This window comes from Puntigrus tetrazona, chromosome 3 (assembly GCF_018831695.1).
Source record: "Puntigrus tetrazona isolate hp1 chromosome 3, ASM1883169v1, whole genome shotgun sequence".
Lineage (NCBI taxonomy): Eukaryota > Metazoa > Chordata > Actinopteri > Cypriniformes > Cyprinidae > Puntigrus > Puntigrus tetrazona.
This window is the reverse complement of record NC_056701.1, coordinates 18,980,078-19,052,166: the sequence shown is the minus strand read 5'-3', so window position 1 is coordinate 19,052,166 and position 72,089 is coordinate 18,980,078. Positions and strand designations below refer to the sequence as shown.

Here is a 72,089-nt window from a genome sequence, read left to right as displayed (position 1 = left end):
TGTAGTGAAAATTAAATGCCAGTTGATTTAGTATGCAAGAACTATTGATGTCGCACACAGAGAGAGATTCACTGATCCACCCAGGTTTTATTCAGGCGCGCTCTTGTCCGGCGTGACCAGATTGAACGCTCTCCACTGTCTTAAGAGAGCCAATGAAGTGGAGAGTCTGAGGATGTGTATGGTCCCTCAGGCTCAGTTTCAGGGAGAACCAGCTGGTGAAGCTGAAACAGATGTGCTACAACCCAGTAAATTTGGATGATCAGTCTGTCAATACAGAGAGTGTTTGGCTGACTAAAAGAGACAGCATTTCTTTAAAATATTTTTTAGATCAAGCAAATGATGCATAAATAATGAGGTTTTACCTAATAGGCATTTATTATTACAGCATCAGAAATGCTATTTCCCCTACTATGCGCAAACAAAACATATAGATGAGTTGAATTAATGCGTTTTTGGAGTTAAAACATCTTACTACACTGAATAATATCAGTCCCATATTGCCCTCTTCCCAAAATGCACTAGTATGAATAATTAATACGGTGTATTGTTGGCAATTTGTTAGTTTTGTTACTATGTTTTTGATCATTGTCACTACATAGTAACACATATCTTGTGATTTCAGGTTTGATTCTCTACTCAAAATGATCAGGTGAAATGTCATGCTTTTTGGCTTCGTATGGCAGGTCTTGAAGTCTGAGTGGGTGTCATTTCCAAAGTATTTGATTTTTATGTCTTGATGCTTGGTGATATTCTTGTGATCTGTCGGCGTTTAAGTCTGCAGCTGCTCTAAGTGTATGTAATAGAGCACTTTTATTGCAGTTTGCAGTCTTGTAAATAGGGAACGTGAATACCTTTCCTTTTACTTCAGTTCTTAAGAGGCAGAACCACTTCTCACTGTTATATAATTTAAATTGATTGTTATTACATTGGCTGTAACAATTTTAATTCTGGCAAATGCCAGCTTAACATATATATGTTTTTATTTACTTAAAGGTTGACATTGGCAAAACGTTGACATAGTTTCTTTGCAGTGCAGACCCTGGAGGAAGGAGAATGGTATTTTATTATACACATTTAGTATTTATGTAGAGTGTAACTATATTTTAAAATAGTAATGTGTTAAATAAATGCACCTGAGCATTAAAGTACCCACTATTATGATTTTAGGCCATGTGCAGTGTGTAACAAGACTGAATAGAGACATCCTGCAAAGATTTTATCCCCCAAGTGTTCTGTGTATAAGTCTCCCAAAAAAAAAAAAAAATTGGCTATGATGGAGTTGTTTTCTAAAATGAATCCAAATAAATTAAACATTGGCATGTTGCGGCCGTTAGTTGATCTTTTCCATTGGTCTGAATAAAATGCGAATTCATTCTTTGCACTAGTGCTGTTTTATAGCTTTTAAAAGCTCAGCTACTTTAAATGAAATGGAAACCTGATCACCGGAGAAGTCTGGAAAATTAGTGTCAATGAATCGTTTGGAGTCATTCAGATAATGAGTAAATATAAATACATATTGCCAGAAAATGTTTTTGACCTTGCATGCATATTTGTGCTTAGGACTCCCAAAGAACTAAAAAAAAAACCGTTCACTAAGACTTAAAATGTTGTGCTGCGGTGATATTTCACAGAAGATATTTCATTAAAAGCACCGTTGGGTTCTGAGGCATCGATTTACGTACGGACCAGTGCCAGAGACCGTGAAGGTCTTTTAGAAGAGGCATATGGAAATGTCTGCCCAAAGGGCACATGTTCCCCTGACTTCTACTCAGTTCTCCTTCTGCTAGATCCTATGACCATACATGCTTATACTGACAGATGTCGACATGCATAGCACCCTTAAAGCACCTCAGCGTCTGCTGCCGGGGAAGTTGAGGGGAATGATGTGACTGTGCCCCTGCTTTCTTTCAAATTCATCAAAGCCTTGTGATCTCCATCTCATTAGAGTTGTGAATTATAAGGCATGCGCCGGAGAAATGATTCAACTTTAATGATGTCAAGAATACTGAACAAACAGCAGTACTCTCTTGGCTCTAAGCAGATAAAATTTCATCTCTCTCTTTATTTCTCTCTCTGAACCTAGAGGAGCGAAGGGACACAGAGGGTATCCCCATGAGCCATGTCTCCTGCGTCATGCAGTCGCTATGCGGGATGAAGATGGTCTCAGTCTTGATTAAAACTGTAGGCGATGCTTCACCTGGGTCCACCCGTGTTAGAGAGTGATCTTGATGGCTCCTAAGTTATAACTCTTTCTAAAATCTGACAGGTTAACACTATCAGTGCATGGCCATTGATTGGTGAGCTAATAACAAGGCTGGTTGAAGATGATGTGGCTGACACCTTCACTTTGAGGGCTCATGCAGCTGCACTGCAGTTCGAGCGTCAGCAAAAGGGAACCTCAGGTTTTGAGCACAGTGTTTCACACATGAAGTCTTTTGGTTTTTCTTACAGGATTTATTCTTGACAAGCAAGGTTTTATTATTTCCATTATTTCATGGGTCCATTCCACTAAATAGGGGCTTTTTGCTATCCATCCTAACAAGTGTAAAAATAGACTTTATAATGATATCAATGCAAGTAAATATCTGATATAATGAATATCTGATGTCAGTTTTAAGATTTTTTTATAACACATCTAGAAAAATCCATAAAAAACAATGTGATTTCAATAAAGCATTTTTGTCATGCACTTTATTCTAGCGAAACTAATATTTTAATTTCTCTATATATTACAAAAAAGCAGAAGTTTTAAGTGGCATTTTATCTAAAACACCAAATTCACCTTTATTTAACAATGGCTATACATCATAGCTTCTTCCCTGATAAAATAATGACCATAAAATTTTGATTAAAACCACCCACGTTTATGCTTTGCTCCTTATATTTTCTTAGGTTTGTCTGAAATTAAGTAATCCTGTTGAAAACTAGATATTTGTAAATATAAACGTTAAATTGTCTTTCTTTTTATTTATTCACAACCCTTATACCTATACAACCATATCATCTAGGTATTAAAACAAATACCTGAACATGAAAAAGGAATGTGTATAGCCTGTTTATGTGCTTGATTGATCTGAGTCAGGAAAAAGTATTAATCACAAATAAATGCAAACTAAATATAAATAAATACACAAATATTTAATTTACATGTATTTGTATTTAATTAGAAATAATATGCTGTAGAGCCAAAATTATTAGAACATAGTATTTTCATTTTGCGTTTTTGCTGGTAAAAAAATGGAGTTATAATCATTTTGGCCACCCATATGTTAAGATATAATGAGCTATAAATAAGTTATATAAGCGGTCTTTCCTAATCAGACCACCTTAGTATGTTGGCCTTGCCTTGGGCTCATGACTAGTAATAGACTAAATTTACAGCCATGTTCTCCTCAGCAGTTGCTATTAAATACATTATCCCTGAACATATATCAAAATGTCAAGTGACCTAACGCAACAATGAAGTCCTTTTCACATAAAATGATGATACAAATCACCTTTCCGAGAATGAAAAGGCGCCCATTTCGTGGATGACCCCACCGTGTAGGTTTACCTGTCCACCTGCGGGGCACGAACCACATCTCCCCCTCCCTCTCTCTCTCTCTCTCTCTCTCTCTCTCTCTCCTCCAGCGGGACCAGCATGACCTCTCTCCCTCCCCCTCTCCGCTTCTCTCGCGTCTTTCCTTGGAGCCCTAGAAGCGGACCATGGCGCACAGCAGGGGCAACTCCTTCGCCAGGAGTGAAGATGTACGGCGATCGCGCCATAAAAGCTGGCTCGCCGGTCGCGGTCCCACGCGTCGTCGCCGCGCTGGCGGTGCTCTTTGTTGGCTTGCTCATCGTGTGGAACGTGATCTGGACACCGGAGGAAGGCAGAAAGACAGCGGCAGAGAGAGAGGACCGGATCAGCATCAACAAACCTGCAGCGAGTATCGGAAGGCGGCTTCCAGAAGAGGGCATCAGCGGCCGCCGCTGAGGAAGCGTCAATCGGCACAAACAACCCGGTAAGGACGAATTCCCATTCACCGCGCTCCATTCATTCCTCGCGGTCCGCCGTCATAACCAGGCCGCTCTCGGTCGGAAATGATATCACAGTCCCAGACCGAGCGTTTGGGTGTTTCTGCGTTCACAGACATGGGCTGGGTGTTTTTGTTTGCAGGGCGATGAGATGTAGCTCTTGTCGCGGCTGTATTCCGCGGATGAGAAGGTATGACAATCGCGCGGCGCGTAAAGTGCAGTTTGCTGGATCTCCCGGCGCGTCTCGTGGTCGCTATCTGTTAAAACTCCGTTAAGTTGTTGCCGTTGCGATTGCGTTTATCGGCGGAGCGTGCCCTTTCCGATTATGTTCGCGTTGTATTGGCGAGTGATCTCTTAGTGACCTTTATGTAGGTGAACGGTTGCCAATCCAGTTTCGTCGCCATGAGTATCGTGTAAAGCGTATGTTTTCATGTTTAATGCGCGGCGTTTCTTCTTACCAAAACATTTCATAATAAGAACTATACAAAAGCACCGTCATATAAATTAAAATGTATTTGTTGATTACGCCATTAACTTCAATCGAAGTCAAAATATAGACGAAATATCTTGGCTGGAAACGTCCACTTGCTATGCGACATATCTTTAATAGTATGTTTAGTCATTTAGTTGCAATACTGATTAACCCGTAGGTTTATACATTTTCTTTATTGGCAGCTCATTTATTGGCCTATATATTAGAGTCATAAATTCCATCATATATCCAAATGTGACTTGATTTAAGTAGATTTTTCTGTAGTAACACAAGCTCCTAATAATTTTGTCCTCATGACAATCTTCAGTGGCAGCAAAATATTTTGTGTGATTTTGTGCATTACGTAACATCTTCCATTGGTTTGTAGCTCGAAATGCTGGTTATCTATCTGAACATGATGTCGCTCCAGTCTTTTGCTGCAGCTTTGCTGACAGACCCTTCATGCCTTTTGTGCGCTTTGTGGCCCACGACTACGTTAGGTAACAGGGTCAGATCAATTAAATAAACTCTTTATGAATTCACGTTTTTTCTCTCTTTGGGGTGTAGCATCTTCTAAAACTCAAGTATTTGGTCAAAAGCCGCGTTTTTGCAATGTGATTGCCACACATGAGAGAAAACGCCAGTTGGAGTCTATTAAGCATATTTGAATTTTGCTCAGTACCAATACAGCTAATGTTGATGTTATTCACGATTCTTTGCCATATACCTTCTGAATAGGCATCTGGTGTACATAGAAACATTCAGTGTTTGTAATGGGTCCACACAGAACATGGCGCCCCACCTCGGTGGGCGCTACTCCCTCATCCAGTCTGCCTCTGGGTTTTTTTTCCCCAGATTGTTTGATACTAATTATCATGTCATCTCATTAACATAATTCTCTCAAACATAGGTTCGCCTAATCTAATTAGAAATCTCTCTGTCATCAATGGCTGTGTTTGAACAGCTTTTTCTCCTCTGGAAACAAAATCATCCTAATATCTGGGTAATGAAAAACATTTTGAGACTGGAACAGATTCCTGCAGGCTAATACTAACATAAGCATTTATGGCCCTTCCATGTAGTGCAGTTCTTTAATTGCAGAATTATTGTTTAGCTTTCTAATCCAGGTGTAATGTATTCTGTTGAGCCTGGGCCAATTCCATCTCATTTAGTCCCTATTCTAATATCCCCACAGACTTGTTGCTCCTCTGTGTCTAATGTGATAATTCTATTCTTCATGGTAAACTTCAAGCCCGCGATCTAAGTGCTGCGTTATAATCCACTCCCAGCACTAATCGGCCCGATGTCGCAGCAGGACTTGCTTCACAGACAGTTTGCCTTGAGTTGTAGCAGTTGGCGGAGTGTTAATGTCAGTAAATGTGTACATGTCAGCAGAGTGGCTCGATGCCATCCTGCCTCCCGGCAGTGTGAAGTATGTCCGTCTTTGGTAGCGGGCTGCTGCTGAAATGCTCCTGTAGAGCTGTCATCTGCGGCAGGCGAAAGCCTGCCGCCAGGAAGCTGCCCTGCGCGCTCGGTCACGTTCGAGCGTGGCTAGTCGCAATAATAATAGAGCCCAGGGCTCAGGTGACTAGCACCGGTCACTTGCCGTTTTCTTGTACCCTCTGCTCTTCCGTGTCTGCTCTGCTCTCGGTTGTTTGTAGCCTCGATGGGCTGTTTATTCTGGCAAACAGGATTGGCTGAGAGTTAAAGTAGGCGCCCGATTGTTTCGCCTGGCCCATCTCGATCCTCGTCCTGAGGCATGAGGTGGGGAAGTCTGGAGCGGGTTTTGAAACACGAGCGTTTCAGGTACATTCAAACCCCAGAGGCTCCTAAACCTGCTGAGTCCACAGACAGAAATAGATGCCTACTCAGTTTGATTTTATCCAGAAATAGATATTCATCCTAAAGGAGTTTTAAGGTGCTCTGGGAGTAATTTATTTGTTCAAGTATTTGTGACCCTGGAGAACAAACCCAATCATAAATGTGCAGGTATATTTGTATGTTTCACCCAACAATACAGCATGTGTAGGTCTAAGTAAATCGATTTTTCTTTTATGCCAAAAATTTTATAATCATCCTACTGTTATGTAGCAAAACTTAGTAATGTGCATTGCTAAAATACTTAATTTACAGGCATTTTTAGAGCATTTTCTCAATATTTGGATTATTTTGCACCATCAGATTCCAGATTTTCAAATGTTGTATCTCAGCCAAATATTGTCCTATCATAAAACCACACATCAATGGAAGCTTATTTATTTCAACTATAAATCTCCAGTTTCAGACAATTTACCTATGACAGCTGGACTTGTGCTTGGCAAGTCACATTTTCTATTCCGGCTTCCACGGCGGTGCAGATAATCAAGTCTAGTGCCGGTAAATCTGTCTAAAAGCACCGTGAGCCTTTGTTGTCTGGCTGTAGTTTCTGCACACTCCTACCTGGCCTGTAACAGCTCAAGCGGAAGGGCCAAAATAGATGGGTGCTGACTATTTTCACACATGCCACACTTTGCTGTAACTGACTGCTCTTTATGCCTTACAGTCACAGCTCCTTGGCTCCGTTGTCACCTCTTTAGCCTTGCAATTAAAGAGACATGGGCCACAGATGACCTCATCACCTCGTGGGCCACTACAGCTGCCTTCTTAAACATAGACATTAACCAAGCCACGCACGTCTGGCCAGTGGAAACACTGGAAAAATAAAATCGTCTGTTTCACCGCATATTATTGTTTGACTCATTTATCTTGATTAATATGTTTAATGAAATCGGTGCAGAAGAGTCAAAAGATTTGATTATTCTTGTTTGGTTTCTTGTAGTCTTTTACTCTTTCCTGAAACCGTGCTGGAAGTTACATAGCTTGTGAAATAGGGATGTTGGTTGTATGCAGTAGGAGAGTGGATTAAAAAGTGCTGACCTTTTTTTTTTTTCTGTGTCAGCTCATTTTAATCATCAGTGTATTTGGTGCAACTTTTAGGATACTTTGCTTACCAGTACTGTTGTGTGCCATATGAAGCAAATAATTTATATATGGAGGAGATAAATCTAGTTGGTAGCTTAGTTCAGTTCACTAATTGGTCTTGGGAGAGCGTGTGTAATTAGGTTGTTTGCATTTACTAAACCCTGAAAAAATCTGTTTATAAACAAACTTGATACATAAAATAACAAATTTACATATAATACATATTAAATTGAATACATTGTATAAATTATATGATATAGACATGCATGTTTTTGTATATAATATTATATAGTATAGTATATCATATAATGCAGTACAAAACTGTATTTTATTAAACCAAAATATTATTATATGTTATTAGTATGACAAATTTTATATAATTTTTTTCCCTCACTTTCTATTTCTGTGCTAAAACTGTAGATGAATTAGCCTACCCGCACTAATTGAAGATTTCCAGCGACAGATATGGAGTCTGGAGTAAAACATGGCAGTGAAGAGGCTGTGATGTGGCGGTCAGTTGATTCCACATGTGCTTGTGGTTTGGGCCTGCGTTAATGCAGCAGTAAAGGCCCTTCCTTCACATTTGCTTTAACGCTGCGCTCATTAGCCAGATGCCGCGCAGGTGAAAGCCCGGGGCGCCCGTTTATCTTGTTACTGCATATTCTGATTCTCCTCAAGTCAGCCAATCCCCCATGCTCAAACACCGCTCGGGTCCTGTCGCCAGCGGGGCGTTCCTGATGCGAGAGGGAGTCAGGTTTGATGGTGATCAATCTAAGTATGTCGTGCTCAGCGTGTCGCTGAATGTGAATGTGTTCGTTATCTGCCCATTGATGTCGCCACACCTGGAGTGCGGTGGCCTCCCAGTGGGAGGCTCTGAGGACCCGGCCATTGACATAGTGTTCATATAAACACGCGCACACACACACACACACACACACACACACACACACCTGTGAAGCTCTTTCTCACTCCCTGAAGTAGCATGTAGGTGATCTTTCCTGAAGACTCCAGAGTGCTTATAGATGTGTTGACAGACAGAGCTTAGGAATAATGAAGCCTAGTCTTCATGCATCCTTACCACCGTAAGTTTGTAGCGTATCAGGAGTTTCTGTGATTTATTTATTTATTTTCTGTTTGTTATGTAAAATGTATGCAATTCCCGATTTAATGTCAGTTAAAGTATAACAGAAAAGTCTAATCCAATTTTGTTTTGCACAAAGTCAATTCCCTGCTACAAGAATGTCAGAATGCTTATAATTTTTTTATAAAATAAAAAGCCATTTACTGAATTTTAACTTGCATTTATAGGATAATTGTATTTCCAGTCCATCATTTTAACAGGAAAAAGGAAAGAAGCAAACTAGCACATTTAAAATATAAACCTTAAAAATAACACCATACAGAAGTACATGATGTACAAAAATAATGGTGTAATGTCTTTGTTATCAGTAACACAATAAAAGCAATTTGTGCATTAATAAATGAAACTCCCACATTGCAGACTACAGTGCTTATCAGTCATATTTATTAATAATGAAGGCCTAATTTGGCGCAAATTACTTGCCCAGGCCCCCTTTATTCAAGACAATATTCGGAGGCTCCCTCATTGCATCTACGTATTTCTGGTAACAGTGACAGAGTTGCTTGTTTGATTCACAGAAAACTGAATGAGATTCATAGTTTGTCATAGATTCAAATTGTGAATTTGTCGTTCATAATTTCTTGCGTTACATGTGTTTTTAAGTGGGCCCGATGTTAACATTTTTTAAAATCAATTTGCACATTACTAAGTTTAACATATTTGTTTTATAGTGTTTGCGTTTGGATAATTTTGGTTGCAAGAGCCCCACTGGAGTGGCCTGGTTCAGAACCACTGAAGAACACACTTGCACTTTTAACTGCAACAACATTAACGGTTGTTGGGTGGCCGTTTTGCCATTCGTTTGGTTTTATTTTATTGAAAAGATCTTTTCTCCTCTCAACTGAACGATTTCAAAGTCAAATGCACAAATACATATAACATAACCGATCAGAAAGAATAGACTATGACTGTAATTTTCCTGCTCATTCAGAGTATTAGATATTGATCGTTTGTTACGCAACCTCTACACAACCCGTGATATCCTGAAGCATAAAACACACAACATTCTTCCCTGTTATCCGGCGGCTGTGTGTACGTTCAGTCAAGCAGCCCCTAATTGTCTTAGCAGAAACTCTGTAATGAATCATTATCTTTCTCTCATCTTTTTCTGTTGTTAGTTGTTCCCATCCTCTCCTCCTCTGCTTATCGTGCAGTGTGACTCACCTCGTCAGTATACACAAATTAATACAGGCCATACGGCTCTTTCTCCATTGCACTCTCCTCATCTCCTTCTTGTCTCTCTCTCTCCCTCTCTCTCTCTCTTTCTCTCTCAACATTTGATCCAGGCTAGTCATTTGTTTTGCTTGATCATGAGAAGTTGCCCAGGCGCTCGTTGCCCCAGCTTCAGTTGGACAGCTGCCCTGTTAGCATTTCCTCCTCTCATTAGCTCTTAAATGGGAGGAAGTATATCTCAGACCTTGTAAGGTGTGTGGCCCAGACAGGAAGAGATTTAAACCAAGTTGTTTTGCATGGCTTTTTAGAGGCTAGGCGAATGTTTTGTTAAGTACAAGGCTACCATTGTTCCAGAGGCAGAAGGACCAGGCGAACACTTTCGTCTCTCTTTCTCTCTCGCTCTCTCTCCCAGCTATTCGTAATGGGCAGGCCAACACCTATTGATTTGTTTCTCTGTGTTAGCTGATGGTTATCAAGAAGCTAATTCAGTGTGCTCCTCTTATTATTGCGGCGGGCTCGGTCCATTACCTGCTTGATGACTTCATCTAATAGCCAGAAAGCAGCGTTAGATGATTTTATAGATTTACGGCGCCCGTGATAAAGACTTTCTTTTCTGGCGCAACCACCATCGTCAAAATGCTGGGAAGCTGAATGTCTATTGTGTGGAGTAGAATATTACACTTTAGCAATTGCTTTATGTCAGCACATAAACATGTCATAAAAGTGGGCTAAATTTGTATATAAACGGCGCTTTGTGTTGGCCTGTCACGAATGTTATTGGAAAAACAACAAATTGAATGCATAATGCTACCATTAACATAGCATGGTCAGTGTCTTCATACTTGGCTAGTAATAGCTACAGAGCCTTAATTCTATCACCCCTGTCATTATTTGGCATATTTTATTTATCGCTCATTTGTGTATTGGAAATGGAAGGAGGCGGGAGCTTCAAGATGTGGCCGAGCAGTTGGGAGTGGATGGCGTTGAGTGTTAGCATCTTTGACGTGTCGGCCAGCTTTGATGATTCTGCGCAGAATGTGGGGCCAGTGATACTGAAAAATAATATTCCTGGAGCCTATAATGGGTTTTGTGCTGTAGGCCCAGAAGTATAAATTCTATAATATTTGTCAAGTTAATTAAAAACTAAACTCGTAGTAATTACTCATTTACACAAAGGAATCATTATAATGTACAGTATAAAATGAAGGTATTCTGAGATCTTCTAAATGATTAAGAGAGTTAAAACTGTGAGGCCAGTAACCTGAATGTAGATATAAAGAAGACAGCGTGAACTATGCAAATGCAAAATCGACGATACAAATAGATAAAGAAAAAAAAAAAAATCAATATGTAATATAGGCTGATATATTACGTGTTCCTATAATAAATACAGCTTAACTGGTTAAATATGCCGCTGCTATACAAACACGTCAGTACATGCATTAATGCTGTATATGTTAAGCTGAAGGTGAAGAAGACGGCGGCTGCAGATGAAGAAGGGTTGTGGCATGTTCATGTAGACTCACGTTCAGTGTAGGCGGTGGAAATGACGTTAGTCGGGGTGTGTGTGACTGTGAGTGTCGAGGTGTCAGTGTGACTCTGTAACCGTGCGTTAGTCGCATAGATGATGAAACTTAATGTTACAGCCACGTGGAAAGGAAAATAAAATCTAGGTAGTGCTCACCCCACTCCGCTGCTTATCTATTCCTGGCTGTCTCTTTGTCTATATTAAACTATTAGCGCAGTAAATAATTGCTACGCACATTTGCGCTGGGTAGCATAGAGGAAATATTTGCGGCTCAAATATACTAATACACATTCAATTAATATTCAATCTTTCATTATGGATATTCCATAATTCATCTATTTTACTTATTTATTCTAATCTCTTGTTTTATTATTTCGTGGCTCAGATTTTGCTCTTTGCGGTGCATTGAATTATTTGAAAGGAGTTCTTCGTGAATAAATTTTAATTCTTTATTACCTCCGCCCAGTTACACATTAATGTAGTACTCATCAAGTTAATGTCGTAACATAAATCAAATGAATATCAGGTTTTATTCTGTCCATCCGTGATGCCTAAATTATGGTTTATTTTGGGCTGCACAATTAATCAAAATTATAATTACAATTCCCGGATACCCATATACAGAATCGTTTTCAAGCGGCAATTAATCAGTTCAAAATCAATTTAATATAAATATCATTTAATTTAAATTTATAATTGTATTGCAATTACAGTTTTAGAGCAATATGACAATTATCATTTTTTCCTTAATCGTGCAGACCTAGTTGTTAAGCAGAAAGTTATTGAATTATATAATATTGGGCGTTTTCATTTGCCAGTGGTAATTATCTTTTAATTTTATGGATTCAACATATTTTCCAGCTATGTGGACTGCGCGTGGAATCGAATTCAAGCTTGATCACGTTTTGTGATTTTTAGATTTCATTAAAATCATTTTAAGCGGCTGCAATCAATCCACTTTTCATCAACGTGTTTAAAAGGCAGTATTCAGTAGAATCATCCTCTTTTTTTTTGATCTGATGTCAGTCTCCCCACACCCCCTCAGTGCACTCCCACACATCCAGCTATATTCCACACGGCATTCCAAGCTATCTTTTCACACACTCAACTAGAAGATCCTTTAGTCAAACAAGTTGGAAGGTCTCAAATTGCAGGCCTGCAGTTTATTATGTCTGTCCATCTCTGTCTCTCATCCTGTCACGAAATCTCCTAGATAGAGTCCTCTCAGTCAGTTTCTGTCCACCCCGTGTATGTGTCCTCTGCATTCCTCGCTAGACAGGCTGGCCGGTATCCGTGTAGCCCATCGCCACCTGTCCACCCCAGCATCAGATAATCCACGCTACTCTACAACAGCCTCATTACACGGCCTAATATCTGACACAGATTTTAGCAGATGCAGCGTAAATACTTCAAATCAAAGTAAATCCCAAGAGTGAGCCAAAAAATCCGTTGGTAAGCATCTTGACTAGTTTTGTGTTTGTTTGTTTTTATCTTATGCAGATGGCGAGAGCATCCTGGGAATGGGCCTGAGTGTTTTATGCTCAGAGTGAAATTAGAAGATTTCACAAATCACTCCGTGAAGACTTTCGAGGCCTGGTTTGCGTTAAATCTTTGCTCTCAGGGTGTCGTATCTACGTTTTTTTGTTTACGTAAACTCCTTTCAATGTAAAGCTAATAATCACTCTATGATTTCTGTATCCGACTAGAATCATTAGCGGATATCTCTGACAAGTTCTTGGCAGCTAAGCAAGAGAATATTATCTAGTATATTATAATCACAAATAGCTTTGTCTGCAAGCCATGGTGCTCTAGGCGCCACCTTTTTGGCCACAAATGCCATTTCACCCATTCCATTATACAATATGCATCCACGGCGGAGACCTGAATTAAAGTAAGCTGGAAGGCGCAATTCAAGGCAATGCCTGCTGGGGGCTTGTAGATCATGTCAAACACGTAGAGCCAGACACAGACTCTTTCCACAGCCCGGTCACGTGACTCTTCGCTCTCTTTTTTTTGAAAGCTGGCAAATAAGCGAATGCAGGTATATCACACGCTGGTGTAGATTCCCACCGAGGCCTCTAGATGTCCTTTAGTCTGCAGGCTGGATTGTACTGTGCAGCTCCTCTGCCACCACGTTCGTTCCCCGGCAGAACAGAGGTCCGTTCTTGATCTTTAGGCATGAACCCCTGCGATTCCCTCCAAACAGCTGGTCTGTGTGTTTGCACAAACAGGTGCAAACATCAGGTTCTGGTGATTTCTGACCGGGATCTGGGGCCACCCAGGCCCTGTTGTTGGAGATGATCTCAGGTCGGCCGGAGCGTCTCGAGCACAGGCTCAGTCTCGGGCTGTGATTAAGTACAGACTTCCATGTTTGAGAAGGCTTTTTAATTTTATGTGCATTTCTCCTTTAAAAAGAAAAAAAAAACCTGTTAATCCAGCGTCTCAAATCCTAGCGTAATCCTCAGCAATCCCAGAAGGGTTTTGAGAATATAATGTGTTTGCTAGTGTGTAACTATTCAACTCTTTGTCTGCCCAGACCGCTGGTGCTGAGAGCTTCTTGTCGTCGTCTCTGCCTCAGACAGCACGTCCACAGTCACCCCTCGCCAGTTGTTGCAGATCGCCTGATGCATATTTCCTTACTAGGCCTAGAAAGCCTTGCCTCCAGTCTGGCAAGCTATAATCTGACTGAGTAGTGATGCACAGTATGCTCGTAATATAGCATGTGAACATATTAGTCCACATTGGTAATTTCTCTCTTTTTTTTAAATGTTTGATAAATCTAGTGAAACTAAATATAGCGTATAAATACACAATTTCATGCTAAGTATACTACAGATACATATACATATTTATGCTTAATAAAAATACCCTGTAAGTATTACTTTTTAGCATATTAGAAAACTGAAGTATACTTCAAGTCTGCTAAATTAAAAAAAATAATTTCATACTTAATTATTGTAGAAGTAATTAAATTCAACTATAGATATACTGTGATATATTTGATTGTATAAAGTGGAACTATTTGAAATCTTTTTAAATATCTTGCATTTTAAAGACTATTATTATTATATTATTAAGAAAGATCATATAATGCTCATTAACGAATGACATTCGCACATTTCCTTAATATTAAGCTATGATAGTAATCCGAATAAGGCTTAATTGTAATGTTTATATTGCAAGTCTCGAGTGATATTAGATTTAGACTATACTTAGTATTAAATTATTTGTTCAAATAATTATTTTACTAGGGATCAGTAAGATTTTTAAATTTATACTTTTATTCAGCAAGTATGCATTCATTGGTCAAAGTGACTATGTAAATAATGTTATGTTAGGAAATATTTATATTTTCCTTGGATTTGAACATTCAGTTTTGCCATTACAGGAATATATAACATTTTAGATTACATTCAAAGAAAACTTACTTTGACTGTAACCAACATTTACAAATGTTAAATTAATTAACAACAAATTTTAGAATTAATATCATTTGAATCCTTTAATTTACAATGTTGCTGAAGTACAAGATTCACTTGTGGCATTTGTGATTTAATTAATTTTTGTTTATTGTAAATAAATTTAGACAAGCGGTGTAGCATATTTTGTGATATCACTTTACTTCACGTGAATAGTGGGTGGTTCTTAGGAAGAACCAGACCAGACCTTTTTGTCATTTTAGTCAAAGGTCTGAAGCCAGGCAGTATAACATGCTTGGTAGCCAGCAGCGTCCTTCTCTCGGAGACTGACCCTTTGATTTGAGTGTGATTTGAGCAGTTGGTGAATCATCTGATTATAGATCAGCCTCCCACCGCAGTCTCGCTTCTTAGCTTTAAGCTGTGGAGAAAGATTAAGCAATATCAGAGAGTGTCTGGTGTAAAGGACAGACCAGTCACTGAAGCACAGCGCTCCATGACTTTTTCACTTTGGTGCCCTTTTTAGAAACTCAGAGAGAAATGGGGTATCCGTTTAGGCTAATTCACAACCTAGGGATTGAATAGCTGAATAGAAAGGAGCCTGCTAGTAGAGGTGGCTTTATTCGGCTTTGCTTGTGCACTCTTCTTTACTCCATAGTAGAGTGCGGATTAGTGCAAATTGCCACTGAACTGAGAGGTGTCATTTATGGTCAGTGCAATTTAAGCTAGATTTGTTACCTAGGTTGACTGAAACTGCCCAGTGAATCTAACAGATTCTCTATGTGAGAACTCCTTCAGTCCCTCCATCAGTGAAGTGTATATATATATGTATATATATATATATACATATATATATATATATATATATATATATATATATATATATATCTTTCTTATATATATTGCTAGTTTATCATGCCCAAATAAAAAATCTTTTGTTTATTGCTTTGAGCATTTACAAATATATTACATTTGCAAACACTTTTATCTAGTATCTAGTATGTGTTATTTATGCTAATATAAGTATCCATCATTTAAATTAGCATTTTATTTTATTTTACATTTTTTTATCACGTTTTAAATTTTTTGTTCTTATTTTTAATCTTTACTATGTCTAGCTTTATATATTTCCAATTATAGTTTTTGTATTTATTTTTTTAAGATGTCAATTGTTCATCTGATATAGTTTACTTCAACTTATTTGTTTATAATTAACAATATGCTTGTTACTCAGCTTTATATTGTACTGTTTAAGAAAACTTTCTTATACTGTTGAAACTGCTTGAGTTTTTCCTCAAATTACCTTCTCGAAGGTATAGATTCAATTACAGCTTGATATTTCCAAATATCACATTTTTAAAAATAACCAACTGGCTGGTCATAGCTAATGATTGCTAATTTATATAGTCTTGCTGATAACAACATATATACTAAGTTTTGTGTGTGTGAAAAACTAACCTGCCATTCTGATGAGCTTTTGCTGGTATTTATCTATGTTGATTCTGATATGTATGTTTTGTCTTTTTAGTGCAATTCTAAGCACATGTTATACTGCCTCATAAATGAAGTTTGCCAGTGACTAGTGTCCCAACAGTTTTACAAGTTCTATTTTGTCATTATTTGATGATTTGGAAACCAAATGAAGTAAAATAAGATCTTCGAATTCAAAGCATCCTGAGGTATTTACTTCTGCGTGGATTGGTAGAGCCTATAGTGACTCTTTATAGTCACATCTCTGTGATCGGTATCATACGAAAGACACACCCCTCAAGTTTATACAGACCAAACCATTCAAGATATTAAAATCCTTTTGCAGTTTGGCATCCCCAATGTCTTGATCATGTTCACAGAGTTTGAGAATCGCTTTGATATCAAATTCCAGTAAATGCACTTTTAAACAGCCTGGAATAGAGCATCTTAAAAAAAATTCAAAGGCTCCCTCTAGTAAGCTTGGGCCCCTAAAAATGTAGTGATTTGTATGTATACTATAGTTTTGTCCATTGTGTGTATTGGAGATTTCATGCACATAAAAAATGCTCTAAAATGTAATGGGGTTTTGCTGATAAAATTTGATTAAAAGCGTTTACTTAAATGCAGCTATAATAAATTGATTGAATTCTATTTAAAATTGCTGGAATTCAATGGGTGCCCTTCAGCGCAGTATAAAGCGCTTCATGCGACTATAACTGACACCACCAAGAACATCATGCATGCTGTCCATGTATTTTCTAGTGCCTTTGGTGAGTCAAGGCCTCCCAGATGATCTTGATCGCTGAAAAGATCAATTGGTGCCACTGAGTAATGGTGTTGAAAGGCTGCCAAAGCACTGGCTCTAAGAGTCAGGCTTTGGCCTGTAATCCACCCTTGACCAATAGGAGGACGATAGTGGCCGTAATTATCCTGAGAGCTGTTATTTGCATATCTCTTGGCGTCCTTTTTTCTCTCTGACATTGGTTCCGGTGCTTTGCTATTTAAGTTTCTGTTGGTGATTTAGTGTAAGTGTGGACTTTGGCCTCCGTGACATTAAGGCTGCCGCTCATAAAAAGGCGTCTCAGGTGTATGCGTCTAAGCTGCTAATCCTCAGCCCGCTGTGTTGCTCTTAACACCGAGGCAACGTGGAAGAAGTTGTGCCAGCTGCACTGTGCCGCGGTGAAACTGCCTGGCTGTGTCAGGCGGCCTCTTGAGGAGCATTTTAGAGGCAGTTTATGGGCATTAAGACACTTCCTCCAAGCCAGCATGAATTAGTGTAATTGAGTCTGCTGGCTGCCTCAAAGTTCCTAATCATTCTTTTCCCCTGGTATATTTCTCTCTCTCCTCTCTCTCTCTTGCATTTCTAATTCTGTCTCCTGCCTATATCGCTCATCCTTCTTCTCTCTCATCTGTATTAGGAAGGATTTAGTGCGTCTGATGAATGGCACTGCACTGGCTAACTGATCACATGATTCTGGTGGATGAATTCTGGCCAAGAGAAAAGGCCACAGCCCTAGAGATCATCTGATGATGGCATTCACACCTCCTCCAGCTGCACCACTTCAGGCTCTGCGGCTGAGAGAGAGTTACTTCTCTTTGAGCCTCTCTTACTGCCCTTTAGGCTTCACTGTAAATCAAGTAATCAAAACCCTCATTGCACACTTCCCTTTAAAGCAATTACTTCTGTGGAGATTTCCGTATTTTATCTAACAATGCAGTAGTTTTCCAGGCATTTCCTTGATATATGTGTTTTATTATGATCAGTTTTCAAAATAGCAAGGCTTTTTTGCTAAAATGTACATATTTTAGCTCAGTATCGTTGGAATCAGATTATGTTACACAGAATAAAAAAATGCACTTTGCATTTATCTTTTCATTTCAATACATTTTAACAGTTAGAAATGACAAATCTACAATTAAATGTAATCTACATTTCATTTGTCGAATAATTACAGGAATTAGTTGTATAGTTTTGTAGGTTAGTCTTTACAGACATTTTATGTATATAAACAGTTCTTTACAGCTATCAAATATTCCTTTCATTTCCTTAACTGCAAAATGCTATTTTAATAGAAGAAATGACGTGCAGATCTATATGAATAGATTTATACATTTTGAGATACAAGTATATAACTAATAAAGTATATAACTAAACCTAAAAAATAATTGTATTATTTTAATTTAATTGTTCATATCTAGCTTCCTTGCTTTTCCACGAGAGTTTTTTCATCTTTACATTGGCCTTGTTTGCTGCCTTCAGCCGAAGTTCCTAAAACAAGTGGTATTTCTGCATTGTTCGTAATATAGTTTGTAGTAATGGTACTAAATCATTAACATATTATTTTTATACCATCTAGTCCATGCTGCTATGTATTGTTCTGCCATGGCACCTGTCCATCTTTTTCACCTTTACCACTTTGTGCATGTGACCGATTCATCATGCCAGCAGGAAAGTGCATTGTGGGATTACATCTGTGATCACTGTCAGACTCATCCATAAGCTCAGTGCTCTTTTTTTCCCCTTTCTCCCCTGCACAGATGTACAATGCAGCCACATTCAGCACATAGCCCTGACCACAGCCACATACTGTAAAGAAATCAATACTTCATAACAGCTCCCAGGCGAATAAGGAGATCATCATGTCTACAACCCTTGAGAGAGACAGAGAGTTCAGGTGTAACAGGATCAATGAAACAGGGACCATCTGCACTCACATAGCGATAACTCTCCTGCTATGATGCTGACGTGATGCAGACCTGTGTTAGGGTGAAATGGATGGCAGCATGTGGAAGAGCTGTCAGAAGAGCTCAGGAAAAACTGATATGAGGGCCAAGGTTGGGCTCAGCCCCAATCCACGAAATCCATTTTCTGCTCAGTTCTTACAGTGTTCGTCACCTCTGTATTCAGAACTCTCTCTCCTCTCTCTCCCTATCTCTCTCTCTCTCTCTTTTACTGTGAGGCTGTTTGTAGTTTTTCCCCCTCCTCGTACCCTGCGGTCCCTCTGACTGTGTCATGTGAAAGTTATTTCTAATCTCTTCTTTACCCCACACATTTGTGGGAGCCTTTTTCCCTCCTTTATGTGATTGATTCTTTTCAAGTTTTAATAGGCACATGGCGCATTGAGTCTTTGAAGTAGGGTTCTCACTTCATGTCCCATCATTGTTTCAAATGAGGCTTAAAGATAAAGCGCAGTTCACCATCTCAGCGTTTTTGCTGCACTCCTCTCATTTTTTTTTTTTTTTAACTGCATGCACAGTCAAATTGAAGACCTCTGTGTAAGCAGTTCTTAAGATAAGAGTGTCTGAAGAGTGCAGTAATTGGAATGCATGTGTATAGTCTTGATGATAATTATTTTTCATATTGTAGCCACTCTGTTTATACATATGACTGTCTTTACTTTTGGAATGTTCCTTTTATTGTTGTAGTTTCTGTTGTGTAGTTTTTAGTTCTTTTGTTTCTTTTCTTTTTTTTTGTGTAATGACTTACTGCCCATTTCCCAATTTCTTAAATCTTCACATTTTAAGACAGCTTCACAATTTAAATAAACAATAATATATTAAACATCTTTAAAAAGCTTTTCAACCAATATAAAGTCTGTAGTGATTAAGATCTCAGGTGGGGAAACTAGAAGCAAAACAACATTTGCATATGCGCTGTGGCTGTTCATGGTCTCAGGCCAGGAGGTGTTGGGATTCAGGATTAGTTGTGCTTGGTTAAATGTAGGAAGATGGATCTTTTGGCATTGGGCTAGTGTGGGGCAGGTTCATGTCAGACCTCCAGCTGCCTTCTACATTTATACAGCCCTGGCTATTGGAGTGGATATGTAAAGTGGAAGTCAGAAGAAAGCGTTACCTAAGGTACCAAGATAGACTCAGCCCCATTAAAACTGAGTGTATAAAATTACAGATGATAGTCTGGTACTGAGTCAATTATAAAGTTTGTGTTTTATAAAAGTTGCTTTGTCCCACTTCAATCATGTAATAACAATTGGATATGATCTAAAATACTTCCATTTGAAGGTATTGTTTTTAATATTTTGAATGATCAGAGCGTAGCGATAAACATATAATGTCTTTAAAGATTTCTGTGACATTTGCAATAAAGTGTCTTTGTTAACGTGAATTACTGTATTATGAATTAACACCAGACGGTGCGTTTAGTATTTATTCATCTGTATTAATGTTAGTTCAGAAAATACAGTTGTTGAGTGTTATTAAATATTAATAAGGCTCCAGCAGCAGCAGCCTAACTTAAGCATACGCCGTATTACTCTTGTGAACAATGAGCATGATCATTATATGTATTTATTTACTCACCAAAAAGTATTCATATCATCATAAAGTCGTTTGAGCCACTGATAGCTATTTATCAGCCGCTAAAGCTACCTTTCTAGACATGATCCTTGTATAGTTGTATTGATCGATATTTAACGTTTCTTGTTTGTTTCAGAATTACATTTCTTGGCTTGCTAATCTGGATGATTTCACAGAAGGATCATGTAAAGCTGAAGAGTATAAGTTTTAAGTATTTGTCTTTGAATCACAGGAATAATTAGATTTAAGATGTATCAAAATAAAACAGTCATTTAAACTGTAATATTATTTCAGTAATACTGCTTTACTGTGTTTCCAAGTAAATTATTTCTCTATTTGACATACCCAGCCTCTTGAAGCTTTTGCCAGATCCACTTATTGTTGCCTGGCACTGCCTGCGGACATGGTGAAGTCTTCTTCAGAAATTACTAAAAATTAAACTGCTGAGACCTAGAAGAGATAATTAAGCAAATGCCAGACTGACTTGGATTAAATGCAGAACTGAATCAGATGTGGATTAATGTTATTATTTGGTTTTTTCCAATCTGAGGGGCGCATTAATGCATAAGACCTTAACCATGGAGTTAATATCAAATTGGATCTCAGCTGATGGAATTGCGCGTGATGGATGTGAAGTAGTCTGTGAGGAGAGATGAAGCAGAAAATTGTTGGTATTTATTCAGGCGTGTTGATTTATTCAAACTCAAGAGTAAAGGCGACCATGAAAAATGCAAAGAAAAAACGGCTTTATTCAGACAAACAACAGACCTCAGAAATCTCAATCAGGATTGGGCAGTGTGTAGATATTCAAACAGCTTCTTTTGTTTTTTGCAGTTGCAGCTTTTTAGCCAGAGTGAAGAGCAAAGTACTGGAGTCTGAACAGAGGAGTGTTTGAGTGTCTGAAGGCATTAGCGCTGCAGAGGAGTCTGCTGCCCGTGAAAGGGCACCCCACGATGCTGGACAGGTTATTCATCACTATTCATTGGTACAGATTTTCTCCTATCATCCATCTCACGTCACATTCCGATAAATGATACATGCTTTTGCCAATGTTGTCTAAGTGGTTCCCCTCCTCGCACATCAGTCTATAATTGTCATTAAATATATTTTAGATGTATTTCTGATACGTTGACTGTCGAGGAGGAGCAGAAATTGGATGCATGCACTTCTGTTCTAATATTTTATGACTGCAGCATAGCTTCTAATTATATTATGGCTTTCAGTTTGCCTCTTTCTTTTGTTTGCTTGTTTTGTGTCAATGTGCAGTTTTATGAAGTAATATAATGGGGATAATTAGGAAATGGTTTGTTGTATGGTTGTATAGAAACATACTTTATGTAATCCAACTGTGGCTATGTTGTTGTAGATTACAGATTTTACAAAGTACTATAGTTTCCAACGTGCTAGTTTCCTCCAGTTAAATATCTTAAAGTAAAGGACCGGACTGATGTGCTCCAGCTGCCATATATTTTGTTCCTTTGCTAGCTGTGGCAATTAATGCAGTTTGATGCAGTGCAATCAGACAAAGCTCTCTTTCATTATGGAGTCAACGTGCTAATGCTTTGCAAAGTAAATCCGAGACCTGCTGAGCTGAGCCCTTCAGCCCACGGCCTTTGAAATCAGGATGGGATGGTTATACCATTACTGCTCCAGTGCTTCTGTACAGACATTGTGTGGTATGTATGCAGCTGGGCCCCTACTGCAAGAAGCCACCACGTCAAGTCCCATGTATGCCTCTTGATCAGGCCAGCTGCACATCTGCAGAGTTTTAGGGTGCATTAAGTTTGCACGAGGATGTTTCTTAAGCCAAAGCAGGAGCTACACCCCGAGTCAGGTGGGCTCTGCCAAGTCAGCTTCTGGCATTTTGTTTGATATTCTGTTGTCCATGACCTGAACTACGCTGGACACTGAGTTCACTGTGGTTGATGCCTCCCAAATATGAGCCTGAAAACGGCTTTCTCTGACCTTGCTGCTGTCATGCCATGTAAATCTGGGGACATTTCCTTCCATATCTACTACTATTAGCAATCAGTAGAAAGATTATTAAGTACACCACGTTTCAGTGTGCGCTCATGTGGCTGAGAGAACCGGAAGGTGAGCCAGAGTGGGGCTGTTTAAGTCCTGGTTTGTCAGGAAGGTATTTCTAGGCATGAGTGGAGTTTCAGGATGTTTACTATAAGCCCAGATGGTGACAATCGTTCTTCTCACAGACCTCTTTGTGCCTTGTGATCCCGCGTCGCCCACACAAGCTTCTTAATTTCTCCACTTCTGCCTGACTGAAGGGTGGTTATGTAGTTGGGCCCGAGTCCCAGACCGCTTCGTAGCCGGGAGGCCACATGTCCGGGCAATCTGTCTCTAAGCATTTGCAGGCATTCATCAGAAATCACTGGCGAGTGGCATCCATTGCCGGATTCTACTCTAATTGCGCTGCCTCATTTGTATACCTCTTCAAACACTCTTACTACGAGGCTTTGCCTCTATTCGCGCGACATTTTCCTGTTGGCGGAAGGTGGTTGTTTATTACATTTGATGTATGGGTATAACTAAGAAGATCGTGGAACAGATGTTTTTCTCTGATACAGGCAAAGGCGGATTCATGAAAGTATTTAAAGACATTTGCGAAAATAATGCAATTCTTGAAATTTTCACGAATTATTCACCAAAATGTTTTTCATAAGAAAAATTCGGTGTTATATGAAGAATAGACTTGACTTGAGTTAGAGTTTTAAAGCGTGAATGTTATTCAGATGAAATGTTATAATCAAAAATCGTTTTGAATTCTAATGAAACAATTAGGACTGATAATTGTTTACAGTGCATTCCCTCAAATCACTAGTCTCATTCAAAGTACTTGTAGACATCACATAATAGTGAGCTTATATGTGTTCACCTATTTGTAGAGTTGTCATTGCCTATATTTAGGACATCCAAAAATTCATTAAACATCTTGCCTTTAAGTTGGAGTCATCCCAACCTTGAGATTTTAAAGCATTAATTTCAGGAATTCAAATTCTTATATTTTGCCTTTCTTTTTTTAGAAAAAGGACAAGAATCCTTTTATGAATGTTGTGATGGCAGAAATGTTATTCTTAGATGTTTTGTGAGTTATCTTTGAAAAGTATTAGCTATAACCCTTTTTTTTTGCAAAGGTTCAGTAGAGTTATCATGCTTTTTATTGTTCCAAACCAATTATGGCTTTTTTCTTTCCAGAAGATACTTTTCTTTCAGAAGATACTTTGTTTTTGTTTTTTTGAAAAGAAATTAGGAAAAAGTCAATGAAGTTCTTAAAATATTTTCTTTATGATCTAGTAGAAGAAAAGCGTGCAGGTTTGCAAGTAGACCATGCCTTAAAATGATTAAACCAACTTTACAACCAGTGTTAGAGACATTTTATTTCATCAGAAAGCATTGTTTTGTGTTGAATTTCTTTGAATCGCAGTTCATGAGCCTCTTCCCTATCATTCCAGTTCAACCTCCTTGTCCAATTCTTCATTAGCTCATGAACTGAAAAGGAGCCATTTCTTCAGTTATGAATTATGCTCCAGCCTGCTACGGAAAAGAACAGAATGTGCAAGGCTGAGAGATGTGTGGCTGGCAGCTGGAAACCTCCTTAAACGGACCAACACTTGCTACAGTTGGGCTTGGCGGCTCTGTCCCTCTCAAGACTTAGGAAAGCATTTTCTGAGACAGTGCAGAAATCCCTACCATAATGGATTACTGTTGGCCACTTGATACAAAGCCGGTGCAAACCTTAAATGGCGATGGCTGGCTTAATGTTTGCTCGTGCACTGGTGAGGGCTGTGGTGTGCCTTCAGAGAGAGGATGATGTAATCAGGCCTCGTGCCAACAGTGCTCAGAGGCTTGGGGCTGCGCTCAGCCAGGCATGCAAAGCGCCTCAGCGGAGGCTTATGGGGAATCTCAAAGCTCTCTTCTGAGAATCCAAAACTGGCGATTCTATGAGCTTAGTCTACCAACAGAAAGCGCAGTGGTGCACAAATCACGGAGCCAGATAGAGGTTCAAATGTAAATCTTTATGTGAGCGCAAACAATTGACTCGTGCCTTCATGATTAAGTTAATCTACGTGAGATGTTGTCATAATATCACAGCTAAAGCAGCTACAATGCTTTTAGTGATTTTATTATATAAACTAAACACATCTTTTCTGAAGCTTTGTATCATTATAGATCCTGGAAATAAGGTTAATATTTTGTCAGTTTATAGGTTAGTTAATAAGCCAGCGTGGCGAGGAGTGGCTGAGTGCTTTGGTGACTGTTTGTGATTTTCTGATGATCCCAGTCATGTTGTGGCAGGCATGATCGAGGACTGATGATCGCCTCTATCTTTGCACAAGCTGGGAAGAGAAGCTGTATGTGCTTTCAAGTTCAGAGCTTCATAAACATTGAAGTTATCATAGGAGAATTAAATCGTTTGAAGTCCCGTGTGTCGTGTTTACGTAGCCCCTGAATTATCAAGACTGTTTGAACCCCAGTTCGTTCCCCATCCATCCACAGTGTTTGTCAGAGTCTAAATGAGTTTATCTGAGTGTTTTTAGGTGTGCATAGTGGAAAGCAAATGGTGGCTGATTACAGATCATATAGAGAGTGGAAATACGATGCAAGCTGAGGCTTTTTAGTTGTATTGTAGATACTAGTTACTTCCAATTTTCCAGCGCATGTTTTATCTTTAATCTGTCTGTAATAACTTGCTTTCCTTTGAAATGCATGAGTAATTGGATAATGCTAACCCATGGGCAAATAGAGATGGACACTACTTTGTAAACTCTCAGTTAGTCTGGATTTCATTCTGTTATATAATGCCGCCTGCATAATTCAGACAATTCACGATGAATTATTTCACTTCAAATTTCTCCACACTGAACATCCTGTTTCTCTGACATGTCAGATTATGGGAAACAAATGTGTTTTAGAAACACGTGCAGGCTTAAAGTCTTTATTATTGCAGATCATATTTCTTCCTTCTTGCCTTTTTCCTCTTATTTTATTTCTCTCTGTCTCCTCTGATTTCTGAGATAGACCATCTTCTCTAATGTAGCATCAGCAGTCTGGCTTTGCTGTAGTCTCTCCTGACTCATTGTTGGCTGTGCCGAAGTGTTATGGTTATGCGCAGTCGCTGAGTGTCTCCTTACAGACCTGCTCTTTCTCAGCAGGGGCTGTAGGCTGGGCTTTGTCATTTCTGAGTGGGCGCTTTCTTTCCACCCCAGTAGCCCATCAGGCTCTTGAGCAGGTAGCTCTGGACCAGCCCCTTCATTAGACTGAATCCACACAGGACCAAGGCATTGCTCAGAGCAAAACCATGAATCATTATACTGTAAACTAGGTTATATGTTTCTTAGTGTGGTTGCATGCGTGTATTTGGACTGCATGTCTGGCTTAAAACAATGACCTTCCTCACTACATGAACTCTGCTGTTAGGAAGAAAGAGCCAGGTTATGCGTCAAGTTCTTTCTTTCTATCTGTCTTAGCATCTTCCTCATTGTTGGGAACAACAATTTCTGTGTTTGCAGAGGTATTGAAAGCCCAGAGAGCAATTTTCACTCGTCGAACTAATATCCGAATCAATTTTAATTCAGTTCAGTTTAGCTTGGACTCAACCTCCAGCAGAAAGCGCCAAAGTGATTTCAGAATATATAAACAACTTCAGAATGCTTGGATGGTAACATTGGATCATCTAGTTTTGGTCATGAAGATTTTATGGATAGCAATTTTGGGAAATGTATGTAGATTATACTGCCATAGCAGTTTGAAGTAAAATGTGAAATTTATTAATTATTAAAAAATCCATTTATACATTCATCAGGAGATGACACTGTAAAAAAAAAAAAGAAGCATTATTTCAGTCTGATCCATACATTTCTTACATATGAAATATATGGCGTTTATTGGAAACGCAACTTATTTTCAAAATCATGTATTTATTATATTATAATGTTTTATTCTATTAATTAGCTGATATTTGTAATCATTTCATATCAAAATAACCTTTGAATGGGAGATTTGAGTGAAATTACGTGAGATTTTAGATTGCTAAAAATCTGTTTTTTGCAAATGAATATATTTTAATATACAGCATATTTATTTTATTAAATTTAAAGTATATATCATATGAGAATGCTTTTGTGATTTTTGTATTTTTTGTTTAGTAAGGCCTTGTATACTTTTACATGCTTGTACATAAACATGACAACACTGTAGCTTTTTTATTCTTTTTTTTATTACCACTCAATAAATTCAAAACTACACTTTAGCATTCTATTTACTACCTAATTCAAGGTATTCAAAAATTGCCATTTAATTACTTTTCTATTCAGTGCTAAATGGCACCAAAATCATCATAATGACCTTCTGTATCTCACAAATCAGTGTATTCAGTTTTGGAGCCATATTTACGTGTGACTTAAATCCGCCCTACTTTTTGCTTCCATGACTCAATATTTTGAAAAGACCAGTAAGAATACTACTGTTTAGACGTATATTTGCAGTATAATCTAAATCTAACATTGGTTTTACAATTTTATTTATCAGTATAAAGCATAAACTGTAGCATGTGTTGCGCTATTATGAGTACTTAAAGCTCAAATGTTCTACCTGCTATGTAATGTTTGTACTTGACACAGTCAACTGTATTTATCAGTTAGACCTTTTTTTCCTACTGCCGTTTGTTCTGGATCATATGTCAGACAGATAGTGTGTTGCAAACCAATCCTAATGGTGATGGTACTACTCTATGGTGTCAGTGAGTGTATTCAGCCTGCCTATAACCAGCTCGCAGCTCCTGCATGTCCAGTCATGTGGCGTCTCCCCACCCATCTCTGGGCTCATTCAGCACTGACCTGCACCTTCACCCAGGCTGAGAGGTCAGCGGAGGCGGCCTACGGAAGGTATTTCACCTGGGCCTGGAGTGATCAAACTTGCCGACCTTTGCTGAAGCAAACTGTGAGGTATTACATTTAGTCAAAAAATAGCATGCACAGTGATTGGAAGTGACTTTTGAATTTGCCAAGCGCATGCATGCATGTATTGCATTATCAAACGCGTTATCAGTTTTTGGTTTACTTTAGAATAGATGCATTGTTAAGATAGTTGAATTACGGATGCCAGAATAAGGTTATGAAAAGACGTGTGTGGCAGTTAGCTGTAATGGCTAATATTCTGGTAATGTTATGCTAATAAAGCAACTAATAAATTGTAACTTCCGTAACATAAAGGGATTACCCAATTTTTAGTTAAAAAAAAATAAAGCCCAACTATGAAGTGTCACATTTGATCAAGAGCTATCAGATTGCTCATGGAAAGAACAATTTTGTTCTGGCCTATTGTCTTGATCATAGTCACATAGTTTTTTTTTTTTTTTTATGGTGCTCTTTTCATGTCCACATCCATATGTACCAGCCTACACATCCGTTCTGTTTTGCACAGTCAGCTCATATCTCCTTGCAGCATGACAGTCATGTAATATTTCCTGACAATCCATACAGAAATCAGCTACACAGAGACTTAAATGTTGCTGACTCTCTCCTAATAGTTAGCTAACGTGTTTCCATTCAGTCCCAGTGCTGTACTCCAGCAAGCTTCTGCTGAGATGCGTTTAGATTCCAGACGACTCACTGCATTTCATTACTTGCTACATGACTTATGGGGTTATGGACGACCATTTTACGTTGATTTGGGTAGATCTTTGGTATGTATTTGTAGTGTGCATTCGAAACAGTCTTGTGTATTCATACTTGAGGTTGGTTAAATTTGTAGTTTTCCAGCCTTTTTTTTTACTCAGGGCCCCTCTTTGTTCACAACAACTGATCAATGGCCTCATGATTTTCAGTCTTTTTTGTAGTTTTACTGGATGAATTTGTTTTTTTCTCACGAGTTTCTATATAAAATGAAAATGTCTTTTTAAGTATCTCTATGATTAATTATGAAAAACAGCCATCGTTGAAGTTTTAATTTACATGATTTGCTGGTGTGTGGCAGTGCCTTGTGTAAATGTGATGGTGTCATGAAAATATTGCTACAGTGGGGAAAAAAGCCATCTTCATTTTCTAATCTAACTTTACTTTTTTCTTAAAGTTTGAGGAGTAGGTGCTCTCAGGTTTCGCCTTTCCTCCCACAGGGCTCAGATCAAGAGTGCCGTTGGCCTGGAGCCAGAGAGTCAGTCTATAAGTAGTATTTTATTTATTCCCTCCAGTATGTAAGTATTAGCTGCTGGACTGTGGAGGCGGAGAAAATCAGGACAGATTAAGGGTATTGTTTGGTTTTAGATTTCTTATGTACACTCTCCTCAAACATATTCATTCATTTAAACCATTAAAGGTGTACAGTTACATATAACTATAGTTATCAAACAGTCTCTGGCGTGAGGCATTGAAGCTAGGCAAAGCTGCGTTCAGCGTCGGACCGTTTCCTGCGCTGCGTGCGGTAGATGACTGCAGGAAAGCTTTAAATATTTTGTCATTTATATCAGCGATCATAACTTCCACCTAGAAGCGGCGCACAGAGCTAAAGCCGTCGTTCCTATTGCCAATCAATGAAGCTGCCAGACACTAGAGAGCGCCTATCTGCACTCAGCTCTCTGTTGGCTTTTCTGTTGCTTTAGGTTGTTTAAATTGCGCTGCAGTGTTGGCGATGCATGAATCTGCCTGTGACATTTTTCACAGTTATATACCGTAGCACGCCCAGTTCTAGCGTTAGTGGCATGGCCCGTGATGTTCTTTGCCATCAGAGGAGGCAGAAAAAGAGGCCAGATAAAAGTGTGTTGATAAACGAGTCATGCGACTCCACCATTCCTGTGATGGATGATGCAGGCGAGGCCTCCTCCTTGAGAGGAGAATACAGGAGGCCTGCGACTGCCCAGGGTGCTCAGCGGTGCAGGCAGGGCTCCCAGAGCACCTTGGAAATGACAGATTTTGCAAGCGATGGACAGTCTTCCTCAACCTTCTTTGCCTCCTGTAGTTTATCAGGCTATAGCTAAATCCCAGGCATATGGTTTCCTCTGAAGCTCCCTGGAGGAGGAGCGAGGCGGGAGTGGATCTGCTCTGTGAGTAGCCTTTAGAGAGGGCCAAAGTGCGGGTGTGTGACAGGGATTTGTCTTGAAAGTTGCCTCTAAATAATACCTCTGCGGTTCTGATAAGCTAATAAATGCTTTGTAGACAAATTGCACCATAACAACGGTAAAGAGGAATGAGGTTGCAGCAGTATGTCCATCTTACTTCCTGTCTCCATCTCCTCCTTTTATTTTCTTTTTTAAATTCACTTGTCTCATTTCCATGCAGCATCCTTTAAATCAGCTTTGATAAATGGAAATTGGACAGAATGAGTTGAGGAAAGTAAAAGTAGATGATGGGATGTGGAGGTGCATTTTAAAATCGGGAATGCAAGTTAGTGAGCATATCAAATCAATTCTAATGTTTTATAAGACAGAGACATCAAACTCTTACCATGATGTATTATGCTGACCTGTTAATACAAGTTTTATCTTTGATTTGTGTGATTTATAAACATAGTGTTTACGAGCAGTTATTTTCAGCCTTTCAGATAAATACCAGAATTGTGTTTGCATGGCTGAAAATCCTGCTAAGCGTCAATAACGTGGACTGAACTGATTTGCAGTAAAGGGAATTTAAAGTGCCTCTATTGTAGGTTATAAGAAGGTTCATATTTTTTGGTTTCTGCTTGAGGCCCCAGCAGCGAGTTGACATGCATGCAAGGTCAAAGCAACTCATTACATTTATTTTCACCTTACTTTTGACTCAACAATTCATTTTCGAAGACCCCTCTTTGTCTGATGCTAATCTGCAGTGATTGATGATTAGTCCTCAATTTACTTTCGTCCAACATAGCAATGTCTGATAAGCGCACTCAATGTGCTTGTGTGCAGCGTTATCAGACCCATGTCTAACTCTCCGAAAGCAGCACCTAGTAAATAATGAATTAGCATTTTCACTTCAGACCAACACATCAACAATCAGCTTGGTTATCTTTTAAAAACAAACTCATTCCAAGGATTCATTGTCAGCTCTTTTTTTTGAGAGAATAACTTTTATAATGAGAACTTAAGATGCATCTGATTTTGGTATTTTCCATTCTAAAATAATTTTATTAATCTACACATTCTAATGACCTATTTTACATTTTAAGTCTTTGAACACTACTGCTTAAGAAACTGGCCTATATAAATTCAAATTATCTGTCATTATCATAAATTAATATGTATTCAAATGTAATTTGTTCCAAAAAGTGGAATTTTCATGTCATTACTGGTTTCACTGTTACAGGATCCTTCAGAAACTATTATTTGTCAATGTTGAAAGTAGTTGTTACTTTTGATGTTTTAATGCATGCTTGGAAAATACTTTTATCTAATTACATGGTATACTTTATCAAATACTTTTAAATCAATATCTTCAGTATGTGAGTTGTTTAACTTTGTTAGTGTGTTTGGGCTGAGGGTGTTGTATGTTTATTTGCAAAGCCCCTTACTTGGCAGGCGTCCTGTAATGTCAGAGATCATATCTTCTCCTTAAAGCTTTCACAGCTACAGAGATGTCTCCTGCAATCCTTGTGATGCTCAGAGCATAGCTGCCCACCCAGAAAGCCTTTGTACCTCTCCTTATACCTGTGTATTATTTGCTACACACATTATTGTATGTGGGCTATTGTTGATTCTATGTATGTGTTAATGACACTCTGAGAGCACTTAAAATATCAGAAATGACCTGAGTCTTACACTCCACTGCAATTACTGTGCTTAAAGTGAAAGGTTACACTCTTCTGAGAAAAGTTTTACAGTTGCTCAATGTGTATATATACAGCAGACACCTGTGTAGAGATATTCTTTTTTTTTTTCAGTATACTAGGACCTAAATGTTTTCTGGTGTAGACTGTGAAGTGCTGTGGGCTGTTGCTAGGTCATTGGTTGCTAAGGTGTTCTAGGGGTTGCTGGGATGCTGATGTTTATTTCATTAGATTTTCTGCTTTGTTGATAGGAAGTAGCATAGTATTTAAGTCAAAGTTCCTCCTTTGATGTAAAACTGTAGATTTTATTCAGCTGTCTATGTTGTTCCACCAAAAAGTAAATACAAAGTGTATATATCTAATTGCTCGTATAACTTCTTCAAAGTGTTTCATGTGACATTGTTATTGTAATACTGATTTAGTATCTTCTTATTTCAGGGCCAGCCACTAGCATGTCGGCCAAAGGGAGAGTCAGCGTGGACAGCAACAATGAAAACTCGATTCCCAAAGACTTTGAGAATATAGACAGCAGTAATTTGGTGCTCGTTGAAACACAGAGACACCGCCAGCAAGCTTTCATAGGCCTTGGAGAAGGCCCATCACGCCAACAAAGCTGAGCAAGAACTCCATGAAGTCATTCAGTATGCACAGAGCAAGGTGGCTTCAATCAGGCGCTGAGTTTCTGCGGAGGGCCAATCCACCCTCAAATCACAGCAGTCCAGCACGGCACCACCTTCAGCAGGCCAAAGCGATGCGGCGCGCCACCGCCCGACATCAAGTACGATCAGCGCCCAAATGTGAGATCGGCGGAAAGAAGCCATCTGCCTTTCATAGCGCCAAGACCAAGGAATGCGTAGCGAATGGCGGAAGTTTTACTGCCGCCACAAGAACGCCAGCTCATGCGGGAAGATGTAATTTACTGCCCGTAAGAGTAGATAGACTCTCTTTACACGCAGTATTAAGACCTCATAAAAATCAAAAAGCATCACTAGTGAAATTATCTTCAAGTTTGAATTAAATAATTTATCAAGTTTATGAAATAAAATTATTCTGAAAAAGTTAACCAACTTTCAAATTAATTTTAGGTTTCTAGGTTCCAATTTCATGTAGCTAGGTTTCTAATAAGTCGCGTGCAAGTAAACTGTTTTCTCATTGAGTCAAAATTCAGTTTATTTTCCGTCTTCCATTCAGTTGTCACTCATCAGGATGGAACAGCAACAGTTTACGGCCCATATTTATTTTTATTTTTATTTTATCTTTCTTTTTCTTTTGTAGCTGTCATCATATTAGGAGTTAGCATTTTTGACAGGAGTCAGGATGAATTGTCAAACAACATTCAAATTCTATGAAAGAGCAATAAAAGAGTGAAAAGTAGGCTTTGGAGTAAGCGATAGCGTACTCACTTACAGACATTCACGAGTTTATTTTTGGTATTAGCAAAACAGCCAAGCTAATGCTTTTCGAACTTATGTAATTACCATCATACATGATATAGCCTGGATTCGTTGGTGCAGCTGGATCAGATTGCTTTTTTTTTTCTCACTCTGACCGGACCGCTCAGTGAGTGTTTTGGTGTAGTTCACATGTGCAAATCGAGCCCGAGCTAAGGAGGAGAGCACAAAACCACGGGCCAGGTGCTAAGCCCTTGATGTTGTAATGTAAATATAAATTATATTTATTATCACTGAATTTATATTTAACGCTGATATCAGTTTAATTACTAAATGATATACATGGCCATCTACACTGTATGATTAATAAATCTCTGCATTCGCATACATCTTTGCTTTGTGCTGCTAGTAGAGACAATTTGAGTTGAAATTCTGTCAGTAGAGCTCAACAGCAAACTTTTTCCAACAAATAGAGAAATGGAACTAATATTTAGTGCATAAACATTATATTGAGAGTTAATGACTTTTATTTCCATTTATTAAAATAAAATTATATTCACGATAACTTAGTCCTACTTTGTGAGATTTATTTCTAAACCTATAGCTGTTTGATATTCCTGGCCAAACTTCAGTTTAAATAGGAAGTGCATCCTGCAGGAGAAAACTGCTTATCAGATCTTTAAATCAGTGTCACAGTGTTTTCTGTTAGGATGAGGATAGATTATAATAATCCCATCAACCTGCAAACATGGCTGGAGTTACTTAGGAATTTAAGATAAATAATGCTCCAAAATAATGTGAGTTTTCAAATTAATTGCCATCCTGTCTTTGGAGGTTTATGGAAGTAGCGCATTAAAGTCACGGACTGGTAACAGACATTCCCACAGCACTTATAATTACAATCAGAGACAGGCTAGGTAAGTTCTGGATTTCATGAGTTAGGCGGATGTAATTGCTGTGGAGTGTCTTTTTTTTTCCCAGTCTCCATCTCCCATAGCTGGCTACAAAAACATATTAAGCCACAGTGCAGAGGTATGATCAATCTGCACACAAATCAGAGCTGGCAGTGCGTTCAAATAGAACAGTAAACAGATCTTCTCAGGGCTCCAGGCCTCTGCCCGGAGAAACTTCGGAGGCTCAGAATAGGCTTGCAACAGATATGACAGGGACATCACCACCCAGAGACATGAGTCTGGGACGTGCTGGAGGTTGTAAAAGGGTGGGTGGGCCATCAGCGCATCTATTTTCAGCAAGTACAATGGGCGAACAAGCCACAGGGATGCTGTTTGTATGTATTTATAAACTGTAATTGCATATGCGGTAACAGACCAGAGTCTTTGATGGCAAACACGTGCGAAATGCTTTGCCTCCAGTGGTGGCAATTAGCACAGAGCAACATAAATTTGAAACAAATGGCAGGTTTTTAATGAGCGTTGTTGGATGAATGAGTTTCAAATGGTCAGGCTGTCAGTCATGAGGTCCCACGAGATCTGCTTTTAACACTGTTGAAGGAACAATTGGCATAGTGTGATGCTGAAATTCATTGGCCTCACGCCCTTGCTGCTTCCCAAACGCAATTATGGTGCTCAAACGTTTATGAACATTGCCCCACAAAATCCGGCTGGTCAAAAACAACTATTCAGGCTGGTCCTTTTATTCATAATGCAGTAAAACAAGCAATGTTTCCCCAACCAGGAAGCAGAGCTTTGCTAGGTAAATATTTATTTCTGGCAGTTTTACTATATATGTGCTGCCTATCTCCTATATATGTTTGGAATATTTATAGCTCCTCACTTCTCTATGATATTATATATTTGTTACACAAAGTAATACTTTTCCAATAGTAATACTAATTATATTTAATAATTTCTATGGTCAGTATGATTTAGTTTTTCATATTATGCATTACGTTTATTAGAATTTGTGTTGCATAATCTTATGGAAAGTTATTGTTTCAAATAATTACTTTTTCTATTAATTAAGTATTCAGGAAAAAGCCTCCATTTTAATAAAAGTATTAAGCAGCACAGTTGTCGATTACTTTTTACACATTTTTGATAAAATAAATCTTTGTCTTGATAAGCATAAGAAATTATGAAATATTTTCCAAATTCGTAACCTCAAACTTAAAGGCCGAGTGAGCATAGACAGAGTCAGCCTAAGCCAGTATTAGGACATTTAACTAACTTTTATAAACATAAGCAGAAAAAGCATACTATTGTGCATCTTGAGACAAAACAAAACAACACTGTTAAAAGATAAGTCAGTACAAGTTTCTTTTATTTCAAAATTACTTAGATTTACAATTTGGTTATGACTAAGTTAGCCTTCTCTAACCAAGGAAACTGTTATAAGTCTGTTAAAGTCAAATACTTGTATTGTGAGTTGTTGTGCGTGTCATACCCATTGATAGAGTAGTATCGGAGAGCGATCTTGCTGGCAGAGGCAACACAGATGTTCAACCTTTGAAATATTACGCTTCAGGCAATCACACAACTCTCTGCTTCTACAGACACCGCATACTCTTATAGCAGTGTTTCTTCACTGAACACACAGGAGGCTGAGGAGGACAGTGATGTTCAATTGATCCACCACTTGAGACAGAGGACACTGAGGTTAAGATAAAGTGTAATTACCTTCAATAAAGGACCTTCGCATTATCTTTCCAGCCTCCACCCATCCAGGGTCAATGGCCAGGTCTCCCTGAGGGCCACTAGCAGTGCCTTCTCCTGCCCGTTCAGGCTCCATCACAAGGTCTGGGAGGCCGGTGCACTTTGAGACCGTAACGACAGGCTTGGCTCAGATTATAGTCATTACCCCTCATGGCCCATGTCTTGATCAGCATGGTTGTACTTTTCAAACTCACCATTGCCCTTCGGTATAATTCATATGACATTTTAAAATTAACCTCGTGGCCTGTATTGGTAATTCAGCTTGCCCTTCTTTGAAGTGGAAGGCTATATCATGACATGGAAAGCAGTCGCCACATGTTTATTCCCGCAGGCATTTTGAAAGCCTACAAACGTGAAGGCTCAGCCCGCCCATGGTCTGCGCCAAGCTATTTGTGAGTGCTGAATGTATGTCTGAAGGAGGCGGGGTGGTGTCTTTCAAGCAGCCATTGTGGACTGATGTGAAAGTGAAACACTTATGGGCCAATGAAGTGATCGTACTGGTGGATCGCTGGTTATTCTGATTCAGCTGTTGGCGGTGTCTCCGATGGATTGGTATCTTCCTCAGTTTTAAGTGTTCACAAGAGACTCATCTGTTTCAACTGGACCATTGAGGATATTCTCCATCTCAAAGGACTGCGTCACACAGGCAGTTTTGAGATTGATGACTGTATTCATTTAAAGGAATCTGTCCCAAACTTTCCTTTTATTACAATAAATGAAGCCTTTTATATTCCTGGAGTTAAAGATGTGAATAATGACTATACTTCATATTGGTAAAAGATGTGATCTTCAAAATAAGTTTCTAATAATAAAATGAACACTTCCACAAAATCAGATACATTGTATTTGAATGTTAGTTTTATTTTAGCTCTTTTTAACTCTAAATTCTGACACAATTGTTTGATTTGCACCAAAACAAGTGAGAAAGAAATAATACTTGTTAAATGTTTAAAAGTGTCACGATTTCAAAAGAAGTTTCTAATGTTCTACAGAGACTAAATATTATTATTATTGTTATTTATTTATTGTTGTGATGTTTTTTGCTATTTTATTATTTATTGGAAATTTTTTTAATCATTACTCCGACCTCAGTATCACATGATCTTTCAGAAAACATTACATGTGGTGCTGAGAGCCATTTCTTCTTATATCTATGTTAATATTTTCCAATTTCAATTTATTACAACATTGATGCATTATTTCAGGGTTCTCTGAGCATTTGCGAGAACAGTATTACAATAGAAATCTTTTTTTTAACATAAAGTGTTTTGTGTCACTTTTGATGAGTTTATGCATCTTTTTTCTAAGAAACAAAGTACTCATTCAAACATTTTTGTGGCTCATTGCATTCATATGATTAGAGAAAATAGCAAAGACTTCTGACATAAACTACATTACAAAAATCAGCCGTACAAATAGCACATGAGTCATTTCTGGCCAAAACCCAATGATTAGATAAGTTCATTATGGATAATGTTGTGTCTGTGTATTTAATGCAGGCAAAGTGAATGAATGTGCAGTGGGAGGGCGACTCTGGAGACTGTGCCTGCGGTGCAGTCTGGATAGCCTTCATGTTGGTGGTCACGGGAATGGGCTACGCCAGGTGCAGTCTCTTCAAGGCCATATACCACACCTCTGTTTCTACTACATTCATATGGGCCAGGTATGTCTTCAGCTCTATTGAGTTTTGGAAATATCATCTGTAAAGATGAGAATATTCTGAAATAATTCAACCTTTGAAGTTTGAAATAAAATGCAATAAATTATTATTTCCATATATTGTATATATAAACATAACTATTTAAACTCCTTCAATTAACTAATGGTTCTGTTGAGTGAACATTGGTGGGGATGGAAGAGAGTGGGGATGCTGAGGAAACATTAGGCTCCAACCCTCCATTCATTAGTGCAGTTTAAAGCCTGATGGAGGATTGTGAGGCCAATACTTCAGTGTCTTTCCACACCATTACTCCTCCCAGCTTGGCAAGTGATAGAGTGTAGACATGAGGCTGTTTGTTCTCTCCACACACACACACACACACACATGTGCCATAGCCTCCCTTGTTCCCACAAAATACATGTGAGCCTCTGAATTTATGGCAGGAATGCATGAGGTGAGTACTCCTGTCTTGTAATTTCAAAGAGTGGGATAAGGCTGCTTTTCAATCAGTCCATCATCATAGACCTTCAAGCTTTGTAGCTCATAAAAATGAGCAGAGGGAAAGAGTAGGAGTAAAGGTGGGGTGATTATAACCTGAAACACACAGGGAATCTAAGTCTGTAATTGCTGTAGATCTCAAGGAAAAACCGCATTTAAGGTCGTCCTAGAAAGCACTTTTTTGTACAAAAATGTAAATAAAAACCCACATGCACTTTTAGGGCATTTTTGTTGCATTTTCCTAAGTAAAACATCTACATATCCCAAAATTAGATGTAACGTCTGAAATAGGATTGTATTTTGGTTTTTACAACCTTGTAGTGCCTAGAATTCACTTCATTGAAAATTCACATTTCTACTAGACCCCATATAAAAACTCCTGTGCCTGTGTATTAATTCATATGAAGTAATTGTTAGTATTGGATTGATTTAAATATGTGCACCCCTGCTAAGTGTTCTTAGTTTGTTTGACATTTTTAACCAATGGGAGCAGAAAAGTAAATTATTCATTCAAGTCATATACTATATTAAGTGAATTTAAGTAAAGTGTGAAAAACCATACAAATACACTGACCACGGAAATGTTGCCATGTCACATAATCCATGAAACTCTGTGCAACCTTACCTGACAGTTTGAAAAAAGCCTCATCCACTTCATTCCAATCAGTTTTTCCCCTAAGGTGCATGATGGATGGTCAGACTTTGTTTATCTCCCATATGCGCTGGTACGTTTGACAGACTGATCCCGGATAAGTTCTCGGGCTCCAAATTAGCCCAGGCCTGTCTTTCTTTCCCCCTGGCGATCAACTGCAGGCAGATGGTAAATCTGGCTGCGCCAATGTCCAACGTCCGAATGCACGCGCGCGTATCACGATATGTGGTGCCAGTCTGCCACCATGTACCTGCAGAGCGCAGGAAGACCTGCGTATCAGGATGATGCCGAGATTTCTTCATCAACCTGAGTGCTGCTGATTGCAATCAGGTGATATATCTTCTGTGCAACTACTCGCTTTGACTGGTGTTTGTTGGTGACTTTTGCTGCTTGTAATCTTGTTTTCTTGGGATGATTTTGAAATTTATTGTTGAAGGTAATTAGTTCTTTTAAACTATTATGAGACTATTAAAATATAGAGTTAGTTAACAATGTCACAATTTAGTTTAGCAAGGGATTATAGGTAATTATGATCATGACCTTTCGTGTCTGGCGTCAATGGAGCTTGGTAGCTATAGAACTATTAAGGATTACATTTAAACATCTTATGGAGATTGGACATATTTATTCAGAAATTAGCTCAATTTAAATATTGACAGAGCCACAGCAAAATATGAAAACTAAAAAGAACTCTGAAGAACTCTGAAATTGAATGAGGAAAGCTTATGGACTATTATGTAAACTGAAGAGATTCAATAGTATATCATATATTAGAAAGGAACTGCACCAGAGAAAAGTATAGAGATAGTAAGAAGAAAATAAAGCATATTTGGGAATAATTATCTATTAGCAGAATATTCAATTCTAAACAAACGTATTTTGATTACTACTGGTATTATTCTAATTATTAATATTATTTAAAATGACATTTATTTCATAATCAATTTATAATCCATTTTTGCAAATATTCTTTTTATTAAAACTGCTGTGATGTTCTAGTATCTCATCACATTACACTGTCAATGTGGCATTTCTGTCTATGCTTGAACTGCTTTGAAGATTGAATTATCACATGATAAGCCCAGTGGCCATGCTCTTTGATCTATAGCAGGCAGGATGAGAGGATTGCGTGGCAAGCTCCACTCCCGGCTACAATCAATGTTACAGCCATGTCATTTTCTGCAGCCCTCAGAAATCAGGTGTTAGAATCGATACAGCCCTGTGATGAATTCCTGGCCTGTCGCTGCCGTTCAGGAGTTGAAAAATCACCATACTCTATCGTTAGCATGCCACACCTCCAGACCACAAAGGAAAATTCCTATGAGCCAAGCCGCTAAGCTGACATCAAGAAAATGCAATTATTCTTTTCATCTACAGTTAGATTTAGGTCTTGGGCTTTGGCTGGCCTGTCGGTGTGTGTGTGTGCGCGCTGTGTGTATGTATGAGTGCAGTGATATGTTGCTCCATCATTGCATTCATAATTATTGCAGCTTCATTTAAAACATGGATGATCGCTCCATTAGAGTCGATCCAGCTCTCAAAGTCATGGTGATGGAGTTATTTACTCAGTCCACTATCACAGCAGATACGCCAGATGAAAAGCGTACTGTGCTGTACACATATTTGTGTTGCGCGAAGGAGCTGCAAATACTCAACAAAACGTTGAAGACAGTGGAAATCACAACATGAAAATGTTATTCATTTATATTTACCAAGTATGCTTGTGTACCCTCCAAGATTTACCACCTGGCACGTCGGTTTCTGTATGTCTGTGGTGTTGGAAATGCACATAGATTGCAGGTCCTGTCACACTTGTTTAGCCACCTTGGATCCTGAAGTATTTTTTTTCCATTCAGATGAACTTTAGATCAAACAAAACCAACAAGCTTCAAAACGACTTAGATTTAAAGCAAAGAAAGAATTAGTACCACAAAAAAGATGAATGCCATGGAATGCATTCCCAACAGATCAGTGAGAGATATTGAAAAAATTAAATATCTATTTAAATATCTATCTCTTGGCAAAAGACAAAAATAGATTAGTTTTTAGATTCTAGACTAGAATTTTACAAAGCTCTATTTTATATGCATATTATACATGCAAGAAGTTTGAGGCGCAATGAAGAAACTGACTTAAATAATTCTGAGTGCATCCTTAGGACCTGGGCTCAGCACTAAAATGCTGTTTTGGCATAGTTTAGGCTTAGTTTCTAAAGTGTACTTTTACTTTTTTTGAGTGGAAATTTCTTTGGATAATCATGGGTAATATAGATTTTTACCTAGGTTTTCTGCTGTTAGATTTTATTTTAAAAGAAGCTGAAATAATGCAGGCTGATGGCTTCAGCAAAATCCTGTTCCGTCAATTAGTAACCTTGTTGTACATATTTTAGTCCCTATCATTGTGATTTTTACCTTTGGACTATTGCCTTCCAGTGCTGTAGGTAGAAAGATCTCCTCTGATTGGACAGAAGTGCGCACTGAACTGATTGGTCAAGTTTGGACTCCATTAGACCTAATCTCAATTTGGCTAAAAGATTGAAGTGTTATCTTCCTGACATTGAATGTTTTTTTCCCCACTCTTGCTAATGGCCTTTGACAGAGTGAAGCGAGTGCAAGATAGGAAGTGAGGTGAGAGACAGACAGAGAAGCGAAACCAAAGACAGTGTTCAGCTGCACTCCTGACTTCAGCGTGTTGCAGAAGGTTGGACTTTAGTGACACTGCAGACTACGCTCAGCTTAATAAGCGGCTGCTTCCATTGCGGCTAATTGCATGCTGACAGCGTGTGTTAGAGGTCCTGAGGGGCGTCTTCAGACTTAGCCTTCCTAAAGACCTGTGCACAGCCCTTTTTGCAGAACGCTTTGTCCGCATGTCGCGTGACTGCAGTGCGAGGGGCGTGCCATACCTGCGTTTAGTGACTTAGCTGCTTATTTTCCCCCTCTAATTCCCTCCTGATGTCCATCCTTCTGCATGGATGCCTATGAAAGGGGCTGACAAAAAGCTCTCTGCTCTATAGGCGAGCCTGGGCGCCATAGGGCGGAGGGCTCTGTTACACAGTGGCTTTGTTGAGAGCGCGGGCTCTTTTCTTCCATTTATCCACACCATCTTGCTCTTTTTCTTCAGCCCTGTTGGTAAGTCTGCGCAGCTGTATTTATGGCCTTTTCATGAAGAGAAAGGAGAAAAAACAATGAGTCTGGACTCTGTTGTTCTCCTCTTTCCATGTGTCCCTAGGGGCTCCATGATGCCTCTTCTGGAGCAGAGCAGCTCTACAAACAGTTTCTCGATTAAGCACGCTAGCTTGCTAAGGACTATATACTATATCATCTATTTTATATATTTGCTATATTCAGGGTTAGTAGACAAAAATGGTAAAATCCATTTCAAATTTAGTTACAGAAAATAAATACAAATGTAAATACAAGCGTTAACTTGAATTATAAGGTTAATGAGAATTTAAAAGTAAAATTATGGTATATCACTTAAACATTTAAGTCTCCCATTGGCTTTTATTTTCTGTCATTTCCATTCTGTGATATGATTCATTCATTTATTTGTGTAATTATATATGATTATTCTTTTATATTATTTCCAAACTTTGTATTCAAAAAAAGGGTACAAAACAGATATAATTTACTTCCAGTTCCACTTCATTTGTCCCTATTGAGATCCAGTTGGGCAAATTGCATTATATGATATAAAGTATGGTGTCCTCGTGCTTGCATTCTGTTCAGTTGCTGCAGGTCACCCAAGTATTGCATACCTAGAGAAAATGTGCACACCATGAAGAGACCTCAAAAACAGAGCGTAAACATCCCCTGTCTCTCTTTCCCCTGCTCCCTCCCACTCGGACTGTGGCTCATTATTATTGCACAGTTTTGACGGCACTGCAGTCAGATTTCAAATCTCGCTGGTAGCTCGATTTACAGAATACAGCGCCTAATAGCCTGAGGTCTGAGTTTAGCCAGCGCATAGAGTGACTGGCAGCTGTACATGCACTGAGAGCCGGAGCAGGGGTTTCATTTCAAAATGCCACACTGGGTTTCCCTTTTGCTGATCTTTGTGGCAAACAGGAAGACGCTGCAGGTCGGAGCGTGTGTGTGTGTTGATCTTTTTACCACAGCAGTTTAACGTAGCTGTATAACAAGCTGGATGATGAAGTGTTCTAAGCTACTGAGACTTGAGAGACGTTTGAGATAAAGTATGGTGTGTGATTGACTTGTCTGCGGCTGTAGGCATGTAGGCGATATCATGCCTGCATCAAGTGAGGACGGGATTACAGGCGTTTACTACGAAGCTGAAAAATCACATGCAAACATCAACAAATTCACCTCAACTTTTAATAGCTATTTGGTTTTGAAAACAGACATTTGTTTGTCTTCAAAATTAGATTTATTTTCTCTCTATTTTCGCAATTAATTCAGAACCAACCTTTTTCCTGAAAGTCATAGCTGATTTTAACTCCTAGGGTTAAAACTTACAGACTTTGCAAATATAAGATAGAACAGTTCTATTTATTGCTCTCTTTTTTCTGACTTGTGGTGCAAAAATGACCAGCACACAAAACATTGCTTGTAAATTACCAAACATTTTCAGTTAGCACAAGCTTTATATTTGGTTTTTGGAATGGCTGGCCTTATGATCTGAGCTTATGCACCACATTTTTGGGGTGAACATTGCCAAAATTATCCACCAAAAAGAAAAAAACTTTTTTTCACAATCGGTTCCAAAAAGAAACATAAAAGCAGTGCTAACTGAAAGGAAAAAATCTAACAAAAGGTTTATCATGAATCATAATGGATGGCTTAATCGTTTTGAACAGTGGTCAATTTTGACTGGGAATTAAGTAAAGGATTTTCACCACAGCACATGGGTTAAAATTTGTTAAGCTTTATAAGTAGTCAATTATTGGGGTATAATAAGAATTTAAAAGTGAGGTATAATGGTACGGCACTATGTTACAGTCTCTCATTGACTTCCATGGTGAGAATGTTCCCAATGCATACTCACTTGCAGTTCTAGTTTCACAGTCAGGCTAGTAACCAGAAAGTTGCTGGTTTGATCCCCAGAAATGTGAGCCATGACTGCTGTTCCTTTGAGCAAATCATTTTTCAAATTCCACTTTCCCTGGTATTGCGATAAATGAAGATTTTATTATTCTTTTTATCTTCAGTGTGAAGTTCTTTCCTCTGTAGCAGAAGCCTGCAGTGAACAAAAAACCCCCAAATGTGTGAGAGGAGTGTGTATGGGGAAAAATGACTACAGACGTTCAGGCAATGCATTGCGACAGGCGGTGAAAGCGGGCAGCTGGCATCAGGGGCTGAATCTGGCTCTGTATGTGAGCTTGGACTCACCCACAATCCCTCGTGCTCCGCGCTCATTTACACTGTGGCTCATTAGCCTGATTAGCAAACTCTCTGTTACTCTTTCTCTCTTTCGCTTATTTTCTGCTTTCCCTTCCAACAATTTTTTTTATCAATGTCTCCTCAGGACCAATGATCAGCTGGTGGCCTTCCTGTCCAAATACAGAGATATGAATTTCATCAAGTCCCACGGGAGAGATAACGCTCGGTGAGTGCTGACGCGTGATCACGCTGATGGCTTATGGTGCCCAAGACCTCTCGACAGCGTGCCAGTCGCACAGAAGGGTGCCTTTTATAACCGATAAAAATAAATTTGTAATTTGCATTGTTGATAATCGCCAACAGATTCATCAGAAAACAAGGTTTGGACCGGCTGTTCTTCGAGTGTGACACCCATATGTGGCGACTTGGAGACAGGAAAATTCCAGAAGGCATATCCGTGGATGGAGGCTCTGACTGGTTTCTGCTCAACCGAATGTTTGTGGAGTATGTCATCAACTCTCAAGATGACCTCGTGACCAACATGAAACGTTTCTACGCATACACACTCTTACCTGCGGAGGTGAGACAACAAAATTATGTCAAAGAAGTGAACGTGTTGTTTTTCAGGAAAAACATTCTTTAAGGGATAATTCTGCCAAAAATGAAAAACGAACAGCATATGGCACATTTAAGGCCTAGAAAGGTAGTAAGGATACCATTAGAATAGTCCATGTGACATCAGTGAGCTGTGGTCATTAGATTGTTGAATTAGGATGTTAGTTTTGATTTCTTTGTGCAAAAACATTCTCAAAACCTCATAAAATTAAGGCTAAACCACAGACTATTTTACTTATGGCCATATTTTTTGGGGAATTGAACGTGTCCGTTTATGGATGGTCAAAAAACGTAATTTGTGTTTCAAGATGACGAATGTTTGGAAACGACATGAGTGTGAGTAATTAATATGAGAATTTTTTTTTTTTTAACTGTGGCTAAAACAATGGGAATTGACTATATAGAATACATTGCATTTATTATAGTTTTTACTTATTTTGAACAAATCAAATAAATTCATTTGTGTTTATTATTATAAATGTTTATTTATAATAATATATATTCTCTGAAAACAATGGATCTTGAACAATGTTAGCTGTGATTTAGCTGTGATCCTTTTTAAAGAATATTAAAAAAATTATTCTACGAAAAAAACAAGACGATAATGATCAAGAAAATGACTTTTGCATTGCACAGTATTCCAAGGATTCTGCTACATTAATTCACTAGATTGGCGTTTCATTAATATTTCTCACTTATTCATGAGTTTGAAGTTTACGATGATGAATTGAGTAAATTTCCAAAAAGCGAGATGAATTTGCATAGCTTTATTTGCTCATTTGCATTGTGTGTTTGCTCATTTGAAATGACTGTGTCAATGTGTTAGTTTTAATGAAGGGCTTTTTGCTGTGCCTTGCGCGAAATTGGATTCTTCGCTCTGTCTAGGGCTAGTTATTCACCGCTGAGATATTGGATATTGTGGCTTGAGAGGCAATTGGCCCTTTTTCACTGATGTAGACATTTAACACACTAGACCTCCTGACAGGGCCATTCTGTTAGACATCCGTCTTCATTTTATCAGATGTCATTATTCTGTTTCAACCTCTTAGTCATCTGTTTTCTTCTCTTTCTCTTCACCTCTCACCATCCCTTCCTATTTATCATCCTCCTCCTCCTCCTCCGTGGTTCTGTCTCTTTCTTTTCAGTCGTTCTTCCACACGGTCCTGGAGAACAGTCCGCACTGTGAGAGCATGGTGGACAACAACCTCCGCATCACTAACTGGAATCGAAAGCTGGGCTGCAAGTGTCAATACAAGCACATCGTGGACTGGTGCGGCTGCTCGCCCAACGACTTCAAGCCCTCCGACCTGCCCCGTTTCCAGGTGAGCGTCTCGTTCCCTTCCCGCCGTGCTCTCAGCCCTCTCGGTGTCCGACTGTATCAGTGCAGTCGGCGCTAACAGGAACAGTTCGATGAACCCGATCATTAGTTAAACACTTTTAAAGCTTTTTCCGTGACAGCGCTGACCTCACGCCCAAGGAGACCTACGCGCGTCCTGCTTAGTCTGAATAAGCACAATAGGCCTTTAATTTACCTTAAACAAACACCTAATAGTGTGAGACAAGCTCTCCAGTCAGTAGCGATTTCAATCGTGATTAGAAATCCAATGAGACTCAACTAAAGGAAAGCCTTGCTAACTCGTGCCTACACAGGGGATCTGTAATTAACTCTGGCCGGCAGAAAAGGACGATGAGGGATCAATTGCGAGGCGGTCTCTCATCAAAAGGATTCTGGGAGTGAGTCTAGTATAACGCAGTGAGGCTGTGGGCTTGACCGCAGCAGCCCCCTTCCCTACCTTTGGTCTGGAAGTCTCTCATTAGCCTCCAGTACTGAGTCAATCCTAACGTTGGTCATGCCTGACCACACACAGTGACTCACTCGCTCTACTGTAAGCGGAGCTCGAAATGAGTTTGAAAGTTGTCATTCCCAGCCTGGTGATTTTCACATAGCTGGCTGTGCTTTATTTTTTCCATTCCGCTGCAGCAGAACTGCAACTTTGCGTTTTTCATGTCGTGTTGCTTGTGGTACGCTTTCACATTAAACCACGCTGCGGTCTGTACGGCAGGTTTTTTCCTCATAAACTCCTACTGTGAGCTTGTGTGCCAAACCATGACATCATCACCACGTGCCACATCAGGCAGATGTGCCACTTGCTTGTGCCCCCACCCCCTTTTAACCACAATGGTGGATCTTGGTGTTCGTATGTTTGAATTGAAGTACAGTTATTTTGGCCACGTTTTATTTATAACTAGTGTTTCCTGTTCTGAATACTGGCTGAAAAGCCAGCACCATCATCGGCATATTTCGAGCATCGCTAAACGCTTACAGCCACGACGACTCTACATAATGGAGTCCTTTCACGGAGCCTGTGGTTAACTCATTCAAGCCTGTGCTGGGGGAAGGGTCTGCGAGCATTTAGCGGGGTCATTATCACTGAAGGCATGCCCGTAGTGAGTATTGAGTAATTATTCTGTGACAATACCTCCTTTCTCACAGACAGCTCTGAGGAAAACGGACAATGGGAGAGGAAGGGAGGCTTGAAATGTGTCATGGCAGTTCAGTTTGTATCCAAACATTTCTCACCCATCACCCAGTAGAGGCCCAAACCGTATAAAGGAGCTTTCTCGACATGCCTCTCCAAATCACTTCATCAGACTTTTTCTTTCTCACATGTTTTGAAAAATTAGAATTTTGTTTAAAGGGATAGTTCACCCAAAAATTTAAATGGAAATATTTAAAAGAATTGTAGGTTACACTTTATTTTGATAGTCCACTTTAGACATCCTACTAACTATAACTTTGTAACTACATGTTAACTACAGGTCAGTTAATTCTCATTATGTTTCAACTCCATTTGTTTTTGATTACTTCAAGTTGATTTTTTCTCTCGAAGATGAGAAAGACAAACAATCGGTATGTTGTTAAGTAACAGTACAATCTGTTGAACGCACAGCATTTCTATCCCTCACAGTCTTGTTTTCCATCCTGTCAGAAATTGTAGCGGTATCCTGGCTTAGGTCTATTAAAGGTTTAAATGATTTGCTTACAAATCATACTGCTCTCATTTTTTTTACTTTTCTCTGGTGTTGCATGAAATAAGGAAAGTCATATGGCATTAGAAAGTCATGGGGATGAGTAAATTATGACAGAATCTTAATTTTTGTTCTTTTTGTGACTCGTGTTTTAGATTTTTCCATCTTCTAGGACGTTCTCTGAAAGCGAAACGTCAGGGGTCTGACGTTGCCTCACAACTATTTCAAGCATGAAGATTTTTGATATTTTGGCTCTTCACAGATGTCGTCCTTCTTCTTATCTCTATTACATTACACATGTTAGTCTGCGGGGAGGCGAGGTGGATGTGAATAAAAAGCAACACCAGTGTTTCATGTCAGACATGTGCCACTTTGATTTTGATTTTTTGCCGTCAATTATCTCTGGAGAATTTCCGTTTCTGATTCTTTTACCTTTTTCCCCTTCTAGCACATCACACTGGAAGGTGTGCCACGCTTTTCAGTTTTCCGTCGTTTCGCTCTGTCACTATCTCTCTTTCTCGTGCTGTTTCTCACTGTCTCAGCAGGTTGTCTTGTCTATCAGCGCCTCCTTGTCTTCACACTCACGCTCTCTGTTTCTTTCTCTCCCTGTCTTTGTCTCCATCAGCAAAACCACCAGACCCACATTCTTCGCAAAGGAAATTTGAAGCCAGTGTAAATCAAGAGATTGTGAATCAGCTGGGCGCTTCCTGTTCGGGAGCATGCCCCAGGGCACGCCGGGTCTCAAGGCCTACTGGGAGAATGTTTTTGATGAAGCGGATGGTATTCACAGCCTGTCCGACTCACATCTCACTCACTATCATGCCTTCGCCCGATTGGGTCTGGCACGGACTGCCAACTCCTTACAGGGCGACACCAGTGACAACAGCTGCAGGTCAGTACGCAGAATATTGTGCGTTTCATTGAAGTGCAAAATGAGATTTTGCTGTTTGTGTTCCTCAAGAATCAGACTAAGCTTACCTGTGATTTTCTAGGGATCCTAAAGACTTGCACAGGTGTGTTTGATTAGGGTTGCAGCTAAACTCTGCAGAACATTAGCCCTCCAGGGCAAGATTTGAGGAACACTGGTTTAGATTATCTAAGTCTGTCGTATTGACTTGTTTGGAGTTTTCCATTGGCTTTTGTTGTATTGGCTGGGTTTGCTTTTAGGACCCAGATTTTACACTGAAAATCATGAAATGACTTAAACCGATTCTTGGTAATTGAATGAAAATGGTTTGATGCTCTGCAATCAGTATTTCATAATTGCACATTGTAGTTGACTCGAATCATTTTTAATCCTCATTGCAAGAGAATCTGTTTTTAATGTTCTGTTTGATGTTTTAATTTTACTGTCAGTCAGTTTGTTCAAGGTTTTCAAGGATTTCAAGATGACATCTCATTTGGTTAGCTTCTAACAAGTTACAGATGAATTTGAGTCGAAAAATAAAAGGAATCTGTTTGGATGCTCAGCTTTTGACAAAATACTGTAGAAAAGTCAATTATCAATCATTTTTAAGTGATTTTAAAATTATAAATCATTTAATTAAAAGTGCTAGCACTACACCCTACTTTTGATTTGTTTACATACATTTTGTAAACAATTGGTATTTCGTTGAATACATTTTCATCCCACTGTGTTTTAATACATTTTGACTATAAATTTTTATATTTTTTCAAAATAAAAAAAAAACTAGCTTTTTGTATTTTATGTGCAGCAACTGTATATTATACAGTTAACAAAAGCAAAAAAGGCTTATAACACACACTAGCTTGCTCTGTTCTTTTTCTATTCTTTTTTCTCTTACATTTTTTTATTTATTATATAAAAAAAAATCTTGCTATATGTACTGCTTTAAGCTAAATGAGATACACGATTGCTCTTTTATTGTTTTTGATTGCTTCTATTGTCCTCGTTCATAGATTGCTTTGGAAAAAAGCGTCTGCTAACTGACTAAATGTAAATTTGAGAGATTACTTCTGACTTTGAATTTCAGTCAAGTAGCGATTCTGCGACTCCAGATCAACCTTTCTGATTGACATCCCACCGAACACTACTCTAAATGAATTATCCTTTTAAAACATAGCTTTACAATTTTAAGTGAATTGTGAACTGTCCATGTTTATCTAATGCAATTATGTTTTGTTAAGTAGCGTGTCGTATATTAAGCGCTCTGGCTATTCTGAAAGCTAAAGAAGAGCACACTCGTTTGTGCCGTCTGCCGAGGGAAACGCAGCTTTGTTTGATCTCACTCGCTGCAGATCTGAAGTTCCTCAGCTCTCCGAACATCTGTCATTACTGAGATAGAGAAGAGAGAGAGAGAGACGGACGGACAGAGCCAAAGAGGATAAGGAAAAGAGAGTTTGTCAGTCTGTCTGCGGTGTTTATATGTGTTTATCAGTGCAGTAATGCCTGGCGTCGCTGCTGTTTGTGCGTTCAGACACAGAGCCTCAGTATTTGGACCCTGCAGAGGGACTCGTCAGCACAAGGAGGGTGTTGTTGAGGGCCGGTGGGGGTTGGGATGGTGGCGCTGGGGGTCCGCGAGTGAGGCAGCGCTCTGTTTTTCGCAGCCCTCTGTGACATCAGCGGTGAGAGGCTGAGGTGGGCCGCTTCAATAGCTGCTCTGTTAGTCCCTGCGTGCTGCCCACCTCCTGCGGTGACAGAGGACGGGGGCGGCCGCACCGGTGTAAATATTTGCTGTTCTGCTTGTCAGGAGAGCGGTGCTGGGATGGAGCACCTCCAGCCTGTGCTGGAATACTGATGAGAGCGCTGTGAGAGCAGCCGTCCGCTCCGCATGGCCGCCTGCGTCTCTATCAGCTCCTGCTGCTCCTCCTTCTGTCTGTCTGTCTCAGAGTCTCACAGCCCAGCGCTTCACTCACCTCTCTACAACCCCACGTCTAGAGAAAATAAACTTCACTCGGAATACAAAATCATTGGTTTGGTTGCTCACAAGTTTTTCAACTTTTTTTTTTTTTTTTTGTCTTCCAAGTGAAGAGCTTGTTACCAAAGCCAGAATAAACTTTGAAAAATTGAAGACAGTTATTGGTCAAATAACTGGTCTTGAGGAAGATCTGTATTTGTGCAAACTGCCTTAACGGTTTATTAAAAATATATATGTACGCTACCGTTTAAAAAGTTTGGGGTAGGTAAGACGTTTTTTTATCTTATGCTCATCACACAATTTATTTGATCAAAAATACAATACAAATTGTAGTTTTCTGAAATATTTTTACAAACATTACAGCCATTCTTTATAATTTTTTTATAATATGCTGATTTGATGCTTATGAAACATTGTTAAAATGGTTGCACTGCAGATAACACTTTTCAGAAATCATGTTTTTTTTATTGTGCATTTTGATTAGTCTCAGTCAAGCTGTATTTGGGTTATTTTGATTAGGTAAAAAATAACAAAAATACTAGCTAATTAACATAATAAAGCACAGTAAATTACAATAAAAAAACTTGAAAATGCAAAAAAAAAAAAAAAAAAGTTATCTCTCTCTCTCTCTCTCTCGATCAATTAAATGCACTCAAAAATAATACAATTATTGCTTTCTTTTAAAAGACCCCAAGCAAATGAAAAGGCCACCAAAACAAATATAGAATATAATATAAACATGTCTAAATATACAAGACAAATAATTTTAATTGATAAACGAGTTAAAACATCTTTTGTGGTTTTAGGTATTTTGCCATGGGACATCCTGTGTCTGTCCATACCTACTTCCTGTCTGATGAATTCCAGGGATACCTGGTCAGGCATCATGCCACCAACCTGGCAACCAGTAAACTGGAAACCCTGGAGACCTGGGTCATGCCCAAACAGTTCTTCAAGTTCACCAATCCACCCAATACCTTCAACAGGCTGCAGTTTGCAGAGGTTAGTATACTCTCACACACACACACACACAAACACTGGAGAGGAAGGGTTTTTGTGTATTCCTATAGTTAAAGGATGATGGGTAGCACATTTATGTTTTCTGTTGGCCATTTTTATTCATGAACAGAAACTGTCATCGTGCAGCATTTCATAAATAAAGGTTTTAAGACAATGCATATTTTGTTCAGGCTCACTGCAGTAAAAATGTCTTGGCAGTCTATAGGTGCCGAATCGCCCCCACGATACCCTCAGAATGTATGCATTGCTAAGAAAATTGACCTCCGAATATTATTGGCAATCTTACACTGCTGCACATTGTGCTTGACATACTCCGTTAAACAACCAATAATTCAGGCGTTCTTCATTGATTTAGCTGTCAGGCAGCGCCATACCTGTCATCTTGCCCTTTGGCGTAATCAGTGATTTGTCTGCCACGAGTATGGGGATAAAATAATGACTTCACGCTGAACTGCCCTCAGTTTATCTGTTGGAAGCCAAGGGTATGTGTTCGGTTTCAGACACAGGTGTTAGATGCGGATAGATGACTTTCAACTGCATATAAACATCTCGAACTAGATTACTTTTTTCTTTCTTTTTATTACATAATTATACACTTCCTTTGCTAAAGAAAGTGACTGACAATTCAAATTAAAGATGAACAATCGCTGTACTCTATTTTGACTTTTTATTTAATGTTTAAAATGTGCTAATAATAATAATGTGAGTAATGCAAAGAAATATTTAAAAACTATCTTTGATTTGAGATGCATGCAATTTCTCACATATTTTCATCTGAAGAAGCGAGTAATGGCTGCTTAAATTGTATTTTTGCCATCAGATGAATAAATTACTATACATTACCATACATAATTATTACACAGTGTAATAATATTTCACCATATTACTATATTTTTGATTAAGTAAATTCAGGCTTTACTACGAGAAGAAGATACTTCTTTCAAAAACATGAAAAAAGTCCTGCAGACCCCAAACTTTTGAATGGTAGTGTGTGTTATAAATTGTGTGTGTGTGTGTGTATATATATATATATATATATATATATATATATATATATATATATATATATATATATATATATATATATATATATAAATAAATGTAAGACTAGTACATGTTCCTAATTCCTCTGTGTGGTAAAAGTTAATTTTAGATTCTGCCTGGATGTCATTTCCCAGCATCCGTCCTTGGGGGACACCCATAGACAAGACAGCAGAGCTGTAAAATGCTTAAACCAAGTCCAGCTGGGTCTCAGGCATCTTCCCAACAGGATGATCAAATTGATTTGCTGTGTTTTACTGAGGTGCAGGCACGGCCAAGGAGGGATATGGGACAGGTCAACCGTAAGAGACTCCCGCTGTCGGTCATGTCCTCGGTAGAAATTTCTGTTGTTTCTAAGAGCGGCCGGAGGAGCTAATGTTAGACGCTCCAAGCCACCAGCACCACCCCCCACCCATTCACACCCCAAGTCAAATTACCTCACAGTGGGAGAAACATTACACTGGGCACTGCTGATCGTTTGATGCAATTGCGCTCATCTCAGCTGGTACTGGCCATCCCAATTGGTGCCATCTGTTTACTTACGATGGGATCTTGTGCAATTCATTTGGCTGTATGTGCCTCTCTTAGGGATCCACAGTTATGTACAGAGCTCAGGCTTCCTGGTACTCGGGTGTCTTAGGGGACTGAATTTTAAGGATACAGAAAGTTTGTACAGCTTCCATAGCAATGAGGTCCTGTGCAGTGTCTGGAGGGAGTGAACTGACACATCTCTGCATCAAGAGCGACACACTCTGTCTCAGAGCCCCAGGACTGTGTTCTCTTCCTGCCTCACTTGCCTTCATTTTCTTCACTTTTACTGTTTCTGCCTCTCCAACTTTGCTCTAGATCAGTGATTCCCAACCAGGGTGTATGTTACCCAAGGGCTAGTATGGCAGGTTCAGGGGTACTTGAAAAGATTTCACTTAAACTTATGGAAACATGTTGATGCTTTTATTTTGCAAGAATGCATTAAACTTGACACAAGTGACGTACATTATATTGTGCAGTGTTACGAAATATTTTTATTTCAAATAAATTGTGTTCTTGTAAACTTTATTTTCATCAAAGAGTCAAAGCACCACTTTTCTACAAAATATATTCTACAAAAAATATTTATTGAGCTTCAAATCAGCCTATTAGAATGATTTTTGAGGATTTCTGATAAATTGCATATTAAAATATATTCAAACTGCATTGTAGTAACATTACATTGTTGTAATAGTATGCAGTATTACTGGTTTACTGTGTTTTTCATTAAATAAATGCAGTTTTGATGAGCCTAAGAGACTTCCTTTAAAAATAGATTTCAATGTATTTTTAGAATTCATTTCACTGACGACACACTTTTGAAAAGTCTAAGTGTTGGAGAGCATACGTGACTCAATCTGTTATTCACCCACAGCCTTGATTTGTTTTATCAGTGATTTAAAAGTAATTTTAATATAATTAACGGTCATGTTAAATGATATCCAGAGTGAATGGGAACATTGGTTTGTTCTAATAAAGGAGTACTTGAGCCTTAATCATGGGGCTATGAAGGGCTATGGGGTTCATTAGGCTAAAAGATTGGGTGGGAACTGCTCTTGACTTTCACGATAAATATCTGTTTTTGATTTGTTTTCTCTCTATAATCAGATTGGAACAGACTGGGACGCTAAGGAAAGGATATTCCGGAACTTCGGGAATCTGATGGGACCCATGGACGAGTCTGTGGGCATGCAGAAATGGGGGAAGGGCTCAAACGTGACCGTGACCGTGGTGTGGATTGACCCCACCAATGTCATCGCCGCCACCTACGACATCCTGATCGACGCCAGTGCTGAGTTCACTCACTACAGGCCTCCTCTGAACCTGCCCCTGCGGCCCGGCATGTGGACCGTACGTGTGCTGCACCACTGGAGCCCGTGGCAGACACACGCTTCCTCATCACTCCCCTCACCCACCACAAACACCTGCCTATACGCCACGGTGAGAATCCTTCTTTCCAGCCGCTTCTTTCTGATGATTCGCCTTAACTGATTCCTACGTGCGACAGCCTTCAGTGGGAGAACATTTGTTTGGGGGAACATTTGAGTTGGAGGCTTGATGGAATTTATGTAGCTTAATTAAAAGATAGTGAGAAAGGATGTATTTAACAACATTTTTCATTAAAAAAAGAAGACAAAATACACTGTATGATCATGCAAATGATTCAGTCAATCATTTGTTTTAGCCTGTTGTTTTTAAACAAACCATCTGAGCGAAGCAATTTCCTAAAAATGAATTAAATGCTTGCTTAATTAATTAAAGCTGCTCATTGCAATAGTGTATATTAAACTATTAAAAATAGTTTGTAATGAAAATACAAAATATGAAATAAGTCTATGAAATAAAGCTGAAATGTAATAACATAAATATTAGATGAAAAATGTAGACAAAATGTAAAATGCAAAAGATTTGGTATCTTCGCTATTAACTAGTTACTTATTAGCATGCCTGTTATTAACATATTGGCTGTTTATTATCGCTTATGAAACCCATATTCTGCTAGGTCATATTCTACATTCCTAATCCTGCCAAATAAGTTATTAAAGAAGGAATATTTTTTATAGATACTAAAATTACATTTTAATTGAACTAAACTAAACAGAAAAATAAAATAACTATTATAAATTACGTAAAATAACTAAAATGAAAATACATAGCTAATTTAAAACATAGTATATAATAAATTAAACTATAATATTATACAATTGACTGAATATAAAAGATTTATAATAAAATAAATAAATAAATAATAAACTTATAGCTAAGTTTAGTGTGGATGTTAAAATACGTTCTTCAATTTAAGCAAACAAACATCTGCTGTAAAGTGGCAAATATAAATCATTTTCACAACAAACAACATTGTTTTTTTTCCTGTCAACTCTCATAGTTAGGAAAAAAACCTGAAATAAACACTGGCCATCGTAGCACAGAATATCACTGGAGAAAATGCTCTGCGTTTGAAGCTTTGATTTATGCTCTGTTCCAGGCTCGTATATTTAAAGCAGAATGAGAAATGCTCCTTCCTCCAGATGTAATGACTAATCCCTGCATTTTGGGTGCTTTTTTTTTTTTTTTTTTTTTTTTTTTTTTTGAAGACCATAGTCTGACATTATGGTGCGCTGTATATTAAACTGCCTCAACCTCTCAGGTCATCCACCCCCCCGCTTTCAAAGGCACTTTCTGCCTTCACGTCTAGCTCTGTGCCTGGGCCGCTCGCTTGCCTATATATAGCCCCGGCTCACGAATGAGTAATACACCACGCCAGGTCACCTTTCATTGGAATAAACTCCAAAAGATTACCGTGCAGGGGCCGCGATTGGTATCTCTAGCCCATTAGGGACGTTTCCAAATAAGAGTGGTGCGCGGTCATCAGCGAATCTACCCTCAAAACGCTCCTAATGAGGGAGAGCCTGTGATCGCGGTTGGGTGTGGGAATGGGCGGGTGATAAACGCACGTGATTTAGCAGACTGTCGTATGATTAATGTCTACGGCAGGCACCGAGTTCTTTCGCTCTGCACCCACAGCTAATAAAAGTTTATGGAGTGTGTTTATGCGGCCCAGGTCGGGCAGCGCGCTGTAAGCAATGACGCCTTCCTGTTCATGCACTTCCTGTGAGCGTATTATGGCATGTTTCTGGAAAGGAGGTGGGCCAACCTGGAGAAGGGGGGTCAGGAAGAGACACAGAGGGTGATCTGTGAAGAGAGAAGTGTGAGGAGCCCGAGGAATTCACAGCTAACGGAGCTGTTTTTAGCCGTTTGACGTTAGGTAATGTGATGCAGACTAGTGGTCTAGTTTATATATGAAGATGCGTTTAAAAATTAAACAGCACAGTATTGATATTTAATGCCATTTTGATAGAGATTTTGTAAAATCCCAGCTGTAGGTTTTTTTTTTCATGCCCTCAAAAAGAGACTGAATGCATTAAAATTTGGTGAAAGTTAAGTTAGGCGTGAAGTTTCTTGTGGCTGGAAACCCGTCGTCTTTCATCTTTCTTAGAAATCTTCTGTAGCATCATAAATGTCTTCACTGTCACTTTTGATCAATTAATTAGATATTTGCAAAATATTCAAAAGAAGAACTAATAAAAATAACAAGCAAATAATAAGATGACACTTTAAATGTTTGAACTGATCAATTAAAAATAACAGTTGTGCTGCTTAATATTTTTGGGACCTGTGATACTTTTTTCAGAATTCTTTGTGTTACAAAATACACTATCAGAAGTTTGGGGCCAGTAATTTTTTTTTAAGAAATTAAATTAATACTCCATAAAAGATGTTATATGGATAAATAGTGATAGTAAAGACTTTTATTGTTAAAATAAAAGTCTATTTTGAATAAATGCTGTTCTTTTTAACTTTTTATTAATCACAGAAAAAAGTGAAACAGCTTACAAACAATATTAAGCAGCACAACAGTTTCAACACTGATAATAAATTAGCATATTAGAATGATTTCTGAAGGACTGTGTGAGACTGAAGACTAGAGTAATGATGCTGAAAATTCAAAGAATATTCAAATAGGAAACCAATATGAGAAATTGCAATATTTCACAATATTGCAGGGAGGTGTTCTGTATTTCTCAATTCAAATAAATACAGCCTTGATCAGCATAAGAGACTCAGAAACATAACACATTTTACTGATCCCAAACCTTTGAACAGCAGTGTAAATAACTCTGATGTAACGTTGGTTTACAGATACAGATTTGTACCCACGAAAAATGTATCTTGTTAGCATATAACCAATAACCTCCCATCCACCAGCTCAGCACACAAATTCAGCACCGACAACAATTAAAGCTTATAGTATCTAAATTAACAAACATTAGCTTTAGAGTTCATTGCGCAAATATAAATCCGTGAAAGACTGATTGTTTTATAACCTCCATAGATGAAGAAAATGCAAAAAATAATATCAGGGGTAGTGTTCTTTATTTTTCATGTCTGAAAATGTAAAGTGTTCCAGCCAATTCAGTCATAATCCCAGTTTTGCTTTGCTTGCATTAAGTCCTTGTTCATCCTTGTGGAAAAAAACCCATCTTTTTCTTCTCTCTCTCTCTCTCTCACAGAGGATGCTTTAAGAACGCTGCTGTGGGCGGCCAAGAACAGCTACATGGAGCAGAGCTTCCACGGCCTGAACCCCATCCTGAACATCCCGGTGCACCTGGGTCAGGTGGAAGCGGCCGAACACAACGCAGAGCTGACGGGGTCCGAGCTGGAGCGCTGGGTGGACAGTCTGGTGGGCGAGGTGTGGTCGGCTGTGGACGTGTGTTCAACGGGCCCCAGTGGCTGTCCCGTCATGCAGACTTGCAGAGAAACGCTGTGGAGCTCTCTCAGCCCGGACCCAAAGTCCCAGCTGGGCCACACCAAAACCAACGGATTTAATCAGGTAGCAGCATTCACTGCCCTGAAGACTCGCCTTTTTCATTTCTTACGCCATTTGGTTTTTATTATTTATTTTCCAGCATCGCTCATGTGAATATGAGCAAAATGGCCCTCTCTCAAACACAAGACACAGGGCCTCGAAAGTGTATGCTGGCAAGTTTTGATGATTTTAATTTCAATTTTAATTTTTTTTTTTAATGTGTGCCCTCTCAAACTCCGAGTGCTCTAGTGATGTGAGTGCTGTCAGGCTTCTCTATATTTAATTTATTTTGATTACTGTGATTTGAATCTTTGTCAACTGGAAGCAGCAAGTGATGCCTAAATGTAGGAGTCACAGCTGAATGCTGGGATTGGGATTTTAAGCACAGAATGGACCTTAACACTGGTTGTAAGACCAAAAGGTATGTTTGTATAGTATAGTAAGTCTCTATATTTAAAAACAAACACACTTGCACCTAATATACGTGATAGAAGAAGCATTTTTCAACCTATACCTTATTAAAACCAATGTTTCAGATCGTATATAACTGTCTGTAGCACAACGTTTCTTTAATTTTTTCAGAAAAATAGTACCATTTTTACAAGGCTTTCACTGGATCAAATGCAATCAAACAGGCTTTTAAAACCTTCAAACTCCCCTAATAAAGTCTCCTGTTTAGTTTTAATAAGTTATTGGTTGAAAAGCATCTGGTTTTAATAGTAAAAAGTCAGCTTTTGACAAGTAAAAGAGATCCAGTGTTGTGCAAGATGCCAACCTCCACAGAATTCTTTGACCTTTGGAGGCGAAGAGGTAGCTAAACGTATATTCAAAATGGCCTTTTCGGTTATACTTTTGTAGTAATGGTAGCTACAAATAATAAAAATGACAAAAAATTGGTGGTTGCATGTATGTCAAGCTAGCAGGCTGATCGGGTGCTAAGCTGGCAGGATAAATATTTAGTGGTATGCTAAACTAACAGGCTTATAGGCTAGAGACATGCGAAGGCTGAAGAGCTAACAGAAAACAGAACAGGAAAGGTTTTATTTGAGAATTTTTAGCTTTAGTTATGTAATGTGATAGGTGATGCATCCTACCATTTAAAATGTTGAGGTCAGTACATTTTTCAAAGAAGGATCTTATTCTCAGCAAGGACATTTTTATTTGATCAACAAAAGTTAATGAGTAATAGTATTAAATTTCTATAGAAATATTTTATTTTTTCATTTATTCCTTTGATTGCGAAGCTGAATTATCAGCATCATTGCTTCAGTTTTCAGGGTCACTTGATCGAGTACTCGGAGGTTGTTTCTTGGCTTTATGGTCCAAGGGTAAAGGATTCTGTGGAGAAGTCAGATCTCGCACGATGCCAAGCTACAATTCTGTAAGCGAGAGAGTCTGAAGTATCTTGAGACGGTCTGAAGTGTCGTTCTGTCTGTACGCTGTTGCCCTTCAGATTGTCAAAACTTGAAATGGAAGGTGCCAGCTGTGCTGGCGCAGCACGAAAAAGATATGTAATTTCTTTGCCTTTTTATTGTTTTATAATTTTTCCTTTCCCCTGAACAGAGGTACTGGGTAACTGAGTTGGGTTGTAAGTTGGCTATTTATTCATGTGTTTATATAAATGAAATAGATATTTTTTAGTCAATGACTAATGTCTATATGCTGTTTTTGCAGCTCATTCAATACCTTTTGTAAACAAGCTGCCTTTATTTACAAAGGCTATCATCCCAACCATATTACAACTATAAACACAAGATTTACGGTACTAGTACGGGCGTTAGTAGAAAGACCTTCTTGCCCCTCCACCTGAGGTTCATCTGTTCATTTGATAAACATCGAGCTCATCGGGAACTAACTGGACGATTGATCTTAAATGACCTCAAGAACTGAGATTCCAGTCATGCTGCTTGTCATTTTCTTTATTCTAGTGTTTTTATACGAGCCAGTGTTTGGTGCTTTCGCCATATATTGCTCAAACGAACAAAAGCGGACATCGGCTGGACATGTTGGTAGCATCCATGCAATTTCAACGCGGTTCCTAAAGTTCCCGGGCTCAGTCTCGTTTTTGCACGTACGCCATTTGGACGTCACATTTTCCAGATCGGGCCCGTCCGGATTACTCACATCCATAATAATGATAGGGTGGCCTCTCAGATCTGACTGAGATGTATTTTTAGTGAGGAAGATTGCAAGCTTGCTGGACTCTACAGTTTGCATTGGACCAACATTTTTACAAAACCTTTTATGTTTCTACATTGCAAATGTACGACTCCATATTTAAACTGGGCTAGTGTGGCTTGTTGCACTCTCTCATTTGAGGAGCACGTCTCCTCCGGGACTCTGTGACCCTGGCCTAGACATCACTTTGTATGCAATCTGATTGTTATCTGGTCCTCGGAGATGTGGCGTCCCGCCCGGGGTGCGCAAACAGTGAAATGTCATTGCTGTCATGTGATCCAAAGGAGGATGTGACCTTAAAATTTCAATAAAGCACTCTTGTCATTCATACGTTCCCAGCGGGGTGCGAAGCGGGAATGCATTGTTATTTAAATTTTTCAATAGAGCGTCTAATGCTTGTCTAAGTGGTGTTACATCTGTACTGTATGTGTGAAAGTGCAAATTATTTGATATTCTTAAAAGAGAAACTGTATGAAATTATCTATTCACATACATCTCATTTACTTCTGATCTTGGCTGTAAGTGAGGATTCAGCCACTGGATAGTTAAATATTAATGTTAAGAGCCTTTTTACATTTAAAGGTGAAGTGTGTCATATTCAAATAATCTCTTTTTTTGTGCAGATTCCTTCCAATGAGTGCAAATGCAGTTTTTTCTAAAAGTGCTCTGTTTGAGTTTGGGGCAGGGCGAGAGATGGAGCGTGGCATGAAACAATATGTGCCCAACTTCGTTTTGGCTGCTTGCAATCAGGGAATGAGTTAAAAACAAAGTCATCAAGTCAGACACTTTCTGCTTGCTGTGATGTCGCTTGCTCTGTTTGTGTACGTTATTACAGATGAAGTGGATTAGATGCAGTGTTTGTCAAATACTGCAACATTGCAGATAGAAACATTTTTCATTCAACACTTTATATAGTGCTTAATGCAGAGCCTGTGTACAAGAAAAAGGTTTGACGTAAGCCTACACTATTAAAAACATTGGAATCTATTTTTTCTATTTTATATCAGTTTCATTTTGATAAACATGCCGTGACATTGCGATAACATGAAAAGAGTTGTGACGGTTGCAAAAAAAGGATTTAGGAGGAGCTGAAGGTGTCAGAATGAAAACTCATTGGTGAAGTCTCATAGGACTTCATGGCATAGAATCAAGAAACATATTTTCTAACTGGTACTGAATAATATTTGCAGTTCTGTTTGTTTCTTTACAAATTACACACTTCACCTTTAAAGGGATTAGTTCATCCAAAAATTCTGTCATGATTTATCCTCATGTCGTTCAGTCTTCTGTGGGACATAAAAGATGTTAATTTTGTCAGTGCAATTAAAGTTAATAGGCTTCAAAACAACGCTGGGCCCGCTGACTTTCATTGTATTGACCAAAAAGACAACATTTCTTCATAAATAATGACAGAAGTAGATTTTTTTTTTTTTTTTTTTTTTTGTACCTTTTAAGATCTCTGCAGTTGGCGAATCTAACCTCACAAATACAGCAACATACCTCTTTTTTCACTTTACTTTCACAGAGATATCTAATCTGCCCTTCACATTGAAATGATATTTATTAGCACATCACTCGGACATCTCTTCTGTACTATAGCTATTTTGGTAGGAACGACAATGTAAAGTATTTTGTATTGGACTGTACATAACCTTGTTTTTAAAAAGAAGTGGGTGGGGTTTTGGTGTGTTGACTGGCACTGTACAGATCGTCAAAGTTCTCATGTGAAGGGTTTGTGAAGGGCTGTACAAGTCTTGAGTGTGTGGCTCTTAATGAACATTTTGCCTTTCAGAGAATCTTACGCCAGATTGCCGTTCTCTGTGCTGGAATGTTTTGTTGAGCAACTGTTGCACAATTTCTTTAAACTCTTCAGTCGGAGGGGACCTCTGTGCCTTAGCTGTTGTTCCCAACCTTTGTGTCTGTAAGCATCAAACATGTCGTCTCTGTATCTTTCATTTCTCCACGAAACCAAAAAACTGCTGTTGTAAATGCCTTCTGTATCAATGCTCTTTTGGTTTTGCTGTTCTTTTCTTCATACTGAATTTTTGAATAAAAAAAACACCTTTGTCATCTCATTTCTTCTCATCAGACACGATGCTTCACCAGTAACAAGGCAGGAGATGCGCTTCCGCAAGGTTTCTGCTTCTAGAAAAGTCACATTTGCAGTAGATAAAGCCGCTGACATGTGGAGCGCTGCTCTTTAACGCCGTTACAAGAGGGTGGAGATGAGAATCTGGAGCTGGCAGGGGTCCCTAAAGCTGTGTGTGGTCCCCTGAGGCTGATTTCAGGAGTCCCCGCATCCCTCGATCCAGGATCAAAGAGCCACTTTTAGCCCATCGATCTTGTGCTGCTTCCACCGAATAGGAAAAGGCAGTCTAATTAGCGGCTATACGGCATACACCTGTCTCACCTGCAGCGTGGAAACACAGCTGTCTTCTTTTGAGTGTGTCTGTCACTGCTTTGACGCTGTGTACTGATGTAATCCTGCAGGGCTAAATAGATACTGATATGGGTAGTTAATTGTCTCCACCCTCACCCTCCATCTGCAGCCTGGCAGTGGCGCTTTAGGACGCACGCGGGCTTTCTTAACCAATCTGTCTGATTTTTAATCTAGACAGTGGGATAATCCAGTGATTAGTGATGAATATCCTTCACAAATGTTATACATGCAACACTGAAAGACCATGCATGTACAAAATAACGAACTACAGGGTTATCAGGACCTTGGAAATGTATCGTTTAGTTTGTAGTAATGAGTAATCTAGTATTTAATTTAATTTAGTCATTTTAATTTGATTTAATTAATTTATTCCTTTTAATTTGATTTATTCATTTAAAAAAAAAAATTTTCTTTATAAAAATAATATTACAAAAATGACTCAAAACGCAACATAATATATACACTATATTTACAATAATGGCCTTTATTACATGACATCTTACCAAATAAAAATATATTATTTCTAGACTTAATACCAATTAATACTATTACCATTATTATTTAATTTGATTGTATAATGCAAATTACAAAGTTATAATAACAAATCTAATCAAACTAATTTAATGATAATCACTTCCATACAAGTGATTGGGTGACAGATTAAAAGATATCAATAATATATAATTAGTGACAGTAATGATATTTATAATGCTACAAAATATTTATATAAAAGCTGTTCTTTTGATAGCTGTTCTTTTTTTAAGACATGGTTTCCACAAAAATATTAGGCAGCACAGCCGTAAAATCATCGTATCAGAATGATTTCTAAAGGATTAGGAGACACTGAAGACTTGAGTAATGTAAATGTTTACCATCACAGGAATAGATTACTTACACAACAGGAAAATTGCAAGTTTAAAATAAGATTATATTTTTGTGCTCGGCTGCGCTTGTTACAGGTTCCTGGAGACGTGAAAGTAGCATAAAAAGTGGTGAAATGTACAGTTAAGTCACCATAAGACAAATTTGCTCAAATCCACAACTTACTAATAGAAAAAACACTCGGTTTTACACATATGCGTAGTAATAATGAATCCATCTGCATTTCTTATATGGTCAAAAGTTCAAGGCTAACGTGAACTCACTGAATTGGCTTTTCCCAGAAAGCATTCGAGCATCTGTACAACTTCCTAGAAGCAGAGAAGAGGGTATTCTTTCGTTCGCAGTGAAAGCAGGGGACAGGGGCACTTAGCACAACAGATTGCCAGTGTGTCCCTTCGAGAGCGCTGATGTGCGCTAAACTGGGCCGAGTCTCTAGACACCCTGTCGTAGCGTGTGCCGCCGGGGTCCCAGACCTCCATTAGGTCTTGGTCATCTGAGTACAGCTCCGACACGGCACACTAATGCTCCAGCAGAGAGCCCGTTGCTTTCAGCCTGCCGTGTAAAAAAACCTCAAAACACAGAAGCAGACACCACTTTACACTGCACATGTCCCTGTGTACCAGGGCCGCGTGCTAAATTTACTTGACCTGATACACAAAGCGCACGGTGCATCTGGAGCAGCTCTGTTTATGAAGCCAGGAAGGGTCTTAATAATCTCCTGTATAGTAATAGTAGGGTCTCTGTTGTGTTGTGTTTCAAATATGGGAGAAGATGTTTTAATAAAGCGAGGATTATTACACGGACGTTCTGGAGCTTTGAAGTCCTGACATCTCTGATCACCTCGCAGTCTGCTGACTTTGAAGTGAAGTTCAGAGGCTCTACGCCAGCAAAATCCACAATCAAGGTGCGGCGCTGCTTCTAAATGAGAGACTGTTAAAGGGAACGGGCTTTAGTTTTAATCTCTTTCAGAACAAGTTTGAGCGTGTTTGGTCTATGCAGCTCGGGAGGCCTGCTCAGTGAAATCAAATGCCTGCTGTCCTGGGGAAGTGGTTTAGCAAGGGATGTTCTGCCTAGAGACTAAAATATGTCCCTGCTTAATGTAAATCATGTCGGAGTCCTAACAAGGTGCGCACGTGCCCAGAGGAGAGTCACTCACCCGCGCCGGATGATATCGCTCTTTTCGTTCTTGTGGCATTTTAAGCACAAAGTGTAGCTGGGCTCTGGCTAACAGAAATGGTGTCAGCTCTGGTTATAACCAGGGTTTTTTCGAGTTTTGTCATTGTAGTGGTTGGTAAATCTGATTGACAAAGATGGTTGTGTTCACTTGAACTATTGGTTTCACCGCGGCCGTGTGTGGAATATTTCTTGTTTTTGGCAAATGTAGTTTTAAATTCATGTAATAAAAACTGCTGCTTTGTAGCTATTTTTATTGTGCTTTCCATATAATAATTTAATGATTTGTACGACAAGTATATAAAAATACTTTAATGACAATAATACAAATATATAATAATTTAAGTGGAAAAATTCTATAATATCACACTTAATGTAATTGTACGCAATTAAATTAGAATATAAATAATATTGATTTGTATGTATTGAATACATATCATGGATGTTCACGATGGAAAATTTGAGGAAAAAAAAAAAAGAAAACTGCTAAACACTGTTGAAGCAAAACTGCTTTTTTACCATGAACAAATCTTTTTTTTTTTCAGCAAAAATAAAATATAAAATCCCTTTATGTGGAAAACTATTAACTTATATATTATATATATATATATATATATATATATATATATATATATATATATATATATATATATATATAGTTGAATATATATGCACAAATCGGATAATATTTTTTACATTTTTTTGACATTTTCATTGCCCTTTAGTAAATTAAGACTAAAAAATGAATAAAATTAATTCACACTGTTTCTCTCAGAGGATGAACAAGTCTCCATGCATAAAAATATAAGACAAAAGAGGCCCATCTTTTGCATGAAAAGGTATGAAACACTGACAAGTGACCAAATATAAGCCATTGCAGAAAGTTAGTCACAGGTTAGCTACCTGCTCCATCCCTAATCATGTGATTAGTCTAGAGTACCATTCCAACTAAGTGCACAGACACTGAGAAAGCTGGAAGAAAAATCAGGGCTCACTTCAATCAGGGGCCAACAGGAAGTCAGGGCAACCCCCGAAATCCTCTTCACCGAGCCAACACTTAAGCAAAGCACAATGAACCTCCTTCCACCTCTACCAAAAATCAGAGTGCAAAGCGTGCGCCTGGCCCCGATGGAGACAGAGCACTCCTTTCTCAGGGTTTGCTCTAGGATGCGATTCCACAATCCCTAACAATATCATCACATAGCCAACAGACAGCGGATCTCAGCTCTGTGGAAGTGTGCGAATAGAGAGATAAAAGACAGAGAGGAGATAGAGGCCGAACAAACTCCCCGCAGAGCCTTAGAACAACAGTGTCTTCGTGACAAACAATACAAATAAGGTTGACCAGCCATGCACGAACTCAAATCCCCAGCAGAACGCCTGTCAGAGCGCAGCTTTCACTTGGCACACAAACAAAGCCCAGGATGAGGGGGCTGGGGGCGGCCGAGAGCCTTGCTTATTTAACAATTTATCAATAGAGCAAATGTGGCATCGCGCGGCAGCATCAATTAGAGCAATATCAGGGCACACACTGGCTCGCTGGCATATTAAACGAGGTATTAAGCTCAATGCCTCACTGAGAAGCAACACTGACAGCGGCTCCGTTCATCCCATGCCACCTAAAAATACAAGCTTTAAGGTGCATGGAAAACTATGCCCATATATTGCTTAAAAAGCAGCTTGTTCTGCGAGTTTCTGCATTTTGTCACACAGCGGCACTAGTTTGAGAAGTGCCTGAACGCTGAAGCCAAACTCCTACTTTTAAAATGAAAGAGCGGAAATGCTCATTACTGTTGGAAAACAGGAAAAGCTCTGCTGTTTCTCACTCGAGGCCTCGCAGCACCTCCCTATGGAGTCGCAAAGCCTGCAGACAGATGTCTGTGTGGCATAATGGCTGTATAATGCATTTTCCACATATACATTTATAATGTAAATCCTTGTAAAATGCAAAGTGCTCCAGGTTATGACGTGAGATTTAAATATGTCTTGTGTCATCAGGGCCTGTGATGGAAGAGGGTCACCAATATCCTGTATCCCAGTAAGTGCTGCAAAACTAGAACGTCTGTAAGAAAAAATTATATTTTATACTATATCTGATCAAATAAATGCACCATAAGACATTCAAAAAAACATAGAAAATTTTACAGATCCCAGTTTGTTTGAATGCTAATGTAGGCTATATGTGTTGTTTTTTATTTAGTACATTTAATATTAATATATATAAAAAAAACTATATATATATATATATATATATATATATATATATATAGAGAGAGAGAGAGAGAGAGAGAGAGAGAGAGAGAGAGAGAGAGATATTGTATATAGCTGCCTTTATAATTTGAAACTGTGTGTAACGTATCAAACACAAAGCAGTTAACACTGCTTGTGACCCACTTGTCAAAACCAGTCAGCAGTGCCCTTTTATAACAAACACCAGCCCAAATGTGAGCAGTACCTCAGCCTGCAGCGGTCTGGACTGTAACGACACTAGATCTGCTGCAGAGCTCATCTGCTACGCACAGATCCATCAGCCGGGTCAGTATGAAGCATTCATAAGTTACGGCCCTTAATTCAGCCGCTGAAGGATTTACTGGACAACAGCTGATTTACTGATTCATGCTGATGCAGTTTTTGGTCTGCAGCTTGAAAGACATCATAGTCCACGCTTTATTACGTTCCAAGCTGCAGCAGATTGACAGAAAATGCCCTTGAAGTTATTCACTCTGTCACGATTATTTCAAACCCACCTTTGAACTCGCTGGTACGGTCTCTCACAGCCGTGAGTCGAGTCTGTTTTAAATGGCAGGAGATGAATGAGGGGTGGGATTGGTCCCTCGCTCCTTCCATTATGTCGCTGGATTTATTAGCTTTTATCTATGTGCTTGTAATTAACCCTCCTTGTAGCAGTGTGCAGCCCCAGTACTATATAACTAGTACTGGCAAATGTTCCAATTCCTCTCAGTCAACCCTGTGTGCCCGCAGTCATTATTCAGAGGGACTCACAGAATTAGTCTGGTGTCCCTGGGGCTCATACAGAACCTGGATCCACTCCATCATCAGCCTCAGAGACCGAGGGCACTTTGTGAACACATACAGATATCTGCCTGATCCTGAGCAACTGAACAGCATGGAGATGCAGCCAAGGACGTCCACAGACACCATCAATGAGGCACTGAAATCAGTATCGATTAGGATTCTTATTGATAGCCTGTGGAACTTAGACAGGGAGCACAGTGTCACAACACAGTTTGTTATGTCCTTTTTTCCAAAAAAATAAAATAAACAAAAAAGAGGTCCCAACTGGAAAAGTACCCAAAACCAAAGAAAACACAGTGGAAAGTCCATGTGGGTAAACATTGTGATTGTGACACACAGAACGTTTCCAATCCTGTTAAGAAACAAGTATATAAAATAGGCTTGTTCATTGTAGAAATGTGCAGGTTGATTCTTAGAACTTTATAGATTTGGTAGCTCTAAAATTCTTACTTGCAACAACACATTTAACATGACTAGGATCTAGGATACTTTGATTATTATAAATCATGAATCAGCATTCACAGTTTCATATATTAATATGTGCAAAAAAGAATAATAAAATAAAACTTTCTTGAAGTGTTTTATGCTTAGCAAGGTTGCATTTATTTGATCAAAAAATATAGTTTGAACAGTAATGGAATATTATTACTGCCACACTTCAGTGTTTATAATAATCCACGAGGCAAAGTTCAAAATTTGTAATTATCCAGATAACAAGTAAGCTCTACACATCACCATACATTGACGTGATCGGAGAAACACTGGGTGTAAATAAGACTACGGTGACTAGTGAGATAATTAACAGGTAAGAGAGACAAATAATCAGACACCCGGTCAAACAGGGAAGACTAAAGGTCATTACACACTGACTCATCACTTTGCATGTAAATGTAAATCACATACTAATGACAACCTCATGTTTTCAATAACACACTGCCTCTCCTTTTTCTCCATCATTAAAACAATTCAGATCATATTGAATTTTCTGCATTATAAAATCCGTAGCAAACATTGTGATACTTTTTCTTTCAGAAATCTTTCTAATATTCTGATTTCTTATTTTTATAATTGTTGAAAACAGTTACGCTGCTTAAAGTTGAAAAAATCATTTATTTGAATGAAAACAAGTTTTAAATCTGAAATTATTGTCCCAAGCCGTTTCATGTTGATGTTAACACAAACATTTTTTGTAGATCTTTCCGTGTTGGTCTGAATAAAAATGCAGATTCATTCTTTACCACTAGGTGCTGTTTTTGGAGCTTTAAATGCTCACAAACACTGCTTTAAATTGAATCCTTGAGCAGATCATTTGGGAGTCGCTGAACAAATATGAATTACTACATATGTAACCCTATAGAAAAATAAATCCTTTCAGTGATAAGGTTTAAGTATGTATTTTATTCAGTTTGTTTAAATTTGTATTTGTAATGTGTACTCTTTCCTTTTCTTTTTTTAAGGTTACCTTTCTACATATCATTACGTTATGTAGCGTGAAAGTTAGTTAGAAATGCACAGGGGAAAACGTGGTGCATACAATCTAACTTGTTTGTATTTAGTGATTGGATATCCCGTAGTTTAAACCCGCCCCAAAATAGGTCAGAGTAATCCGATTGGATAATAAGGAAGGAGAGAAAAAAAAGAGTCGTGAGTAGAACAAACTTTGAGAGATGAGACAAAAAAAGGGCTTTTCGTTCAATTCTCTCTGTAACAGTGTTTTTTCCTTTTTGTATTAATTGTTAACATACAGTTAGCCCACAATATGGGTTAGCGTTAAGTTTATCTGAGGTTTCCAAGAACGCTTACGGACATTGCCGCCTCGACCGCTAGTGCATCAGCCGTACTAAAGTGTTTGTGTGTCGAAACGTTAACACAATCGATGGACTTTTTTCTTTTATTCTTCCGGATAGCGCACCCAGCTACCGGAAACATTGGGTGTTCCTCCAGCATCGTGGGACGATCGACGCTTCGGCTGGGGACCAGGAATATTCAGAGATTGTGATCTGGGAACGGGAAGAAGGGGTACTGTGTGTTTGTTTGTTTGTTCGTTTGCTCACTCTCGGTGAAGCGGCCAGTTTCAGTTTTCAAGGCCTCAACGCACACTAGCCACACAGGCCTGCAGCGGGAGGGATGTGTGTGTGTGTGTGTGTGTGTGTGTGTGTGTGTGTGTGTGTGTGTGTGTGTGTGTGTGTGTGTGTGTGTGTGTGTGTGTGTGTGTGTGTGATTTTGTGCACCCACTGTTGTTGCTGTTTCGTTGACGTTCTCGCTCTTTGAAATTGTATTGGAATTACATTTGATTTATTTACCCAGTACCTTGTCTGCACTCCCATCAGCTAAAAGAGGGGGGGAGATACGTGGTTTGGCGACAGTTGGGATTTAGAAAGTATTCTTCTTAACTGAAGTATCTTGCTCGATTTTTCTTTACCGTTTCAGATTTTTACTTCATTAAATTACTCTTTTCCTATTCGAGAAACCATCTTGTTTTGTTTCTTTGAGGGTATTGACTCAGGAAATAAAGTATATAATAGGTATAATCAGAGAGAGGGGGGCCTTAATCCAACATCACAAGGCATTTTGTTTATGAACCAAGAGCAGTCCCTTAGAAATTTCTACACCAGAAAGAGAGGTAGTGCTACACAAATTAATAATATAAATACATATTAATGCATATTAATTCGCTGAACAAATACAAATAAATGCATATTATAAGAAAATAAGTGCTTTTTGACCACGAATGCATGTCAATCTGTTGAAAATATGAACACTTCATTGACCATAATAGGAACACTTTAAAATTCAACCATTGCATTTTAAATCAGTTGTCCCTGCATGCAATTAAACTACTGCAGTACCAATAAAAACAGGTAAAACGTGTAGGGTTTAGCTCCACAGCCTGGTTGTAGCACAGGAGGGTGGGTAGGTTGTGGCACCTCAATGAAGGGCAGGTGACACAGTCTTTTAAATGAATCAAATATTAATCATTAATAGAAAGGACAAGGCGTCAATTCGCAGGGCCCCAGGGAGCGATTCCAGGCCCTTTCTTTTAAATCCATGAGTTCACCTTTATTCTATGAGCAGGAATATGCATATTGAACAGTCTGCAATCTTGGCGGCCCATCAGAAAATTTAATAGGCTCCTCGGAGAAAAGACAGTCACCTTGACAGTTGCTATTATTCAAATGTAAACAATAATGAGAGAAAGATAGCTCGGGACACCTTCCCCCATTCCTAAACTCGTCCTTGATGGTTAATAATGTGAGAGTTCGGCAGCTGAATATACGGTGCTTTTCAATTGCTGTGCCATAGATCCTCAGTATAGCGAGTTTTCCAACCGCACGGCCCGCTCTACACGGTTATGTGACACTCCACTTCTCCAAAGCAGACAGCAGGATCAAGCGGCGCAGGCTAACCACAGACCCCATTGACTCAGCAGTCTAACACACACACAAAAACACATCCACTCCCTTAATAAGAACAAGGGAAGTCTATCTCAAGCGAGTTCGGAAGGGAGTATATTGGGACATGGCTGGTGCGGTTAGAGAGGGACGTCAGCGGGCACGTATCCAGCAGAAATAGCAGCGTACTGCGGCTTCTTTCACCCTGGACCTCCATCATCACCTGGCAGATGGAGAAGCATTAAAGCCATGATCAATACACAACACATACTGCAGCAGCTGAGCCCATGCCTGGAATCTATCACGGCCTTCGCCTGCCTATAGTCCCACAGTGCCAGACAGCAGGAGCCCTGAGACGTTTAGGATCAGCTTCCATCTGTCTCTGCTTGTAGACATTGCGTGTCAGAAGGCAAAACTGATCCAGGAATAGCGCTTCTCCAAAATTAATCATTCTGAATATGCTTAAAGGGATTTTATATTTATGTTCCGCTGGCTTCTAGGTCTGCTTTACGCCATGTGCATGAGCGCAAAACTAAAACAGAACTTCAGTTTAAACAGAAAATTATTTCTGTAGAATTTATTTTAATGTTTTGCAATAATAAATAGATTTTTTATTTTAAAACAATTATTTGTTTGAAAATGGTTTTTTTAATTCATATTTAGTAATGTAATAATATTTATTTAAATGTATTTATTTGTTTTAATCAAAGTCTTCAAGAATGATTTTATTGGTATATTTTATTTCATTTAGATTTAATGCTTAATTATTTCCCTTGATATTTTAAAGTAATTAAATAGTGGTATTTATTTTTATATTTAATGAATTGTTTGATACCTGTTTTTAATTATTACTTTACTCAGTTTATTTTGTTTTATGTAGTAATGATCTTACTAATTTGATTTATTTTAATAATAAGGTTTTTCATTTAATGCTTATTTCATTGTTAATAATTAGATGCTATTGATTATGTAATTATTAATTTTATTAATTCTGTTTTATTAGTTAGTTAGTTTAATGCTTCTTTAATCTTTTTTTTAATGATTGCATACCCAACAGTTCACCTCCTGTAGAATAAAATCATCTATGCTTATCAAAAGTTGGTATGCTTATCATCTGCATGCTTATCAAAAGTTGGCTCCAAAAATCCTCTAAATTCTAAACGATGCATGAGATGATCTGACAGAGTATTTAACCATGGCCATATTATATTATTTTAAGATAATTGGATCGAGAGAGCTGTGCTATGAAAGGCATGGTACTCATGTCCAGTTATTTCAGACTTGTCTATAAGGAAAATGCTTGGTCAGCATAGCCAGGCTCCACTGTAACTCCTGCCCCACAGTGTAGAGATTTGCACATGCATGCATGCACACACACAGCACATCACCGCCGCAATCTGCTACAAGTCACCTGTTATGGCAGCATAATTACTTGCTGCTGTGCCAGGGCCTCATATGAGACTCCTCTCAGTGTCGTTATGAGACAGGTGGCTGAGATAACCATGACTCCTCTGTCACTCTGACTGACTCAATCTCAAACCTGCATTAAATGTGGGAC

The 72,089-nt window shown here is 38.7% G+C and overlaps 1 protein-coding gene across 1 annotated transcript; it reads left to right on the top strand.

Annotated features, from left to right (window-relative positions):
- The first annotated feature begins 43,060 nt into the window (after window positions 1-43,060).
- On the top strand, window positions 43,061-70,561 carry LOC122341327 (xylosyltransferase 1-like). The gene is given in 14 exon segments (XM_043234684.1): window positions 43,061-43,088; window positions 43,301-43,439; window positions 43,557-43,676; window positions 43,814-44,030; window positions 45,211-45,398; window positions 47,721-47,748; window positions 47,750-47,792; window positions 47,795-47,987; window positions 50,781-50,976; window positions 53,671-53,932; window positions 53,935-54,003; window positions 57,135-57,454; window positions 69,047-69,158; window positions 70,443-70,561. Coding segments are annotated over 14 exon segments (2,034 nt in total).
- The last annotated feature ends 1,528 nt before the right edge of the window (window positions 70,562-72,089 follow it).